Below are 72,089 nucleotides of genomic sequence, written 5' to 3' on the forward strand. Positions count from 1 at the left end.
TGTCAGTGTGATCATGTGATGTATCTGACCCCAGGAATGTGTCAATAAAGTTTCCCCTTCCTGGGACAATGAATTCACGGTGTTCTTATTTCAATTTCCAGGAGTGTATATATTTTTTGACCTTAAGAAGAAGAAGAAAAAAAAACCAGGCTCAGCTTTATATAAACTGCCAGCCTGCGGATCGAAAGGTCTTGAATTCGATCCCGAGGTGGTCCTAAGCTTTTTGTCTCTCTGGTAATGTTTGTTGATGTGAAAAATGCCGTGTTGCAACGAGGCTCGGAGTCTACGTTGAACCGTGGGTCCTCTCTGTAAATGTCCAGATAAGTAAGTTCAATTGTTAAGCTCAAATGTTGGGGGAAGGCAACAGCATACCACCTCCAACAGGACCATGCCTAATGAAGCACTGGAAGGTTCAAAACACTTTAGGTTAAAACACATTCTTTTCTTAAAATATTGTTTCAAAGTCAGTTGAACAATTCATATTTTATATACAGCAGCTTAATTATTAACTATTCTTGGCTTATTACAATCCTTTAGTGATCATCTAGAGCATCACAAACTTTTGAAATTAGTTGTTATATACATCCCGGATCTTATTGAACTATGTGGCTGTTGCCGGTCGTTGTGGCCGAGCGTTTCTAGGCGCTTCAGTCTGGAACCGCGCGACCGCTATGGTCGCAGGTTCGAATCCTGCCTCGGGCATGGATGCGTGTGATGTCCTTAGGTTTAATTAGATCTAAGATCTAGGGGACTGATGACCTCAGAAGTTAAGTGCTCAGAGCCATTTGAACCTTTTTTTTAGAAAATGCAAATACCTGCCAAAACACCAGAGAAAACGCGCCTGACAACTCATAGGAAAGACGCGCTGTATATGCTGATGATGATATTGACAGTGCAAATAAATAAATGTACCATTTGAAAACTGTAATAATGATCCCAAGTCGAACAGGGCATCGAAATAAACTTAAAAAAAATTTGCGGTAGTTGCCATTTCTCTCAACAACCTTTGGTATTTTAAACAAGTACACTAATGATGTGTATGAATCGCCTCTGGGCAGAAATCTTTAGTGTAACAATTAGATGCTCATGGAGTGGGAGAGCTGACCCATACTAAACTGGAAGCAATCGCCAGAGTGCATCAATGACTCATCAGTTCGTGTCTGTGAGAATCCCTTGCGCACTCCTTTCTAAATAATACAGAAACCTTCCTTGGCTCCTCTGTTAGATGTCTCAGTGCAACACTGGATAAGTATTTAAACTAAAGTATATTTTTCATGCTTTTTTATGGGGATGTCAAAATAAAAAGGTTTCAGGGTCTAGTTTTGCCCATCTTCAGTTATAGTGACGCCTTACAACAAGATCTAAAGAGTGGTAGTTTCCGGCGTCTTAACCCGCCCTAAATTCCTGTGTTGTCATAACCCCAGACAGCTCTCCTCAAACATAGCATTCCTACACTGACACCGACAACACTCACGTGACACCACATCCTTACATCCTAAATTACTTTCACTCCCCTTTATATCAAAGGTGTTTAACTTCGTCCTGTGTTGCAATCACTCTACTACGAAATATCTGTCCCATAACGTCAGGAAGTTACGCATATCTTTAAAAATATGTTAATGCCTTAACTCACGATATAATGCTAGCACTCCCTTTCCTTCCCCAGTTTACATACCCCACAATCTGCAGTCTCAATATTGCTACCCAAGGTCTTACACGCCTTTATACTCCTACACTTATATTTCTTTCTGCAAAGGTTGGCAACTTGCTTTAAATATCGAGAAATGTAAAACTGTGCACTTCACAAAACGAAAAAAACGTAGTACCTGTGACTGTAACATAGCGACTCGCAGCTGGAATCGGCCAACGCGTACAAATATCTGTATGTAAAAACTTTGTGTGGATTTGAAATGAAGTAAGCACATACGCTCAGTCGTGGACAGAGCAGGTGGTAGACTTCAGTTTATTGGTAGAAGGCCAGGGAAATTGTCCGCCTCGGTAGCTGAGTGGTCAGCGCGGCGGAATGCCATGCAAAGGGGCCCCCGTTCGATTTCCGGGTGGGTCGGAGGTTTTCTCCGCTCAGAGACTGGGTGTTGTGTTGTCCTCATCGTCATCATCATCATCATCATCATCTCAGCCCCATCGACACGCAAGTCGCCGAAGTGGCGTCAACCAAAAAGACTTGTACCAGGCGACCGGTCTACCCGACTGGAGGCCCTAGCCACACATTTCATTTCACTAGGGAAATTCAATCACTCTACAAAAGAGAATGCTTACAAATCACTCATCTTAGAATATTGCTCAAGTGTGTGGGACCTATTCCAAATTGAACATATACAAAAAGGGCAGCACAAATAGGTTTGTTTGAGCCGTGGGGAAGTGTCACCGAGATGCCGAAGAAACTGAATTTTTAACTACTGCAAACGAGGCTGTTAGACATGTCCATAATGCTTTAGTAGCAACAACACCCATGCCCCGAATTGCAGAAGAGTGGTTTAATGCTTTTCTGCTGCTAAAACGTTATGGGCTTGTCTAACCATCTCGTTTGAGGTATATCCAAAGGTTCATCTCCTTGTAAGAAGTGTTTTTTACTTCAAACTACTCGAAATAAGAGCCAATCCCGTTTTTATCCGTTGATGTTAGATCTAACATTCAGTCCTCACTCTCGTTGATTGAACATTTGACGAAGCCAATTGGTCACTATTTGACGCAACTACAAGGGTGATCAATATTTCGTCCATAAAATATATGCCTTCTTGGAGAAGCCACTGACAATGCTTCAACCCACACTGAATTTCACTGCCATGAAACTCTTCATGTAGTGAGGTATATAAAGAAAGTGCTGCAGTTGCGAGGGCCGCTGCATTGATAACATTTTCAATAAGAATACGGCTTCTGAGGACGTAACTTGTAGTGTCATAAATCCTTGCACAGTATAACGGAAAGAGGGATAAATTTCCAGCCGATGAGTCACTCAACGTAATTCGTTTCACTTCGTCTTAATGGCGAATGTTGTTCTGTTACAAAAAAATGGCTCTCAGCACTATGGGACTTAACTTCTGAGGTCATCAGTCCCCTAGAACTTAGAACTACTTAAACCTAACTAACCTGAGGACGTCACACACATCCATGCCCGAGGCAGGAGTCGAACCTGCGACCGTAGCGGTCGCGCGGTTTCAGACTGTAGCGCCTAGAACCGCTCGGCCACCCCGGCCGGGTGTTCTGTTACAATGAACTTCCTTAGGAATACGTTATGTTGACCTCTATCTCGATGATTCAGAAACTAGCAAAAACATGTTCTTCTTCGTTTTAGGGTACTTTGTGACTATTCATCACGGTGTAAATTTTTTTTATCGACACCACAAACTAGTCAGAAAATGTCAGTGCGTCTGGATGTATACCCAGTTTCCTCACTGCAATTCAACCTCACGAAAGCAGCGTTTCCAGACTGAGTTTTCGAAATTTACCTATAGCGGACCAAAAAGGTTCCCAAAATGATACGGTTTCGCCAACTTTTCCCCAAATATCCTTAAACCATTATTTGATATCGGTATTGGCAGTTTAAAGCGGTGGAATTATGTGTTCACAGCTGTAAAATTATGGAACAAATCAAACCATTATTGTACATAAAGAAAATTTTTTAATTTATAAATAAAAACAATAGCCTGAATCAAAAAAAAACCTACCCTAGGGGAGCCAAATTTGCTTTCTTCATGCTTTTTTCATGGTTCTGTTGATTTACCATCACTGCACCACACCACCACCTAGCCCATATCTCTCTGAGCAACGCAACGCCTCTGTTCAGTATGCTACAGTGAACACCCAAAATCTGTAGCTGCGTTTTTATTTATACCTCCTGAAGGCCGATTTGTCATTACCTTACAGTTAATTGTAACAAAAAAATGGTTCAAATGGCTCTGAGCACTATGGGACTTAACTGCTGAGGTCATCAGTCCCCTAGAACTTAGAACTAGTTAAACCTAACTAACCTAAGGACATCACACACATCCATGCCCGAGGCAGGATTCGAACCTGCGACCGTAGCGATCGCGTGGTTCCAGGCTGTAGCGCCTAGAACCGCTCGGCCACTCCGGCCGGCTAATTGTAACAAATCATACTAATACCGATGCGTTTTTAAGACGTCCTCATTATCTGAAACAGTATATATTCATAGGACACACGTTGCAATGTAAAACCCATCTGATACAAGCTTTAACTACAACGACGAAATCTAGTACCACGTATCTTCACAACTCGATACGGCAACGAAAGTCGATAGACATCCCAAACGGTCGAAACTATGGACGTACGTTTTACTCGTCATAGTGGTATCATGGAGATGTATTACGCGCCGAGCCTAACGTCCCCCTAAGAAGAAAAAGTGTACCGTATTTTACGCCCGATAACTAGCACTTTTTTGTTCGAAAAATCTCTCCTATATTCAGATACGTCTTATACTCGAAATTAATATAAAAATGTCCAGTGTTGTGTTTAAAGTTCCCGCCTGTCTTAAAAATGGCCATACATTCGATATCGCGGGAACCTATCTCTATCTGGCAACACTGGATTCACACTGGGTTCAACTGGCAGCAGCAGTCCACTGATACGACGACCTTGAGTTGCGGTGATTCACAAGCTTGCTAACAGTCCCTCCTGCCCCGCCATCACAAACCCAGAACACTGTCCAGCCTGTGATGCGTCACTGTAGCCTACGCTGCCAGTGAACTTGAACGGAAACTGGTTTGTTTCATCGATAACAGTACAATGTTTTTGTTAGTAGCTTGTTTCGTAATGGAAAAAATAGAAGGTATTCCTATGTTGCGGGCTGTAAATTGAAAGTAATTGCATATGCAGAAGAGCATGGAACAGTTAAGCGGCGTTTCGGCCCTCCACCAACAGAAAATACCATTCGCGACTGGCGGGCTTGTAAAGAAGAACTGAAAAAAATGAGGAATGCTAAATGTGCGAATAGAGGACTGAATGCAAAATGGCTAAAATAGATGAAGACGATTTTCATGGCTTGTAAGGATTTTTTCGGTTTTATAAACTAAGAATTTTTTTAGTCTGGCTTTGCAGTCTGATAATAAAAATGTAATTTTTAAACAAAATTGATTTAAAATGAAGGTGTATCCTATAGCCCATAGCGTCCTAGGCGCCGTTCATACTAAGGCGATATACGATAAGCGACAGATCGTAAGCGACATACGACACGGGACACGCATGGACAGACATTTGAAATCTAAAGCGCGGCGATAAAAAGGTTCACAGCGGTGCGATTGCGCAACGTATCGTAAGTGACGTATCTCCCCCAGTGCTGCATGCCGGTCTCTGCAGTGATTAGTAGCGTACGATATTTCGAGCTGTTAACATGACGGAGAGAAGAGAATACAATTCTGTACTTCGTTTCATTAATTTAGTGAAAGCTCATCAGTGCAACTGGAATTATTCCATTGCCGCATACAGTAAGACAGATGTGACGAGTGCTGCGTAGAGGGAAATTTCATCAGAAATAAAAGACACGGGTATATATTTATTTATTACGCAAAAGACAAGTAAGGAATTAAATTGCAATATTATTAACTCATACTGTAACTATTTTGAAACCCTCACACGAAATAAGTAATTTAATTATATTTCAATTTGACAGAATAGTCACTTACCAAAAATGTTGCTTCAAATTAAATTTTCAATAACCTGATAAATTTAAGAACTTAACATTATTTTAAATTAACAAATGGTGCTGTATAATGAAGTATGCCCACCTATTTTATTTTAAATTTTCGTATTTTTTATTTTAATTTGAACGGTTTACAGGTATATAAAGAATCGGTTGTACTAAGTGGCTGGGTCTTGTAAACCTATACATCTCCATTGTGTAGGGATTGCACCAGTTGGCTTCAGAAAGTACTCACCTAGTTAATTTCGTAAGCGATTTGCTTCGTTCAAGCTGTTGCTTTGACTGAACGCACCGTTGTCTGGTAATGCTGGTATCACAGAACACTTACTAAATTGTTGTGGAACATACGGTTGGCCTTCTCGTCTGCATATAAAATTATGAAGCACACATGCTGCCTCGAAAGTCTGCACAGCGTTACTTCTGTTGGTATAAATTGGTCGGTCAAATAGACTAAATTTTGAGGTTAACGTTCCAAAGTTGCATTCCACACTTTTTCTGCCTCTTGATAGTGGAAAGTTGAATATTCTTTTGCATCATTTAAAACACTTTTTGGAAAGGGTCGTGTTATATTATGTTGGAGAGGGAATGCTTCATCTGTCACAGAGTAGAACGGAAAAGGATTGTCATTTGCCTCGCCTGGCAAGGGACTTGCTTCGCGTATTCTCTGTTTATTACTGTGCAATAATTCTCCGAGAGTTGATTTGCGGAGCACAGCACCGTCCCGACTCCGTCCGTAGTCTCCCCCCTCTACAGCGATGAACATTCCATCTGGGTCAGACAAAGCCATTAGAACTATTGAAAAGAATTCTTTGTAATTATAATATGTGGACCCAGTATTTGGGGAACACTGAATGCGGAAATGTTTGCCATCGAGAGAACCAATATAGTTAGGTAAATTTCATGAGGCGAGGTACGGTGGAAGTAAAGCTATCAGGAGGTGCCGTGAGTCGTTCATGGGTAGCTCAGTTGGTAGAGCACTTGCCCGCGAAACGCGAAGGTCCCGACTTCGAGTCTCGGTCCGGCACACAGTTTCAATCTGCCAGGAAGTTTCAGGTAAATTTCATAACTCATAATAACGCTTTGATATTTGCCTCTCAGTTTCCTCCGATAGTTGTAGCATATACAGCAGTTGTAAGTGAGACCATATAGCAGTACAAGTCGAATGAACAATGTAAATGACAGTTGATTTACCTCTGTAAAATTGCAAGGAAAGATCCTGAAAACTGCTTCCAGTAGCTAGATACCTAAAAAAGTTACAAAAATTTTGTGTCTTGTTTTTCAGCAAGTATTACACAAGAATAAAAACAAAATAAGAATTATAACATGTATGTTAACTAAATTGAGGGTTTTAAATCGTAAATAGTTGCATAAGTCTCATTGTGTTTTCGTTTTACTAAACAACATTTTAAAATAAATCCTATTGATGTGTACTTTTTGAAATCTTGTTTCAGAAAAGAACTGTCGAGAGAGATGGAAGAATATCAGAACAGCATATGTGCGTTCGCTGAGACCACTAAAGTCTGGTGCTAGCCAGAATTCAAAGAAAACGTATTATTTAGCTTTTCTGCAACCGTATTTGAAAGGAGAAAATACGTCCGGCAATCTTCGCATTGAAGATACAGCAATAGAGGAGTCCAATATTAGTTAGAATGATAAAAGCGACACATTTATTGAAGAGGAAGATGCCTGACAAAGCTTCTTCCGTGCAATTACTTGAGAAACCTGCTCGTAAAAGCTCAAGTGAAACACACAAAAAACGAAAGGAAAAAGACCAAGTCGACGATACTTTTATAGAAAGGATGAACATGGAAAACTTTTCTAATAAAAGTGACCAAGATGATGAACAGAATTTCCTTATTTCTCTTTTACCTGATCTGAAAAACCTTAGCTCGCATCGGAGGGGGATTTTCAGAATACGAACAATGTCTCTTCTACATAAAGTTGTTGGATCGCATCTGAGGGGGATTTTCAGAATTCAGACAATGTCTCTTCTACATAAAGTTGTTGGAAGAGGACAAACGAGAGAATGTGGAATCGAGTGTTTCAGTTGGTTCCAGTCCTTCAAGTTGGAGTGTTCCAGTCCTTCTACTTGGAGTTCGTATTCCATCATGACATCTTACAAACCCAGTCTAACATGAGCGATATTGCAACGACTTCGGGATTCAATCTGATTACCCTACTGCCGCAAGAAAGTGAAACTAGTTGTCACAATGTGTAAAATATTAATAAACCATTATAAAAATAAAACTGCTCAATTTCATTAATATTACTGTTTACATTTATTTCTATTTACCTTACAATAATCGGAAGTTTTTCATCTGGAGAAATAGCCTTCCTGAAGTGTGTATCTTTTTTTTTCAAGGGTTTGTGACGCTAGGTGCTTCAGAAAAAGGAGCCGGCCGATGTGGCCGAGCGGTTCTAGGCGATTCAGTCTGGAACCGCGCGACCGCTACGGTCGCAGGTTCGAATCCCACCTCGGGCATGGATATGTGTGATATCCTTAGTTAGGTTTAAGTAGTTCTAAGTTCTAGAGGACTGATGACCTCAGATGTTGAGTCCCATAGAGCACAGAGCCATTTGAACCATTTCAGAAAATGAACGTTTTCGGGTTTCATTCAGTAAAACTCCCTGAATTTTTGTTCATGTTGAGACAGCTCTGGAGAAACAACAGCCAAACTGTGGTACACGTTGGTAAGAATGTAGGGATGTAACCAGTATTTCCTTTTTCTCATCGTACACCTGAACCAATAAGGCACTACAACGTCTTATTCACTTGAGCTCATACTTGTAACTGAGGTAGTGAGACTTCTGTTCACACCACATTTTTATCACCCATGTCGCGTCGATTTATCGCCCACTGTCATGAACCTTCTTAGCAATATATCGTCGCAATATACTTCTTACTACATATCGGGATGGAAAGAAATACAGTAGAAGAAGAATGGGTAGCTGTGAGAGATGAAATAGTGAAGGCAGCAGAGGATCGAGTAGGTAAAAAGACGAGGACTAATAGAAATCCTTGGGTAACAAAAGAGATACTGAATTTTATTGATGAAAGGAGAAAATACAGAAACGCAGTAAATGAAGCAGGCAAAAAGGAATACAAACGTCTCAAAAATGAGATCGACAGGAAGTGCAAAATGGCTAAGCAGGCATGGCTAGAGGACAAATGTAAGGATGTAGAGGCGTATATCACTAGCGGTAAGATAGATACTGCCTACAGGAAAATTAAAGAGACCTTTGGAGAAAAGAGAACCACTTGCATGATTATCAAGAGCTCTGATGGAAACCCAGTTCTAAACAAAGAAGGGAAAGCGGAAAGGTGGAAGGAATATAGAGGGTCTATACAAGGGCGACAATATTAGGAAATGGAAGAGGATGAAATGGGAAATATGATACTGCGTGAAGAGTTTGACAGAGCACTGAAAGACCTAAGTCGAAACAAGGCCCGGGAGTAGATATCATTCCATTAGAACTGCTAATAGCCTTGTGAGAGCCAGCTCTGACAAAACTCTACCATCTGGTGAGCAAAATGTGTGGGACAGGTGAAATACCCTCAGACTTCAAGAAGAATATAATAATTCCAATCCCAAAGAAAGCAGGTGTTGACAGATGTGAAAATTACCGAACTATCAGTTTAATAACTCACGGCTGCAAAATACTAACACGAAATCTTTACAGACAAATGGAAAAACTGGTAGAAGACGACCTCGGGGAAGATCAGTTTGGATCCCATAGGAATGTTGGAACACGTGAGACAATACTGACCCTACGACTTATCTTATAAAATAGATTAAGGAAAGGCAGCCTGCGTTTCTAGCATTTGTGGACTTAGAGAAAGCTTTTGACAATGTTGACTGGAATACTCTCTTTCAAGTTCTGAAGGTGACAGGGGTCAAATACAGGAGTGAAAGGCTATTTACAATTTGTACAGAAACCAGATGGCAGTTATGAGTCGAGGGGCATGAAAGGGAAGCAGTGGTTGGGAAGGGAGTGAGACAGGGTTGTAGCCTATCTCCGATGTTATTCAATCTGTATAATGAGCAAGCAGTACAGGAAACAAAAAAATTCGGAGTAGGAATTAAAATCCATGGAGAAGAAATAAAAACTTTTAGGTTCGCTGATGACATTGTAATTCTGTCAGAGACAGCAAAGGACCCGGAAGAGCAGCTGAACGGAATGGACAGTGTCTTGAAAGGAGGATATAAGATGAACATCAACAAAAGCAAAACGAGGATAATGGAATGCAGTCGATTTAAGTCGAGTGATGCTGAGGGAATTAGATTAGGAAATGAGACGCTTAAAGTAGTAAATGTGTTTTGCTAGTTGGGGAGCAAAATAACTGATGATGGTCGTCGAAGTAGAGAGGATATAAAATGTAGACTGGCAATGGCAAGGAAAGCGTTTCTGAAGAAGAGAAATTTGTTAACATCGAGTATCGATTTAAGTGTCAGGAAGTCATTTCTGAAAATATTTGTATGGAGTGTAGCCATGTCTGGAAGTGAAACGTGGACGATAAATAGTTTAGACAAAAAGAGAATAGGAGCTTTCGAAATGTGGTGCTACAGATGGATGCTGAAGATTAGATGGGTAGATCACATAACTAATGAGGAGGTATTGAATAGAATTGGGGAGAAGAGAAATTTGTGGCACAACTTGACTAGAAGAAGGGCTCGGTGGTAGGACGTATTCTGAGGCATAAAAGGGATCACCAATTTAGTATTGGAGGGCAGCACGGAGGATAATAAATCGTAGAGGGAGACCAAGAAATGAATACACTAAACAGATTCAGAAGGATGTAGGTCGCAGCAGGTACTGGGAGATGAAGAAGCTTGCACAGGATAGAGTAGCATGGAGAGCTGCATCAAACCAGTCTCTGGACTGAGGACCACAACAACAACTACATATTGCTTATCTTATGTCGCCTTAGTATGAACGGCGCCTTATAGTCTGCAAAATACGCTATCGACTGATGTGAAGAGGAGTGACGTCTAGTGAGTATCTAGAAAACTAAATATGTGTTATTTGAACGAAAATATCGGAGATGGTGTTATTATCCATTGCAGAATGATTGACCCCTGACTGATCTCATACTCTGGTCATATCGCATGACGAATTCGATGTGTTATACCTTGCCAGGATCGTGAAAATGTGTACTTTCATTTGATGTATGAATGCATACACAGTAATGTTTAAGAGAAAGCCTGCTTTTTCCACCATTTTTGGCGAGTGTCACATTTGAGAAGCCATAGAAGTCGGATCGCAATTAGAAGAAAAATTTCCTTTGCACAGTTTAAAGATACAATCATACTCAACTTCCACACGAATTGTAGTAGTTTTGCAATTATTCGTTTTGCCCTAACGATGGTGGCCGTACATTGCCGCAATTCGCCTAATGGTCATACATATTATCAAGACGAAAGTGTAAATTCAAGCTCTGTTGTTGCCTTTCACAGCTGCTATGTTTTGAAGCAAGTAAAGCTACACAAAGCGCTAATCTAACGTTTTTAATTTATTTGCTTTTGCGTTTCTATGCACCGCGGGCTCGCATGTATTGTGTTGACGGACCTCTGAACAGTATTTCCACTTCATTGTTCATTGTTTAAATTGCGTCTTCCCAGTCGGATAGCAAAAAATCGTACTCTTATTCGTTGTGTAGTCGTGTGAGACGGTGCCCTAACATAATTAGTTACCTTGAACTTATGTGAAACCATGCATCATATACGGAGTTGTGAATAGTCTCTGATGATCAGTATGCGTGCTTACCTTGAGGCAGAAAAAGAACATGTCGCTTGCAGTTCCGTATCACAGGCCGTAAAGAGAGCTTCTGCATGTCTCGGTATTAGTGAAAATGCAGTGAAGCGAATTTCGAGAGAATATAGAAAAACTTCATGTCTTTTATCAACAAAAAAGAGTTGTGGCAGGCGACATTGGAAGAGTTTACACGGGGAGTCATAAGGTGATAAATGCAGGAATTCTATGTGGAAAAGCAGTTTCCAGCAGTGGCAGCCGTGTTGGAAAAGTTGAAGGCTGAAATGGAGGGTTTTCCTGATATGAGTGAAACAACCCTTTGGTGTGCTATTCGAAATTTAGGCTTCAGGTACAAAAACTTCAACAAAAAACCTATGTTGATGGAAAATAACGAAGTATCAGGAAGAAGAGACGAGTTCTTGCGCGAAATAAGACTATTTATTACACTGATGAGAGTTGGTGTGGCGCAAACTTTTCCAGAAAGTTTGGTTGGCAGGAACAAAATATGCCTTATGGATCAGAAAATGTATACGATTATCACATAGAAAGTGTTCAAGAGCGAAATGCCTCGAAAGGAGGAATTCATATACAGTTCGGTTCTGGAAAACGGATTATAATGTGCCACATTGGGAACAAATATGACTTCGTGCAAAGTACCAGTTTATGTTTTATTGGGCGAAAAGTACAGATTATCATTCTGAAATGATTGCCACATACTACGAAGAGTGGTTTAGAAGCGTTCTCGAAAAATTATCAAAAACAGATCAGCAATCGTATCACACAAAGATAAATCCAGTATCATGAAATCCATCTACGAAATGGAGAAAGGATTCTATTATTGAATGGATGGAAAGCAGTGATGTAGTGCTTCCATCGAATGTCACATATGAAGAATTTACTAAAGCTGGCCTATTGGAACACGCGAGATCGCACTTCATGGAGCAGGAAGATCTTTTGGAAAGTATGCTGCTATCAATGGACAAGGAAATTAAACTCGTGTGGTTGCCTGTAGCGCACCTTGAACTCCATACATGTTATTTTGGTATTGTCAAAAACAAGGTAGCAAAGGAGAACAAGAATTTTAAAATAAATACTTTACAGTTGTGTCGCTCCGCTCTGGAAAGTGTTCCCCAGAGTGTTTGGAAGAATTCACTGAGCCACGTACACAAATTTGAAAACAGTTCTGCACAAGAACCCACTGTCCTGATATAACAATAGAACCGTTGCTGATCCAAGTAGACGACTGCCGTAGCAGCAGTTGAGACCTCAGGCCCGCAGCGAACGCGATTAAGGTAGGTTTTATTTCAGTCATCATTGTTGACTGCAAAATTTATTCGAGCTAATCGACTTTTCCATTTACTGTTGAAATGTGCTATACAAACGTTCATTTATTGTGGGTTCTTCGCATATCGAGCATTTATTTGCAATTTCCCATAATATATCCCTCTACTCGCAACAAAATCTGAATGCGGCAATGCTGTACTGGAATGCGACTGCGACGTTGCCGTTCTCCGCTGATTGAACAGGCGCTTTTGGCGCATTAGAACAACGGCGATGCTCTGGTGTGACAACTGCGCTCCATCACAGCATCACATATATTGCAGCTACTAACACAACTGCTTTACAGACTGTTACCTAACAAACACGAGGAATATGCGTTAGTAAAGACATATGATGTAACCAACAAAAGTTCAAGCGTTGTTCGTCGTCATAGCTACAACAGTAAGCTCAGTCGCAGCGTCTTGCGTTTAGCATTATAGTGATCAAATGAATAACCAGAAAATAACGAAAATCCGCGTGTAAATAGAACAAGGTTGTATCTTTAAACTATGTAACGGGAATTTTTCTCCTAATTACGGCCCGATTTTTATGCGCACCTGAAGTTGACACTCACCGAAGAAAAACTAGGAAAATCATGGTTTCTCTTAAATATTACAGCGTATGTTGCCTCCATTTCAAATAAGATCTACCATTTATACACTAAATAATAGTAGACATTTTCACGATTCCGGCAGGATGCAACATACCGATGTTTGTAATGGAATGAGACCAGAATACGAGCTCAGAGTCAGGGATCATTCATTATGAAATGGACGAAGTAAAATTATCAGATATGGCATAAGTATTAAGGCCAAGGAGATAAAATACCTCCCCATTCTCACCGACACAAAATTTTCTTTCCTAAAAATTTCGCTAAGGTACCTGTTTCCTCATAAGTTCCCCCTAAAAAATATTTTTCCCCAAAACTGCGAAAAAACAATCTGGAGTCGTTGCACAGAAAATACTATGATAACTGCAACTGCTGTTATTCTTATTAATTTTTGTGTTTTATCATCTGTTCTCGGTAAATCAGCATGCTTCTATCAACTTGCTATTGAGCAACTTTCTGTTGCGAAATGATCTGCATATTTAAGATTCACGTCTCATTCATATGCAATAGAACTTACACAAGAAAATTGTACGCTAATTGAAGCCTTTCCTCGTTGTAGATTGGACCTGAATGATGCTGGACAACTAACGAACACATGAGTTCTTGTTCCACTAGACGCAGGAAAATACGGCAGAGTTCAATGTTGGGTACGCAAAGTACCAACTGTTTCAGTTTCTCGAATGTATCTTCCAGACTTATTAAAAACTATCTTCAAAAAACGATGTCATTTACACCAGACTGTTTGATTAAATTAAGTACTGTATTTAGCACTACAGGCCACTTTAGAGCTTTGCATCGTCTTCAAGTGCACCAAACAGAACAACGAAGTCGTGCGGAAACAAAAAGAAATTTTAGTACGCTAAGCCGGTGACGTAGCTGCCGTGAGGTTGTTAAAAAAAGTGAGTTTTGGTCAAAACTAAGAAATGTTTCTATAATAATGTGTCCGGGAGCCAGTACCCGTAAGATACGGGGAGCTTTACTTGTGATGATGAGTAATGCATAGTGTTCGGCGATGTAGGTCGTGTTACTCGTCGAGGAAGTTCGGTAGCGTTGCCTGGCGTTTCACTGCACCTAAATCCGTTGGATTTCTGACTTCAGGGGTATTTAAATCTGTTGGTGTTTGCGCAACACATCGCCAATGTGCAGACGTTCCAGACACGTGTGACCGATGCATGCGACAGTTGGAGCCAGGTGTATTTGAAAGAATGCGTGATTCACTGCTAAGAACGGCTGAAGGCTGTGTCAGGATGCGTGGTAACCACTTGCAGCATTGCCTATAGTGTCTACCTCTACGTAAAGACAGATGGGAGTATGAGAACAGATTGGTTCATATTTCTAGTGTCATACCAAAAACGCGCAGTTAAATACAAAAGATTGGGCCAGGTGCGAGCAGGACTCACGCACTAAGGGTTCAGTATAGACTCACTTCCGGAACCATGAATCTCGAAGATTTTTGACTGTTATTGACATTGATACTCGCAAGATATCGGTTCCAGGGATCCCAGTTCTTCCGAGTATGTTTTAATTTCAACTTTGAAGTCGGATAACAATGATAAAAAAGGTTTTCCTGTCATAAAAATTAACAATTTCGCATTTTCCCGTTACTTGTACTGCGAAACCTTTCTTCTTGCCAAATTTCGTGATTCTAGGCCAAGAGAAAGTATCCTGTGCCATTAATGGCCGTCTCTTTTGACTGCACTGACTTGATGCTAACGTTTATTACACCGCAAAGGGACCGTAGACCTTAGTATGTGATATAAATTTCAATTTGATACGTTTATCCATTCTGAAAAAAAGAGGTCTTAAGAGGCGAACGGCCAGATAGTCTGATAATGCAAATAATGCATAAATGACAAACTTTTTTGTCGTGTGATGTAATTACAAATTAACAGTCTTCGGATTTTTTCGTTTGGTTATATTATGAAGCCTGCTTCTTGGCAAATTTCATGATTCTAGGTCAACGGAAGGTACGCTGTAGGTTTTGATGAGTGAGTTTGCGCGTATCAAAATTTATAAAATAAATGGTCGTATCTTTTGATTGCATTTACTTAGAAGTTTCACTTTTATACAGCACCAAGAGACTGTAGATCTTAACATACGATATAAGGTCAACTTGATACGTCTGGCCGTTCCTCAGGTAAAGGGTTTTGAAAAGGCGGACGGACGGACGGACAGACAGACAGACAACACAATGATGCTATAAGGGTTTCTTTTTTACCGATTGTAGTACGGTACCAATACTCTAAAAAGTTCGCAGTGTGTAGAGACACTAAGTTCTTAGAGGAAGCTAAGAGCTCTTGCAAAGCTGTGAGCATATCACTGTGCGTAGGATGGGTAGTGAAAATTACCAATACTCTAAAAAGTTCGCAGTGTGTAGAGACACTAAGTTCTTAGAGGAAGCTAAGAGCTCTTGCAAAGCTGTGAGCATATCACTGTGCGTAGGATGGGTAGTGAAAATTACAAGCCCAGATCACGTAAGATCTTACGTGATCTGGGTTACAAGTTCTGGAAATTACTTACAAAAGAGGAAAAGGACTCGTATCTATTCTTTCTTTATGAATAAGATAACATTAGTCTTGTTAAATTTGTAGGTGTTTCTCTGTAAGAGCAGCAAAGTGGATGATTTGTTGGAATGCAGTGTTCCACAAGATGGTGCGTCGATTGTGCACAGTAGTGGTGGGCAGGAAATCGCGTATCTGTTAGAAATCATAGTGATTGAGAAGTCACAGATATCACAATAACAACTTTACAAAATCTAATTGCGATTTCAGTCACAGTTAGCAGTCGCAAGTAGCACTTCACATTCAACGCCGTGAGCCATCTGTTGGCCGAATTCCGTACTGCTTTCTGCGATTTCAGTGACAAATCATGGCTAGAAGTCGCAAGTAGCAACTAAAAAGCACAGTTAACAGTGCCATCTGTTGGCCAAAGTTCGTACTACACTCATCTCTGCGACACGCTATCGACTCTAAGTGCGATTTCCGTGACAAGTCGCAACTAAGAGTCGCAAGTAGCAACTAAAAAGCGCAGTTAGCAGTGCCATCTGTTGAGCAAAGTTCGTACTAAGCTCATCTCTGCGACACGCTATCGAGTCTAACTGCGAATTCCGTGACAAGTCGCAACTAAGAGTCGCAAGCAGCAACTAAAAAGCACAGTTAGCAGTGCCATCTGTTGAGCAAAGTTCATACTATGCTATTCGCTTCCGAGTCAAACTGCGATTTCTGTGACAAATCGCAACTAAGAGTCGCAAGTAGCAACTAAAAAGCGCAGTTAACATTCTGTTCCTAGTGCCATCTGTTGACCTACGTACGTACTTCGTTACGAGAGCCTTGTGCCTCACGAGATCGACGTGCTGTGTGTGACTGTGTGCATAATACTGAATATGAATGGCTTATTTCTATAGTGGTACAAGTCCACTTTTGTTCATTTTGAGATACAGACTCGTAAAGTTAAATGAGTGCTGAAAAATCTGCAGTTGAGATACCAGAAATATTCAAGCATATGGCTTCTTGCTAGAGATGAACCTTTATTTATGTTTGTTTGGATCATTAATTTCAGAAGCATTATAGACAAAAAAGTGGAGGTAATGGACTTGTACCACTATTGAAATAAGCTCTTCATATTATATGACGACATGCACATTCAGCATCAGTTATGGTTGGTCAAACACAGCTGTGACTCTGAATGTATTATATTAATAAGAAGCAACATTGCCTTTTTCTCCTGAAAATATCAAGTAACGTAACAAATGTGTTTGATTCTGCTTCCAATATGACAGTTTTGGTTAATACTCCACATGCCTACAGGACTTTGCAATGTTAACACAGCAGAACTCAGACACCTGTATAAGTGAAGTGAAATAAAAACAGTATTATTGTGTCATATGAATGGCTCACTTTTGTTCCGACACAGTTCAAGACTCGGGAGAAAAGTTTTACACCTGGTGTTCTACATGGCAACTTCACACACAAGAAATTTTGCCGACACTACTACCACCTACATAAGTAAGCTTTTCCTGTGTTACTTTCAAGTATGTTGGGCTAAACTGCGATTTTCCGATATCAGTGATTTCTGTGAATGCTACTTTTCAGTATCTGTTATTCTTAATTGTGATTTGTCGCAGTTAAGAGTCGCAGTTAAGAAACCTAAGTCGCGTATCCCTCCGCCACTGCTATTTCTGCTACTTCCGCGATTTCTGCGACTTCTGTGACTTCTGCTACTTCTGCGATTTCTGTGACTTCTGCTACTTCTGCAATTTCTGTGACTTCTGCTACTTCTGCGATTTCTGTGACTCCTGCGGTTTCTGCGACTTACCACCGTATGAAAAAGCTACATCTGTCCACATAGAAAATTGCATCTCAACAAACCTGTCATTGGTAAGTATGTTTTACGTTTGTTCTTCCGTTGGCTTTAATCTTGTTTTAAAGAAACAACTGTGAAAATATTAATAGTGTAATTAATATGTAAGTAGCCATACAGTACTGTAATAGTTCGTGTTTAGAAAATGAATTCTAACATATTGTTATGTTCTCGGGTACCCGAACTACATTTCAGTCACTCAGTAAAGTGATAACTCAAAATATCATTGTCAGCAGATCTGGAGAAATTGCCACTGCGTCTTTAGACCGTTTTCGTCAGACGAGAGGTTAGTTTCTATGTGTTTCGATGGACTTAATTACTTAAATGAGATCTTTCTTGCAAATGTGAAATATACCCCATTGAGTGGCTTTCATTACAGCAAATATTAGCAATCTACTCTGTCAATTATATTGCTTGTAATTAGTGACAGCAAAAATTGTTTAATAATTCTTGTGATTTTGCAGACACAGTTCTGGTTGCTGTACGTATCTATCCACATCAAGGCTGTTGGGAGAGAACCGTGAAGATTCAAGAGAGCTCTTAGAGGATTTGCAGTTTAAAAGTGACATTATTGCGAAATAAGTGTGCAGATGAGTGAGTAAACTGTGTTTTATTGAAGTTGTTGTGCGATTTTAAAGGAATAATAAATGTTAAACACTGTGAGCGAATAATGAAAATCTCATTTTCCACATGTTAAGCCGTCCTATACCCATAATTTTCCGCCACATATTTATTGGTAAACACTTATTGGAGAGGGTCAACAGAAACCTCCGATCTTACTCGTCGGCTTTGACCCGTGACGTAAGCGTGTTGTGGTGTGTGACGTCATAACGTCATTCGTTAGTCATAGATCTTAATGGCTTCACTTCGAGGCATAGATAATAAAGCAGTTCTGTGTTCTAATAAGCTTTTGCTGTTATGTTTCAATTTCGTTTTTTACTGATTACTTAATAAAGTAGGATCAGTTTATTCTATCTCGTGAGATTTTTTTTTTAAACCCAAAAAACACTTATCAGCTACTGAAGGCAGCTACAACACTAGAAAAATCGCTTCTCGGCTTTTGACAAGATATTGCTTAATAAAGTAGGATCAGTTTATTCTATCTCGTGAGATTTTTTTTAAAAAAGCCTAAAAAACACTATTGCTTAATAAAGTAGGATCAGTTTATTCTATCTCGTGAAATTTTTTTTAAAAAAGCCAAAAAACACTTATTAGCTACTGAAGGGAGCTACAACATTAGAAGAATCGCTTCTCGGTTTTTGACAAGATATTGCTCAGTAAAGTGGGATCAGTTTATTCTATCTCGTGAGATTTTTTTTAAAAAAGCCAAAAAAACACTATTGCTTAATAAAGTAGGATCAGTTTATTCTATCTCGTGAGATTTTTTTTTTAAAAAGCCAAAGAAACACTATTGCTTAATAAAGTAGGATCAGTTTATTCTATCTCGTGAGATTTTTTTTTTAAAGCCAAAAAACACTTATTAGATACTGAAGGGAGCTGCTTAATAAAGTAGGATCAGTTTATTCTATCTCGTGAGATTTTTTTTTTAAAAAGTCAAAAAACACTTATGCCTTTGACAAGATCAATGTTTATCTCTCTCGCATTCCTTTGTTTCTCAACATTCTCCTCAGCTCTTTCATCTCTGTAATACATGCTCTCTGGCGACTTGTGACGTCATTGTTCAAAGCCGACGGGTTGTATCCCCTGCTGCACTAGTCCCGATTTTTTTCGTCGTTTTGCGTGGTTTTGTATGGCGGTCGGTGGCTACATTTGTGTATATTTAGTTTCTCCCCACCCAAAAACCCCCAATTTTCCACGCTTGTCCCGTTAGTCATTAGGCTTTTTGTGAAACCTGTGTATTTCAGTGTTTATGATACGTATGCGATGTTTTTATATCCGCCATATTGGAATTGTCGTTTATGGTCGTTTCCGCCATATTTGTGACGTCATGGGTCAAAGCCGACGGGTAAGATCGGACGCTTCCGTATTTCCATTGGAGAGTGACATGCCGCCTCCCCCCCCCTCTTTCTCCACAATCTTGGTGTGACACTGACCTGTAACATATCCCGAAGTCTACAATATGCATTTTGAGGCTGTTGATACGAAAGTGGGAAGTACAGATCTTACAGTTAAATCAGGAATAGCTTAAGTGAATTACTTGAAAGTAACACAGGAAAAGCTTACTGATGTAGGTGGTAGTAGTGTCGGCAAAAAGTTCTTGTGTGTGAAGTTGCCATGTAGAACACCAGGTGTAAAACTTTTCTCCCGAGTCTTGAATTGTGTCGGGACAAAAGTGAGCCATTCATATGACACAATAATACTGTTTTTATTTCACTACACTTATACAAGTGTCTGAGTTCTGCTGTGTTAACATTGCAAAGTCCTGTAGGCATGTGGAGTATTAACCAAAACTGTCATATTGGAAGCAGAATCAAACACATTTGTTACGTTACTTGATATTTTCAGGAGAAAAAGGCAATGTTGCTTCTTATTAATATAATACATTCAGAGTCACAGCTGTGTTTGACCAACCATAACTGATGCTGAATGTGCATGTCGTCATATAATATGAAGGGCTTATTTCAATAGTGGTACAAGTCCATTACCTCCACTTTTTTGTCTATAATGCTTCTGAAATTAATGATCCAAACAACATAAATAAGGGTTCATCTCTAGCAAGAAGCCATATGCTTGAATATTTCTGGTATCTCAACTGCAGATTTTTCAGCACTCATTTAACTTTACGAGTCTGTATCTCAAAATGAACAAAAGTGGACTTGTACCACTATAGAAATAAGCCATTCATATTCAGTATTATGCACACAGTCACACACAGCACGTCGATCTCGTGAGGCACAAGGCTCTTGTAACGAAGTACGTACGTTGGTCAACAGATGGCACTAGGAAAAGAATGTTAACTACGCTTTTTAGTTGCTACTTGCGACTCTTAAAGTTGCGATTTGTCACAGAAATCGCAGTTTGACTCGGTAGCGAATAGCATAGTATGAACTTTGCTCAACAGATGGCACTGCTAACTGTGCTTTTTAGTTGCTACTTGCGACTCTTAGTTGCGACTTGTCACGGAATTCGCAGTTAGACTCGATAGCGTGTCGCAGAGATGAGCGTAGTACGAACTTTGGCCAACAGATGGCACTACTAACTGCGCCTTTTAGTTGCTACTTGCGACTCTTAGTTGCGACTTGTCACGGAATTCGCAGTTAGACTCGATAGCGTGTCGCAGAGATGAGTGTAGTACGAACTTTGGCCAACAGATGGCACTGTTAACTGCGCTTTTTAGTTGCTACTTGCGACTTCTAGCCGTGATTTGTCACTGAAATCGCAGAAAGCGGTACGGAATTCGGCCAACAGATGGCTCACGGCGTTGAATGTGAAATGCTACTTGCGACTGCTAACTGTGACTGAAATCGCAGTTAGATTTTGTAAAGTTGTTATTGTGATATCTGTGACTTCTCAATCACTGTGATTTCTAACAGATACGCGATTTCCTGACCACCACTACTTTCAAGTAATTCACTTACGCTATTCCTGATTTAACTGTAAGATCTGTACTTCCCACTTTCGTATCAACAGCCTCAAAATGCATATTGTAGACTTCGGGATATGTTACAGGTCAGTGTCACACCAAGATTGTGGAGAAAGAGGGGGGGGGGCGGCATGTCACGCTCCAATAAGTGTTTACCAATAAATATGTGGCGGAAAATTATGGGTATAGGATGGCTTAACATGTGGAAAATGAGATTTTCATTATTCGCTCACTGTATTTAACATTTATTATTCCTTTAAAATCGCACAACAACTTCAATAAAACACAGTTTACTCACTCATCTGCACACTTATTTCGCAATAATGTCACTTTTAAACTGCAAATCCTCTAAGAGCTCTCTTGAATCTTCACGGTTCTCTCCCAACAGCCTTGATGTGGATAGATACGTACAGCAACCAGAACTGTGTCTGCAAAATCACAAGAATTATTAAACAATTTTTGCTGTCACTAATTACAAGCAATATAATTGACAGAGTAGATTGCTAATATTTGCTGTAATGAAAGCCACTCAATGGGGTATATTTCACATTTGCAAGAAAGATCTCACTTAAGTAATTAAGTCCATCGAAACACATAGAAACTAACCTCTCGTCTGACGAAAACGGTCTAAAGACGCAGTGGCAATTTCTCCAGATCTGCTGACAATGATATTTTGAGTTATCACTTTACTGAGTGACTGAAATGTAGTTCGGGTACCTGAGAACATAACAATATGTTAGAATTCATTTTCTAAACACGAACTATTACGGTACTGTATGGCTACTTACATATTAATTACACTATTAATATTTTCACAGTTGTTTCTTTAATACAAGATTAAAGCCAACGGAAGAAAAAACGTAAAACACACTTACCAATGACAGGTTTGTTGAGATGCAATTTTCTGTGTGGACAGATGTAGCTTTTTCATATGGTGGTAAGTCACAGAAATCGCAGGAGTCACAGAAATCGCAGAAGTAGCAGAAGTCACAGAAATCGCAGAAGTAGCAGAAGTCACAGAAATCGCAGAAGTAGCAGAAGTCACAGAAATCGCGGAAGTAGCAGAAATAGCAGTGGCGGAGGGATACGCGACTTAGGTTTCTTAACTGCGTCTCTTAACTGCGACAAATCACAATTAAGAATAACAGATACTGAAAAGTAGCATTCACAGAAATCACTGATATCGGAAAATCGGAGTTTAGCCCGACACTAGTGCACAGGGTGTGGCAACCTAGATTGCGGCATTGTAACGGTGCCTATGTTACCATCTACCCTGCCATCTGTTGGTCAAGATACGAACTAACGCACTTCAACGCTGAGAGTTTCCTTCGTGGCTGTGGTTGTCCGATCATAGACTAGGTGGCTCTGTTGTGCGGTTGCTACTTCGATGGGATACGTATTTCATGCTTTTGCGTCTTCTCTTTACGTGCAGAGGGTTCATTTCTCCTCTTTCCTGTTCTATTGTCGAATGGTGCGTGGGAATAATGACTGTCGGCAAGTCGCAGCATGGGCTCTAATGTGAATCAGCGTCGCGGTCATTTGGTGAGGTGTGTGTGGGAATAATGAGCTGACTGATCTTCCCTGGACCGTAAGATCTAGAAATTTTAATACTGAACTTGCCTCTGACACAAAGCCTCTCTCTAGCTTCTGTCACTTGCGTTTGACAAGCATCTTTGTACAGGCGCATTTACACTGAGTTCTACAACAATGTTCACAACACTGTTAGTGGCTAGTAATGGACTACTGATGGTCGCAACATATATTGCGAACATAAAAATTGTTTCATGGCTTCGTCGGTACAAAGGGACGTTATTTGTGGCCTGGTAACACTAAATGCCGCTGTATAGCGGTTGTGTTTGCTTATGCTCTGGCCCCTACACTATGTAGTGTTGCATTAAATTGTCTGTTCGTTTTCGGAAATTTAACTGACAGGAAACAATATTTACGAATTTGTCACACTGTATGAGGCAAAGGAGTGCCTCTGAAATGTTCGAATCCCAGTTACAAAAATACTACATGGAAACATGACTCACTTGCTTGGCACCAGCAGCAATGATGTGGATAAAACACTGAAGTCGCTCAAACCTCAGTATAGGTATACGAAATGAATACTAAAGAATTGAAGATTGCGAGAAATCTGGAAGTGGGACAGATTATTTGTATCAACCACAATGGTTTGGTTTCAATTGTCTACGAAAGCAAGGGGATTCAGTGGATGAAGTGAGAAAGGTTATGATTGTGTATATTTATTTTTAAACTTTGCTGTACAACAGTATTCACCTATAACTATAAAATACTAGTGAATACTTTGCAAATTCGCCACAAATGTATTTGTATGTGTTTGAAGTTCACCGCATCATATTTGGAGTGCAGTAATAGACGATGCAGCAGCATCTCGCCTCCATATCCGTGGAATCACTTCTCCTGTCTGTAGGCAGTAATAATCAAAGCTTCTTGTGGGCTGTAATAGCTCCTTGAATCGCTATTTCTCCTTATGAAATTATGGAGACACCCTACTGTCACAGTCAAACTTCATGCCTGCTCAGGTTGCAACACTGATGGCTTTCGAATGACACGAAACACGGAGTCCATAATACCGAATACACTTTCTGCTGCCATCCTTGCCATAGGCGATCGGAGTTAAAACTTCTTTCTTTAGTGCTTTGTTTGTGCTTTCTTGGACATGGCTTCCGTAATGGAAAAGCATAATCTGCCATGGATACATAATATTGTAGCGGCTTTGTTCCTCCAGATAAATATTCACGCGATGTTGCTGGCCTTGGTGGAATAATGTTCCAAACAAAAACATGTTCTTTAATTCAGTGTAAACGCAGGTTAACTCTCTCGCTCTTACTGCACCAATCCGTGGCGAAAAGAGCTGCTCGTCTTTGGAAAAGGTCTCAAAAGTGACGAGAGTTGTCAAAAACAGATGGAATGAGTGTTTTGTAAGGCTCTCCTTTCGTGGATAGTTACATTTCCTTAATTAAGATTGTCCCAATAAATCTCAACTGTATATCTGTTTTAGCCCACAAATAGTTTTGTGTGCCCAGTCCTCTTTACGTCGCTCAGGTCGGTTATTTCTACGTGGGGCGTTCAATAAGTAACGCAACACATTTTTCGATTGAAAAAATGCGGAATTTGCTGTGGGACATCGTGGAATAGTCCCGCTTCAGCTCCCATCGTTTCATGGAGTTCTGATAGGTGGCGATGTTACACGTAGCCTACAAAATGGTGTCTGTAACAGAGGTGCATCCCAGGCAGAGAGCTGTCATTGAGTTTCTTTTGGCGGAAAACCAGAACATTGCAGATATTCCAAAATGTCTACGGAGACTTGGCAGTGAACAAAAGCATGGTGCGCCATTGGGCGAGGCGCCTATCATCACAACAACAATGTCGTGCAAATCCGTCCGATCTTCCACGTGCTGGCCAGCCTCAAATAGCTCTGACTCCTGCAACGCTGGAACGTCCAGACACTGTCACTCGAGGTGATTAATGGATCGCAAGCAAGCAGCTTGCTGCACAACTGTACGTCTCTTTTTGTAGTGCTTACACACTCAACCACTAGTTGGGGTACTCAAAGGTGTCCCCCCTCCGGTTTCGTTGCCGCCTAACCCTAGAGCCCGGATGTCGCACCTTCCATCTGTTTGACCCAATGATGGATGCACTTATGGGAAGCAGTACGTCGATGATGAGGAGATTAATGATGCAGCAAGACGTTGGCTCCGATGGTGACCAGTAGAGTAGTACCATGCCGGCATATAGGCACTCCTCCCAGTAAAGTGGTGTAAGGCCGTCGCACTGAACAGAGATTATGTTGAAAAATAGAGTTTTGTAGCCAAGAGTGGAGAATAATATAGTGTGTTGGAATTCTGAATAAAACCAACCTTCTTTCAGAAAAACAGGTTTGCGTTAATCATTGAATGCGCCTCTTAGTATTTTACGGTTGTTACTCTTTCCAGTGATTTATCTCCAATAGTCGATCGAATGGCAACAGATATCTCTGCCTTTTTAAGCGCAAGAAGTTATGTTTATTGACTCTAAGGGCCAGCTGCCAATACCTGAACGAATCGTCGGTCCTCTGCAGTAGCTTCCTAGCGTTGCAACTTTCGGTAGACAAGACCAGTGTTCGAAAAGAGGCTCACGGAGCTTACTACGTATAACGTCGATCATTTACATACGTTGCGGACAGTAACGGCCCTGCAACACTTGCCTAGGATACTCAGGAAGTGACTAACATCTGTCGATTTCGTCCCGTGAAAAATAACGTATTGAGTCTGTTTGGAAGTCCTGAGTCCAGTCACAAATCTGGTACAGTACTCAGTAAGATCGTATTTTGTTCATCAAGCGACCGCATAGAAGTGTGATCAGTACCTCCTGGAAGTCAAGGAACAAGACGTTAATCTGGTTGCCGTTGTCTGTGGCGCACTGAATCACAAGGAAGAACAGAGCGAACTGAGATTCAGTAGACATCTGTTTGTGGAATCCCCTTTCCTTCTAGAAATGCTTGCCACCCTCTGTAGTGTCATCCTTCACATATGCTACTATCCTTTGCCCTGGAAAACTTCCTAAATCTTGCTTTTCCTTAAGCCCAACAACCTTCTCCTTTGATTCAACAATGCCAACGCTACAACAATGCTGTGTGGCAAAAGCCAGTCATTGTTTCACCCTTTCTGACGTTGTATGTCATGAAGAAATGCTGTGAGGAGCGTACTTCAGCACCCCATGGATCTTGTAGGGATGGCGAAGAAAAGAATAGATTAATAACAGCAGCCACAGAGGCATTTTAGCAGTAATTTTTCCCGTGCTTCTTCTTGAAAGGGAAGAGACCCTAACATATGCTTCTGTGCTAAGTACCCACAGCCATGCAGTTCTGCATCTACATCTACATTTATATTCCGCAAGGCACTCAACGGTGTGTGGCGGAGGGCACTTTACGTGCCACTATCATTACCTCCCTTTTCTGTCGCAGTCGCGTATGGATCGCGGGAAGAACAACTGCCGGAAAGCCTCCGTGCGCGCTCGAATCTCTCTAATTTTACATTCGTGATCTCCTCAGGAGGTATAAGTAGGGGGAAGCAATATATTCGATACCTCTTTCAGAAACGCAACCTCTCGAAACCTGGACAGCAAGCTACACCGCTATGCAGATCGCCTCTCTTTCAGAGTCTGCCACTTGAGTTTGCTAAACATTTCTGTAACGCTATCACGCTTACCAAATAACCCTGTGACGAAACGCGCCGCTCTTCTTTGGATCTTCTCTATCTCCTCCGTCAACCCTATCTGGTACGGATCCCATAAATGGTTCAAATGGTTCTAAGCACTATGGGACTTAACTTCTGAGGTCATCAGTCCCCTAGAACTCAGAACTACTTAAAAACCTAAGGACATCACACACATCCATGCCCAAGGCAGGATTCGAACCTGCGACCGCAGCGGTCGCGCGGTGCCAGACTGTAGCGCCTAGAACCGCTCGGCCACCCCGGCTAGCACGGATACCACACTGATGAGCAATACTCAAGTATAGGTCAAATGAGTGTTTTGTAAGCCACCTCCTTTGTTGATAGATTACATTTTCTAAGGACTCTTCCAATGAATCAATGTTTTCCTCAAAAAACAGGACCTTGCTTTAGGCAAACTGTGGTTTGCATATTATGTATGTATATACACACTGGGGTTGTATAAAAATATGGCAACACCGCCAGAAAAAGTATCGTGATTCGACCTGGAAAAAGTTTTAACTACAAAAAACAGTGAAATCGATGAACTTAGAAGAATGGTAGCCTTATAGGAGAAACAGCTGCAAAACCTTGGTTGTAAAACAGAGTATCGGCTCAACCTCAAAGAAATATCGGCTACCAGTGATGTAAACAAAGTAAGAACCACAGTGGAAACCAGCACAAAACTTGTAAATATTAAAGTAAGCGCATCAAATAGCTATAGTTACAAAAGTGATTGTACAAACAATGTCACTCAGAAACATGTGAGTCCAGAAAATAATAACAAACAACAGCACTGTGCACTGTACATTTTTCGCATGTGTCGAATTGTAAGCAACGAAATGTGAATAAAAAATTGATTGACTGGCCTCAATTGTGCAAAAAGAACGAAAGTCTGAATTTTTGCCGACAATCATGGACGTCGGGTACAGTAAAGGTGACAGATACACAAAATACTGTAAGTGCCCAGGCCTTTGTCAAGCCAGGAGTGGGTGTTGAAGAAGTGACAAAAACAGTGGTGAAATCGTGTGAAAACCTTGGCTCAAAGACTGTGCTGTAATTTGTGCAGGTGCAAATGATATTCTCAGAGATAAGCGTAGTAAATTCATCACAGCTCATGAAAGTGTGCTACTCAAATCAGGCAACACAAATGTAGCTGTTGTAAATCAACCACACAGATTCGACCTACCTCGTTGGTCATCTGTAAATAAACAAAGAGATAGATGAAGTATGCAAAAATTTCTATGTGTGAACTTAATAAATGTAAACACCTTAGACAGATCCATGCATACCAGCTGTGGCCTTTATTTAAATCACAGTGGGAAACAATTTTTGGTTGAAGAAACCTGGCATTCACTAAACGTCAGTCACAAGAGGCATAGTATAGAAGCAGTTCAAAGTATTTCGGACAAATGGGTCATAAAGAAACATGTGATGTCTTGTAAAAAGAGCGAAGAACTTTTTTAGGCAAGTTGGCTGCTTCACAAAAAAAAGCAATGCAGAAGTAAATTACAAATTCACACTAAAAATTGTACATCAGAATGTACGGTAATTAACAAACAAAACTGATGAAATAAATATACTCCTCAATAATGAATGGAAAGATGTTTTGGTTTGATTTTTTTGTGAACGTTGGTTACAAAATAAGTATTTTCATACATTAAAATGTTGTATTTTAACATTGGACACTGCTTCTGTAGAATGGGACCAAAACATGGGGAAGTTGTATATATGTAAAAGTAAATGAAGAGTATAAGAGTATTGACCCTGTATGCAAACTATGTTGTAAAAGAGACTTTAAAATCTCAGCTGTTGAGTTATTTTCTGAAAAAAAACCTTATTTTATGGGTTTATAGATCTACTGTTAGCGATATAAGTGTTTCTTTCCCCAAAAAACAGGACCTTGCTTTAGGCAAACTCAAGACAACTGGGAAAACATTGGCAATTGCTAATCATACCTGTAAATCACATTTCGACCAGTGTACAAAATGTTTTTGAAAGGAGCTATAGTTTGAAAAGTATGAAACACTTTCAGTATCTAACCAGTGAACAATCTTGGAGAGAAGTATATTATACCTCTATTACCAATGAAAAGGTGGAAAATATTTTTAAACATTTTCATGCATAACTTTGGCATAGCTTTTCCACAAAGGAAAGCGATTTCCAGAAGCACAGACAGATTCAAAAACTGGATTACATCAGACATTAGAGTATCTTAATAAAAGAAAGCAGGAACTTTTGTCTGCATTCAAAAACAGACAGCAGTTCAGAATTTCTTAGTCATTTTCAAAAGTACAAGTTAGTTTTGAAAAATGTCATAAAAGAGGCAAAAATTAAGGAAAATGACAAATATATTGTAAAGTCATCCAATGAAACTACGTCCATGCGGGAAAGCTGTGCAGGATCTTACAGGGAAGAAGGCAACTCACAAAAATATTGGGATACCGTATGATGACAAGAATGTCACTGATCATAGGGCAGTTGCAAACAACTTATGGTCTTACTATGCAACTGTTGCTGGAAAATTAGTGAAGGAAGCATTTGGTATTTCACCTAATATAACATTGAAATAACTTTCATCTCTTCAAAGAAATTATGTATCCATGTTCATCAGTCCAATAAGCCCAGCTGAATTTCTAAATATAATTAATTCACTGAAGAGTAATTATTCAGCTGATATTAATGATATTGCAGATTACATTATAAAAATAACAGCAACACACATACTCTCCCCTTTATTAAACATATGCAATTCTTCCTTATCATGTGGTCCCTTCCCACAGCAACTGAAAATAGCAATAGTAATACCCCTGTATAAAAAAGGTGTTGAGTAATGCATGGGTAACTATAAACCTGTGTCACTACTGTCAGGGTTTTCGAAAAATATTGAGAAGTGTTCCTTTCACAACAATATTCTTCATCAAGAATAGTATTATTTCTGGATGTCAACATGGCTTTCGATCATAGTGATCAACTGAAACAGCCACTTTCAACCCGATAAACCATGTCTTAAATGCAGTGAACAACCACAGAAAAATCTCAAGTTTATTCTTGGACCTAACAAAAGGTTTTGATTGATTATTCTGTGCTCCTGAGAAAGCTTGAATGGTATGGTGTTAGAGGAGAGCCAAATCAGTGGATTAAATCATATTTGGAATGTGTCTCTCAGGTAACTGAAATTAAGTATGTGGAAGGAAATGAACACCACGTACATCTTTCAGAACCATGTGGACTAGGTCATGATGTTCCTCAAGGCTCTATTGTAGGTCCCTGTTTTTTTGTTTACATTAATGATTTCCCATTACACGTTAGTGATTCAGAACCAGTACTGTTTGCAGATGACACCCTTCTGTTGATTGAAGGAAATAAAGAAAATCTTACTGCATCTGCAAAAGATATAATGAAAGGAGTGTTAGAATGGTTTACCAGAAACAGGCTAATAGTTAATCCCAAAAAAACTATACTCATGAATTTCAACACAGATCAAAATAAAAATGCAGCATGACCAGTAGTATGTATAAATAACCAAAACATTATTGCCGTCACTGAAAGTAAATTTCTTGGGATTCATATCCAGGAAAATGTTAAATGCAGCTCCCATACCACATCCTTGACATTACAACTAGCAAAAATGAGCTGTGTAATAAGAAGTCTTTGCAATACTAGTGAAGGAACACTTAGGGCTCTGTACCTTGCTCATGTACATTAAATAATGAAGTACGGTATCATTTTGTGGGGAAATGTACACCAGGCCATAACAGTTTTCAGAAAACAAAAGGCAATTACAAGAATAGTAAAACAAGCAAGCAGCAGAAAACGATGCAAACCTTTCTTTAAAGTTCTAAAGATCTTACCCCTTCCCTACATTCATATACTGGAAGTAGTCATGCATGTCAAAAAAGTATACTAAGAAAAGAAAACCTTTTTCCTCAAAACGAAAGTGCCCATGTTTACAGTATCAGGTCAGATAGCGACATACATGTTAGTCATTGTGACACCACATTATGGCAGAAAGGTGTATTTCATGCATGAACAAAACTATACAACAGATTACCATGGCATGTAAAATATCTTTGTGTACTACAAAACTTTAAGAAGTCTGTGACAGCCTACCTACTGCAAAACTACTGCTATTCAATCTCACAGTATCTTATGCAAGAAAAAATGTAATTCGTATCTTTAATTGTAGAAATAAGTTCTAAATATACACTATTTAATCAAATTTGTAGTTATTAACAGCATAGATCCTATTTGTTATAAAAATTTAAATGGTGTGTGTATGATGTTTGTAAAACCAAGAGCTAAAAAGATTTTCTGTTCAATATCCCATTTACGATATATAGGTATTGAAAAAGAGATTTATATGGAGAAGTAAATAAATAAATAAAATGTATGCTTGGACATAAATGCAGATGATACCCCATCCTGCAGGTTTTGGTGTTGTATTTCGCCATGGACGGCACCTGTGCCATGTCTCAATACATTGCAAGTGTCAGTTGTAGTCAGAAAGGTGTTCTGTGTATATGCGATTGCAGTCTTTCTCAGTGTATTCCATTGATGAATTCTTCTCGGGTTATCAGCTGAGTGGTGGCGTCGTCTTGTCGCAACGTTTCGATGAGTTGGGTACGAAACTTATCGAAGCGTTGCTACAAGACGCCGCCACCACTCGGCTGATAGCCCGAGAAGAATTCATCAGTGTTCTGTGTAGCTATGAGCGCAGTGTGTCGCAGTTAAGTGAATTCGAATGCAGGCAAATGATTGAGGCTCATGTGAGAGGTGCTTCCGTAACCAAGGTAGCCGAAATATTCCGTGTTTCAAGAGGCACCATATGGAAGATTTATACCTCGTCAAGGGAAACCGGAGAAACTTCGACGAAGTGTGTGTTGAGTGATCATGACAGACAGTTACTGAAGAGGATTGTGATGAAAAAAAGAGGACGCCAGCTGCAAAATATATCTCAGAACTCAATAACACACTCAGCAACTCGCCAACTCTGTCGGACGGTGGTTTGGGCAGCCATATCATGGTGTTCCATGGTCCCCATGGTTACTCTGCAAGGTCGCATTAGTGCCAAGGATTATGTGACCATTTTGGCTGATCAGGTCCATCCCATGCTACAATATTTGTTCCGCAATGGTGATGGCCCATTTCACGGAGCTCGCATCATCCAGGAAAGGTTTCGCGAGAACGAGGATGAATCATCGTGTCTCCCCTAACCACTACAGTCACCAGATTCCAATATTATTCACTCTTTTAGTCTACTTTGAAGAGACAGGTGCATAATCACTATCCACCTCCATTATCTTACATGAAAGTGCCACTATTTTGTAGGAAAAATGGTATAACATTTCCTTGAAAACCGTACAGTATCTGCGGTATATTTATCCATTCCCATAAAATGGGAAGGCGTTTTGAATGCCAACGGTTTTCCCATACCGAATTATCCATTGTAGTATGTTGTGTTTTGGTGTTTCCATATTTTTGTCCACTCCCTGCATGTGAGTTCCATAGAGAGCAGTTTCCATAATTTTTCCTGCCCACAAATCGGTTCTTTCGGTGTATTTTCACCAGTTACACCATACCACTACTTTGACTGTAGCTTCCAGGATGAAAACACTCATTCAGCTTAGAACTTCATTAAGAGGGCAGAAATATTTTGGATTAAGCTCTAGTTTTACTGAACGTGATCTTGTAATAACCTTCCTCAAGCATTTCTGCTCTGGAGCATACATACTTGATAATTATCATTCATTCAGTTACTTCACAAGTGGAACCTCATTCAGAATATTGTAGACCAGTGCACAGGATACGTTTGTGATCTCAATAACCTCACTAAACTTAATGCGTTATTCTTCTGTCACGATATGACTTCGTTTAAATTCATGAATTTAGTAATAGTTGGTGAAGGGTACTGTTGCATAGTAACTATGGAATTGCCTGAACTCTGGGCCATATTCAGCGTTTTTTAATTATTTTATTGCCGTACAAAACTCTTATCCATCCGGTTGTACGAAATTTATTACAACCATCACTTAAAACAGATATCTAAAAACAGCTGCAAACTATGTCTGTCTGAGAATGCAGCTCTTTTAATGTCATGTACAAAAGTAACTAAATACAAATAATGATTATACAAACAACCCATCGAAACAATTTACGAAAGGCATAAAACCGAATGATTTACAATAGCGTAAATTAAAATATGAGAAGTTCTAAAATCATCTAGCTGTGTAGAATAATTAATTGATCAATTACGACAACATTGATACACGTTAGGTACTATACTGAAAGACGAGATGTAATAAAGGGTATGCGTTTATATGGTAACTGTAAATTATGATAAGGTGTGTGTGCTACAGCTGATAGGAATGTAATTATAACATTACCAATTTTTACCTATGTGATAATTATTTCTACTTAGGGTGTAAATGAATAAATGCCAGATATTTATTTTGTGTACCAGATCTAATTAGGATCAATAAACCAGTGCTCAATATTTACAAGTACATAAGGACAAGCCATTTCCAAAAGGACCGCACCTAGTAGAGCACTGTCATGTTCAAACCATCCTTCAGGATGATGACAGTTTTACTTTCTATTCAACGTTTATGAACAATAAAGGAATTAACAATTAACCACTTTGTCTATTATTTAGTATTATGAGGCTTTCCTTGTCGAGGTGTATGAATTCTATAAGGCACTGAGGCGTAGAGAATTAGACAGACTATATTATTAGCTTCTGAAGGCTACATTACAGCAGCCCAATGAAGGTAGCTTGAGAAGAATACTTTGCTGCAATAGATAATGACAAGTGGCGGCCTTAGAAATATTTTTTTCTGTCAAAAGGGACGTCATCGAAATCTTAACTTGATGCTTACCCTCAAATACCGCTTCAGCCTAAGTTTCAAAGTCCAATGCAGAAATCTCGATCGCAGTTTACGGATTAGAAGTGACAGCATTGCGGGAGTCCATCGAAGAGCATTTGAAAGCTGCTGTGGTTATTGAGCAGAAGTCTCTTTTTGAAATTTTGAGATTCATCTTGGATTTTATGCTTCTTTTCAACAGTTTGCAATCATCTGTCACACACTGTGGTCAATATTAGCCAATATCTTTGGAGTATTTGAGAGCATCACTCACAAAGGCGTGATAACGTTGTTTCTCTTTCCTGGACTTCCACATTATAGACATTACAAGCTAAAATTCACTTTTAGCTCTCTTTGCAGTATTATTTGTAGCTCTTCTGAGAATGTTTTGCTGCATACTTATGAAAGTAGCACCTCATTACAAGAGTGACTAATTCGTTTCCAGCCGGCTTGCTGTGGCTGAACGGTTCTAGGTGCTTCAGTCCGGAACCACACTGTTGCTACGGTCGCAGGTTCGAATCCTGTCTCTGGCATGGATGTGTGTGATATCCTTAGCTTAGTTAGGTTTAAGTAGTTCTAAGTCTAGGGGACTGATGACCTCAGATGTTAAGTCCCATAGTGCTTAGAGCCATTTGAATTCGTTTCCTTATCATTCTAGTATTCGTTGTTCATACCTACATACAAAAATCCTAAAAAATAAAGCAGTGTTTCAACATGCAGTTACAGTCTTCCTCGAACTATTCCTATTCCCATCTTCCCAACATGCGAGGTTTGTCTAAAAATAACCAGATTAGGCTTGTAACACTCTTCATTTTTGCTTCTTCACAACATTTAAAATACTTCTACTACAGCCTGGTACACACATGGAGCTTCCTCTGTTTTCTCTTAGAAGTGTGGTTCTTAATCTTGTGCCTGTTTTTTCTCTATTTAAATGGCTTATTCTCATGGTTTGTAACAAAGAAAATTAAATTCTGGCAGTCTGAAGCACACTAGTTACTTACTTGCTTGACTTGAAGAGCCGGGTACAGATCCTTTTGAACCTAGTAAGCGTCAGTCAGGGTCCTAATGCCATCTTTACACATTTGGAAAGCGGCAAGTTACGTATTCAGCTTCTAGTGTGTTTTCTTAGCAGTATGTTTCTTGAATTCCGTGCGTGTATTATCTCCATTTGCGAGGTTTACTCTCGCGTTTTTGTAAGTTCAAAGTGTTGTCAGGCAGTCTGTAGCGTACTTCCCATTCATTTATTTATTTATTGTTCCGTGGGACCAAATTAAGGAGAAGTCTCCATGATCATGGAACAAGTCAATACATGAAATTATAACACGATAATAGAAACAAATAAAATGAAATATGAAAGGTGGCTACACTGAGCCACTGCGCCAGAGATTGCGCCAAAGAGTACTATTAAGCCGCCTCCACAGTGCTTGTCGAGAGCTCGTAGTAGACAGTGCCTGTTAAGAACTCGTGGCAGTCAGTGCGTGGGCAGAGCTCGTAGCAGTGAGTGCTTGTCGAGAGCTCGTAGAAGTCAGTGTGTGGGCAGAGCTCGTAGTAGGGAGTGCTTGTCGAGAGCTCGTGGCAGTCAGTGTTGAGATGTGCGAGTGGGCAAGGCTTGTCGAGAGGTTGTAGTAAGGAGTGTTTGTTCCATGTTTTATCCAGTTATTTGATGGAGAGATAGCAGATGTTATTCTAATGAAGATATTGTAATGATCAGAGTGCATTTCGTCAATATATATGAAGGTAAAAACCACTATGTTCTTTTATTATTTGTGTGTCTCAAATAATGCATCATTACAGGTTCAGTCAACAAAGCATCTGGCTTGTGCTCTTGTATTAGAGTGTAATTCTGGTTTTCTTGCGTAATTATAGTTTTTCTAATTTTCTTTTATCACATCAGTATAATTGGTATTTAAAATTTTTGTCTTGTTGAAGAAGAACCGTGCCAGATGTGCGTTGAGTCATACTACCACATACAGAACAGCTACACTTGTGCTTGTTGGCTTCGTAGATTTTATAGTTGCTGGGGATTTAATTAATTAATTGTGTTAATGAAAATTTTCGTTTCATTCCTTGTTGTTGTTCTAAGCAGTCAGATTGCGTAATAATACTAGTCAGGGCCAACCGATTTCGAGACACAGCGTAATCGGACATACAGCTACGAAAAATTTAAAAAGTATTTTCAATAATATTTAATTAAGCCCCCATGCACGTGGCGACCGCTGCTTCGGATCGTCCCTTGGAATTCTTCTGATTGTGAAAATAGTAGACGGTAGTATTGTTGTAGTAATTTGTAGTTCAGTAATTGTAGTGTGTATTGAATGTGTAGATTTGGTAATTGGAATTCTTCTAATGGTATTTTTCAAATTTTTTTTTTTTGTTTGTTGTCTTGTATACGCGTTTGAAAATCTAATGCAATTATTTCAATTGTTCGTTAATCGTGTTTGAGGGAAACATCTCGTGTAAATAGTATTGTTGGAGATAAGGAGGCATTGTGTGTAATTTTCGTACAGTGACGAATTTTTTATGTTTTGTAAATGATTACGAGGTCAATGAAACAGGCAAAAATGATGAATAGTCAGAATAACGAAATCGTTAACATGGCGAACTCGCCAACAGAGGAAAACAGTGTCATGAATAATGTAGTGGAAAACAATTTAATAAGTAGGGAAAATAGTCCGGAAACAGTTCAAAATTTTTCACAATCGAAAAATTCTCAGATTGCGTGGTTAACGACAGAAGAAATGGAGCGGTTGATGGGTGCTATACTGGATTTGGGATCTGAATTAAAAGCATATAGGGGAACAATGGAGCAGTTACGATCTGAAATTAAAACAGAAATGAAAGCTATGACAACAGGGTTATGCTCACAAATAGGATCAATTAAAACCGAGATGAAAGCAGTGGGATCACAGTTACGATCTGAATTAGAAACTGATATGGGAACAATGGAAACACAGTTAGGCTCACGAACAGGGACATGTTTCAAAAACATGAAAGACGAATCAAATAAAGAAATTAGAGAAGAAGTACAACCGATTTTGAAGGCTCACAATAATAGCTTAATTTCAACAGAAGTCAGACATGAGGAACAGGGCAGGGACCAGGAAGAAAAAGATCGCGTGGTAGTACAGAAATTTTCAGAGTTAAATTTACAATGTGCACACGATAAGGAAGAAATACTTGAGAGAATCGAGGAATCCGTATCAAATGAAAGATTAAATAACATAACACAACAATGTGAACAGTTAATTACCATATGTGTCAATACTGAAACCCGAGTCGCGACACTTACGGAAGACGTAAATAAACAGAAAGGACAATTAAGTGACTCATCGGAAAGAGTTAAGGAGATCTCAGATAAATTGACAAGTGTTAGTTTAGCAGAAGGCTTTGAAGAAAATAATTTATTTCATTTACCAGAAGCAACAAGAGAGCGTCAGGCGCGCGAACTTGACAATAATCGACATTCGGACTGGGACAGACGCGGTAGGTCTTTGTCGCCACGAGGCGAAAACTTTGACTATAAACACTTTTTGACTGTTCGGAAATTTAAGATCTTCCGCAACTCTAGGAATGACATACATTCATGTGCATGGTTAGATCAATTTACGTACGCACTTCCGCCAAATTTGCCACTAAGTCACAAACTAGAAATTATGTGCAGCTATTAAAATCCTCAGGGGATTCACTACTCTAAGTGAATATGTGCCGTAGCGAGCATAGGGCCCCGAGCTGTAGTGGTGCTATTTCTCTTTTAGTTTTCTGCACCGCTGCCTTCTCTTTTACTATTCTTTGCATCTGTCAAAAGCAACTCTTCTACTATCAATCTATCTAGAGAGTAAGTAAACAATAACCTGATATGACTAATTGTAACTAAAAGTGATTTCGTAAATTACCATTTGGACTTACTGTACCCTCAGCAGCATTCATTCCTGGCTTAAACGAAGTTTTACCTGTTTATCTTCGTGACAACATTACTTCATATGTTGACGATATTCTTATTGCTAAACATTCTTGGAGTGAGCACAACAAAATTTTGGATTCATTATTACGTATCTTTGCAAGAGTTGGCATTACAGTAAACTTAGAAAAATCTGAATTTGGTCGTTCTCAGGTGAAATTTCTCGGTCACATTATTGCTATAGAAGGTATTCTTCCTCATCCAGAGAAACTAGATGCTATTCAGTTCGCAATGACATTCCTTTTAAACGAAAATCGGTCGACAACTCTGTTTGGTTAGTTTGTATTCCTGATGAGTGGGTTAATAAGCTGATTTGGTATACGTATTTCAGTTATGCACACTTTGGTCCCAGAAAATGCTTTCATAAATTACGAGAAAATTTTTATTTCAGTAATATGGAAAAACGTATTCGATCTGTTCTGGCCAAATGCAAATTATGTCAAAAGGCTAAGCCGCCAACAGTTTCTCACAGAGCACCGTTGTTTCCTATCATTCCAGCGAAATTAAAGGAGATGGCTGCAGTCGATTTGTTCGGTCCAGTGGTTCGTTCTACTAATGGTTTTGCGTACATTTTCGTAGCAGTGGAGTTGACGTCAAAATATGTGTGTTTTACACCTTTACGCAAAGCAACAGCTCGTGCAGTATCTAACGCTTTCATCAAACATTTTCTTAAAGAAGTTGGTCATGTTGATAAGGTTATATCAGATAATGGATCACAGTTTCGTTCTAAAATTTGGCTTCGTACTCTACAGCGTCGTAAAATTAAACCAATTTTCATTTCACTTTTTCACCCCCAATCTAACGCTTCAGAGAGATGGATGAAGGAAATCAATAAATTGTGTCGACTTTATTGTCATCAGAATCACAGAACGTGGGATCAGTATCTTCATATTTTTCAAAACATTCTGAATGAACTCTCTAATGATTCAACTTCTTTACCGCCTATACTGGTATTAAAAAATAAAGCACCGACAAATCGCATATCTGAAATCGTTCCTTTTCCGCCTTCACGGAAACTGCGGCATTCTGAAGTTGTCAACCTGGCTCTGCAAAATATTGCATCTGCGGCTGCTAGAAGAGAGAAATCAGCTAAGCGTCCTGGTCGTTCAAAAATCTTGTCAGTTGGTCAAAAAGTGTTAGTTAAGTCTCATCGTTTATCTCACAAAGGAAAAGGCTTGTGTCGCAAATTTTTTCTGCTTTATAACGGTCCATATAGAATTCGTAAAATTATTCATGATAACACTGTCGAAGTAGAAACTCTTAAATCTCGACGCTCTAAAGGAATACATCATATATCTAACGTAAAAATTTTTGTGGAATGACATACTTTTGAGAAACCAACAGCTACATGTAAACATGCGGAGAGTACAAGGATACCGCGCTGTGTTTTGGCGGCGGCACATACTCAAAGCAACAGTCAAGTCTGCGCGCCGCACAAGGCAGTCGTTGACCGCGAACAATTGCTTCCTACGTCACGCGCCTACAGCTGATCGAGCGCTCAGTGCGAATACACTGACAGCCGTAAACAAATACACAGTTTAATTTCTCCGATTAAATTCAGTATACAGCTATAGTGAGTTGATGAATTATGTTATTAACATTCAGTATTTTTCGGGATACGGTTCTATAAAATATTTAAGAACTTCAGGTAAATTCTGTGCGTGTCCGACGTTAAGACGACTTGCTATCGAGAAATTTTCAGGAAGAATGTAATTTCGAAGAAGAAACTAATAAACTAAAAAGGGTAACTGTTAATTGAGTTCATTTTTCAGGTAACATATTTCCACTTAGGTACGTACTTTAGACGTAATTTGCTGCTCGCGATTACGTGATTCATACTTTGTGCTAATTTCATGTTCTATGAATTTACGTGATAAGCGACGTGCTTGCGTACGTTAACTGATTTTTGTCAATGTTTTATTAATGAACTGGGTTGTAACTTGTGTATATTATGCATCGCTTGGCTGCTATGCTTTTTCACTGATGTCATATTTTTTTATTATGTGCCTGCTGTGCTTATTTATTTAAATTATAATTGTCACCTGATTTATGGTGCTGATGTGATTATGTATGTAAGTTATACTTTGTGATTTATCTGCTTGCGGCTTCATGTTTACTTATTAGGATGACATATGAACATTTATTTGCTTATGCTGATATGATGCTAATGACATGTTTACTGCTTTGCGTATGGATTGCATATTTATACATATCTGTTGTTGTCATAACTACTCTTTAATTTGGTATATAGAAATGCTGATATACTATGTATGAACATAGAGTTTAGGTCACGCTATTGGATTAATTATAGATTGTTCGCTTGGCAGAGCCTCGTTGTAAGGATTGTGCTGCATCCACTTGTTGACATTGTGTTCTCTACTGGTATATTTACTCGCTATTGCTTGTTTTGCTTACGCTCAGTGCCTTATATTTTTAAGATAAGAAAATGAACTGCTATAATTCGACGAACGACATTGGTACAAAGAACTTCATAGAAGTCACATGAGCTGAGGTTTTATGGAAACTGTATAACTTTATGCTAATAGGAAGGAAGCTAACGACATGACATACCATTACTAGGTTTAGACCATTAACAGTTATTACACTGCATTTTTCGTGAGCAATTGAAATAGGAAGTGACACTTGACACAAGAAATACTCCACATGTTTGCTTCTGTTTGCCATAATTCTTGAAGTGGTGTACACACTGTGAAATATTATGATCATTCACACTCCGTAATCGTACTTAATTACTGAGAGTTATATGAACTAAGTCTGTTAGAGGTCATGTATGCATTTCTTTTGTTTATAATTCATAATGAGTAGAAGATTTGGCTCAGATGGATTACACAAAGGTTGTGTGTTGACAATGTGTCTGCGGATTGTATGGGATGATGAGGTTTGCATTAGGATTTTATCTGTACTTGTTCGAGGAGACTGACTAGAGGAAAGAGTTGTTATGGAAGTGAAATGATATTGGCGATAAGGTTTATATGTATCGATGTATTGAAGAGGTATTATTGAGGTATTATTGAGATTATGTGAAGTTGATGATTATTGGAGTTTGGTGGACAAGAGGTAAGGTAAATGCTATTAATAATAAGGTTTATATGTATTGACGCATTGAAGAGGTATTATTGAGGTATTATTGAGATTATGTGAAGTTGATGATTATTGGAGTTTTGGTGTATAAGAGGTAAAGTAAGTGAGATGCATATTTTTTTTGTTGGTCTTATGGAACAAGGAGGATGAAGATAGCAGACTAGAACACTAAAGTAGAAGGAAGATAGTCTACACACACACTTTGTTAAATCACTAAGCAGTATATATTTTTTTTGAAGAGAGGAAGTATTTGCATATCTTGGCTCACTGACAGTTGTTCAACAACAGTATATTTGATCTGGCTTGGCAAACATTGGTCTTGACATGATGACTATGACGTTGACTTAACTATTATTGACTGTTATATATTGCTGCCACTGCTACTTGATACACATGATGAACATCAGATTTTGACAGAATTACATTTACACAGTTAACACTATTCAGTTACACAGTAGTACTTAATGTGGATGAAAGATGAATGAGTGTGTTTTGTGTGTTTTCCTTTCCTAATCCTACCCACCTATTTCCTAAATATTATTTTATTTGTTTGTTGTGGCTTGCACTGACACCCACAAATATTGTAGGTTTACTGATATTTGAGTATTTGTAATAGTTAATATGAAAATTATCTGACATCATTTGTGTGTTTGTTATGATTTGTATGTTTAGTGTAAAAGCATTTGTATGTGCATTCAAACTATTGTTCATGCCTGAACTGTCTGATTAGTGATGGTAAATATTATGAACTGTTACCTGCACTTTTCAACGTAATGTGTGACACTAGGACATGTTTAATTTTTGCTGATGAACAGTGTGATTAGTATGTGTATTCAAACTATTGTTCATGCTTGAACTGTGTGATAGTGAAGATTATGGACTGTTACTTGTATTTTTTTTCTACATGATTGGTGCCATTAGGACATGTTTAATTTCTGCTAATGAACAGTGTGCTTAGTGATAGTGAATATCATGAACTGCTCTCTGGACCTGCTCATCATTGCTAGGTGCAACTGATGGACTACTTGTATGGAAATGAAGTCACTTCTTGCTGTCTGCACCTACTCAACATTGCTGGGTGCCACTGATGAACTGCTTCTACTGAACTAATGTGACTTGTTGCTGTGTGTACCTCTGCAACTTTACTGGGTGCCACTAATGGACTACTTCTGCTGAAATGATGTCACTTGTTGGTGTCTGCACCTGCTCAACATTGCTGGGTGCAACTGATGGACTGCTTCTACTGAAATGATGGTCACTTGTTGGTGTCTGCACCTACTCAACATTGCTGGGTGCAACTGATGGACTGTTTCTACTGAAATGATGTCACTTGTTGGTGTTTGCACCTGCTCAACATTGCTGGGTGCAACTGATGGACTGCTTCTACTGAAATGATGGTCACTTGTTGGTGTCCGCACCTGCTCTCAACATTGCTGGGTGCAACTGATGGACTCCTTCTACTAAAATGATGGTCACTTGTTGGTGTCTGCACCTGCTCTCAACACTGCTGGGTGCAACTGAAGGACTGTTTCTGCTGAAATGATGTCACTTGTTGGTGTCTGCACCTGCTCAACATTGCTGGGTGCAACTGATGAACTGTTTCTACTGAAATGAAGTCACTTGTTGCTGTCTGCACCTACTCAACATTGCTGGGTGCCTCTGATGGATTGCTTCTACTGAACTAATGTGACTTGTTGCTGGATGTACCTGCTAAACTTTACTGGGTGCCACTGATGGACTGCTTCTACTGAAATGATGTCACATGTTGGTGTCTTTTTTTGTATAAACTAATCATTAAAAGTATTTTATGTGAACATTTGTATAAACTGATTTTTTATGTATTGTGTAAACTATTATGTAAAGCCACATGTATGAAAAGAATTTGTATTGCCTACTGTATTTTACATATTAGGTTATTGAAAGGTCAGTGCAAAGCCAAAATTTTAACTAATTATGTGATGTTTAGGTATTAATATTATCTTTTATTTTTGTCTGTATTTTTCTGGACGAATTTGGTGGTATTTTCACCACCAATGCTGGCAAAAATACCATCAAATTCTGGCCTGTGGAGGAGGGGCATATGAAAGGTGGCTACACTGAGCCACTGCGCCAGAGATTGCGCCAAAGAGTACTATTAAGCCGCCTCCACAGTGCTTGTCGAGAGCTCGTAGTAGACAGTGCCTGTTAAGAACTCGTGGCAGTCAGTGCGTGGGCAGAGCTCGTAGCAGTGAGTGCTTGTCGAGAGCTCGTAGAAGTCAGTGTGTGGGCAGAGCTCGTAGTAGGGAGAGCTTGTTGAGAGCTCGTGGCAGTCAGTGTTGAGATGTGCGAGTGGGCAAGGCTTGTCGAGAGGTTGTAGTAAGGAGTGTTTGTTCCATGTTTTATCCAGTTATTTGATGGAGAGATAGCAGATGTTATTCTAATGAAGATATTGTAATGATCAGAGTGCATTTCGTCAATATATATGAAGGTAAAAACCACTATGTTCTTTTATTATTTGTGTGTCTCAAATAATGCATCATTACAGGTTCAGTCAACAAAGCATCTGGCTTGTGCTCTTGTATTAGAGTGTAATTCTGGTTTTCTTGCGTAATTATAGTTTTTCTAATTTTCTTTTATCACGTCAGTATAATTGGTATTTAAAATTCTTGTCTTGTTGAAGAAGAACCGTGCCAGATGTGCGTTGAGTCATACTACCACATACAGAACAGCTACACTTGTGCTTGTTGGCTTCGTAGATTTTATAGTTGCTGGGGACTTAATTAATTAACTGTGTTAATGAAAATTTTCATTTCATTCTTTGTTGTTGTTCTAAGCAGTCAGATTGCGTAATAATACTAGTCAGGGCCAACCGATTTCGAGACACAGCGTAATCGGACATACAGCTACGAAAAATTTAAAAAGTATTTTCAATTATATTTAATTAAGCCCCCATGCAAATACAAGAAACGTATTCAGGCGGCAATTCGTAAGTGTAAATAAAGAAAATCAACAATGTATCTCTGGAATTTGCTTAATTTTTCAGCTCTTCCAGGAGCTCCTCGACAGAATAGGAGTGGGCCATGAGGAAACTCTTCAGTTTAGACTTAAAAGCGTTTGGGCTACTGCTAAGATTTTTGAGTTCTTGTGGTAGCTTATTGAAAATGGATGCAGCAGAATACCGCACTCCTTTCTGCACAAGAGTCAAGGAAGTGCATTCCACATGCAGATTGGATTTCTGCCTAGTATTAACTGAGTGAAAGCTGCTAACTCTTGGGAATAAGCTAACATTGCCAACAACAAACGACATTAAAGAAAATATAGACTGTGAGGGCAATGTCAGAATCCTCAGACTATTGAATAGGGGTCGACAAGAGGTTCTCGAAATTACACCACATATAGCTGGAACAGCCCGTTTTTGAGCCAAAAATAAATCATAATAATTACCCCAAAAAATAATACCATATGACATAAGCGTATGAAAATATGCGAAGTAGACTACTTTTCGTGTTGAACTGTCAGTTATTTCAGATACTGTTATAAAGGTAAATAAAGCAGCATTTAGTTTCTGAACAAGATCCTGAACATGGGCTTTCCACAACAGCTTACTATCTATCAGAACGCCTAGGAACTTTAACTGTTCCGTCTCGCTTATTATATGCCTATTCTGTCTGATTAAAATATCAGTTCTTATTGAATTGTGAATTAGAAACTGTAAAAACTGAGTCTTACTGTGATTTAGCATCAAATTATTTTCCACAAGCCACGAACTTATTTCATGAACTACATTATTTGATAATGTTTCAATATTACACAGAAGATCCTTCACTACCAAGCTGGTATCATCAGCAAGCAGAAATATTTTTGAATCACCTGTAATACTAGAAGGCTTATCTTTTATATAAATGAGAAACAGCAGTGGCCCCAGCACCGACCCTTGGGAAACGCCCCACTTAACAGTGCCCCATTGGGACTGAACATCACTACCACTCACAATATTGTAGAAAATTACCTTCTGCTCTCTGTTCTTAAAGTAAGAGGCGAACCAATTGTAAGCTACTCCCCTTACTCCATAATGGTCCAACTTCTGCAGTAATATTTTGTTGGCAACACAGTCAAAAGCTTTCTTTAAATCAAAGAAAACACCTAGCGTTCGCAACCTTTTATTTAATCTGTCCAAAACCTCACAGAGAAAAGAGAATATAGCATTTTCAGTTGTTAAGCCAATTCTAAAACCAAACTGTACATTTGAGCCAATTATGTGAATTTAAATGCTCCAGTAACCTTGTATATACAAGCTTCTCGATAACTTTAGCAAACACCGATGGCATAGAAATAGGTCTATAATTGTCAACATTATCCCTGTCTCCCTTTTTATAAAGTGGCTTCACTATCGAGTACTTTAATCGGTCAGGAAACCGACCACTCCTAAAGGAAAAGTTACAGATATGGGTAAGTACCAGGCTAACATCCATAGAACAATACTTCAGTATTCTGCTAGATACCCCGTCATATCCATGAGAGTTCTTGGTCTTTAGTGATTTAATTATCAACTCAATCTCCCTCTTGTCAGTATCATGGAGGAGCAATTCAGGTAACAGTCTCGGAACACTTTTTTCTAAGAGCGCTATATGATTCCCTGTTGGGACTAGGTTTCTATTTAGTTCACCTGCTATATTCAGAAAGTGATTACTTATCAGTAACACGGACATTCCCACTACGCACTGATTCTATATCCTCGACCTGTCTCTGCAGACCAGCCACTTCCTTTACGACTGACCATATGGTTTTAATTTTATCCTGAGACTTAGCTATTCTATCTGCATACCACATACTTTTTGCCTTCCTAACAATTTTTTTAAGCACCTTACAGTACTGTTTGTAATAGGCTGCTGCATTTAGGTTTTGACTGTTTCTAACGTTTTGATATAAATGCCACTTTGTTCTACAGGATATTCTTATCCCTCTAGTCAGCCACCCAGGCTGTCTGTGCTAGTACCCTGTTTTGAACGTTCTAACGGAAAGCAACTTTCAAAGATCACGAGAAAAGTCTTGAGGAAAGCATTATATTTATCGTCTACTGTATCAGCGCTATAAACATCTTGCCACTCTTGTTCCTTGATAAGGTTTACAAAAATCTCTACAGCAACTGGATCAGCTTTCCTAAAAAGTTGATAACTATATTTAACATGAGTTGCAGCACAAAAATTGTTGTGGATTGGCAGGAGCCAACCCACGGAGTTTGGAGGAAGCCGAAAGGCACGCGTTCAGCTCACGCAGGCTGGTGTGAGGTCTGGAACAGGACAAGGATATTAGAACTTAGAAAAAAAGGAGGTAACTGGTGGAATACTTAACTTTAATCCATTAATGTTGAACGTAGCTCTTGTCTGTACATTCTTTACAATATCAATAGCAACTGATAATGGCGCCTTGCTAGGTCGTAGCAAATGACGTAGCTGAAGGCTATGCTAACTATCGTCTCAGCAAATGAGAGCGTAATTTGTCAGTGAACCATCGCTAGCAAAGTCGGCTGTAGAACTGGGGCGAGTGCTAGGAAGTCTTTCTAAACCTGCCGTGTGGCGGCGCTCGGTCTGCAATCACTGATAGTGGCGACACGTGGGTCCGACGTATACTAATGGACCGCGGCCGATTTAAAGGCTACCACCTAGCAAGTGTGGTGTCTGGCGGTGACACCACATTCCTCCCCCGCAAATCGGCGCACGGTTGTGTTATAAGGCTTCCGCCCGCCGTGGGGAGGACCTCATGTTGACATATGCGACGGGGTGGGGAGCCTAACAACAGGCGAGGCTGTGGCACCCGCACCCTGCCATTCGGTCCGAGGGGAGCGAGGAAACGCCTGAAATCCTACTCCAGGGTGCACGCCAACGTGCGGTGTATGCGCCCGTAGAGAGACAGGACGGGCCGAAGGGTCGACCTCCATTGGGCCGGGGCACCCGACGGGCGAAGACGACATATGGTCCGGAGCGGGCAAGAGGTCCATGTCGGAGGACAACTGGTCACGGGAAGCGATTGGCGGCGCGTGACCCAGGGAGGCGCCCGGCGGTTGCAGCGACGCGTCCACTGTGGGCGGCGCCGGCGGGAGAACAGGCGGCGGCGGCGGTGGCGGCGGCGCGTCGCCATGGGGCAAAATGGAAGGCAGCGTCGGTAACACCTGGGGCTGAGGCGAGCCAGTAGACGGGTACCCAGGGCGCTGACCGTACGGCACCGTCGCTGAAAGCAGATGCGGAGCGGTAGAACCCGTGCGACGACAGAGGCGCAGCTGGTTGAGATGCTGGCGCACCTCACCAGAGGCCCCCAAAACCAGATACATTGCGCGGCCGAGGCAGCGAGGAATGCGCCCTTCGAGCCAACGCCGTGAACCTCGATAGTTACGATAGTAGACAACGTCGCCCGGAGCAAAAGCAGGTGTCTGCCACTGCACAGGAACCTGATGCGCGGATGTAGCAAAGACATCAAGGTTCGATGAGGACGACCGTGGAGCAACTCAGCTGGCGAGCGACCATCTCGGGGCTGAGAGCGATACGAGGACAAAAAGAGCAACAACGCATCCTCTCGAGAATGCAACTTTTTCAACTTCAACATCTGGGACTTGAAAGTCCTGACCAATCGTTCAGCGGCACCGTTTGACTGTGGCGAAAACGGCGCGGTTGTCAGATGTTGAATACCATTGGCCTTGCAGAATGACAAATTCTGCAGACAGGAATTGTGGGCCATTGTCGGAAACAATAGTCTGTGGCAGACCTTCAACGCAAAAGATAGCAGATAACGCTTGGATGGTGGCAGATGACGTCGTGGAAGACATCCGGACAACAAAAGGAAAATTACTGAATGAATCTACCACAACCAACCATCGAGCATTCCAGAATGGACCAGCAAAATCGATGTGTAAGCATTGCCAAGGGGAAGTGGCTTTTGGCCACGAAAAGAATTTCTGCGGTGGTGCGGATTGTTGTTCGGCACACACCCTGCAAGAAGAGCACATATTCGTAATCGCGGCATCGATTCCGAACCAAGTACAGTGCTGACGAGCAAGTGGTTTCGTTCGCACTATACCCCAATGTCCTTGGTGGAGAAGCCGTAAGACAGAGGACTGTAACGAACGTGGGACCACGACCCTGGACTGATCATTATCAGAACACAACAGCAAAACACCACATCGTACAAAAAGTCTCTCCTTGTGAGCAAAAAATCTGCGAACAAACGGATCCCTGATCCGTGACTTTGACAAGGGCCATTGCGTAGCAACAAAACGCAGAACGGTAGCAAGGACAGAGTCAGCAGCTGTGGCTGTAGCTACACGACGAAAATCAATCGGAAACGATTCGACCACGTCGTCGGTTTCCGCATCAATGAACATGCAAGCAAGTTCGGAGGAATCGAATGCTCTATCCTCAGCAACAGGCAAATGGGACAATGCATCAGCGTTTCCGTGCTTAGCAGTGGACCGATACAAGATATCGTAGCAGTACTGCGAGAGGAAAGTAGACCAGCGAATGAATTTCTGCGCTGTACGTGGAGGTACAGGCTTGTTCGGATGAAAAAGCGATGTCAAAGGTTTGTGGTCTGTGATGATGGTAAAGTGACGACTATACAAGAAATCATGAAAGTTAGTAACACCAAATACGAGAGCCAATGCTTCTTTCTCGATCTGTGAATAATTTCTTTGCGCAGACGAGAGCAATTTGGACGCAAAGGCAATAGGGCGATCGTGCGATCCATCTTTGTGCGCAAGCACAGCACCGATCCCGAAATGCAATGCATCCACCATCAACAGAAGGGGCTTCTGGGGATCGAATGGCGTAAGGCAAGTAGTGGAAAGTGTGGTGTCACCGCCAGACACCACACTGGCTAGGTGGTAGCCTTTAAATCGGCCGCGGTCCATTAGTATACGTCGGACCCGCGTGTCGCCACTATTACTGATTGCAGACCGAGCGCCGCCACACGGCAGGTCTAGAGACACTTCCTAGCAATCGCCCCAGTTGTACAGCCGACTTTGCTAGCGATGGTTCACTGACAAATTACACTCTCATTTGCCGAGACGATAGTTAGCATAGCCTTCAGCTACGTCATTTGCTACGACCAAGCAAGGCGCCGTTATCATTCGATATTTATCTTGTGATGCATGTACCGTCAGACCGATGTTCACCAATTATGGATTAAAGTTAAGTATTCCAGAAGCTACGTACCTTTTTTGCTAGTCTCAATTCCTTGTCCTGTTCCAGACCTCACGCCAGCCTGCGTGAGCTTAAACGCGTGCCTTTCGGCTTCCTGTCATAGTGGGTTGGCTTTCTTGCCAGTCCACAACAGAAAGCAACGCCGATTTCAACTGGCGAAAGGCGCGTTCGCATTCCGTCGTCCAGACGAACGGAACACCTTTACGGCATAAGCGATGGAGCGGAGCGTAAATGGAAGAGGCGTGGCGCACATAGCGATGATAATAATTAATTTTTCCCAGCACACTCTGTAGCTGCTTCAAATTCTGCGGCGAAGGCAAGTCTTGTATGGCACGGAGATGCTCGGGACTGGGATGTATGCCTTGGGCATTGAGTACATGTCCCAGGTAGGGTAAGTCGCGAGCAAAAAACACACATTTGTCCTTCCGCAAGCGAAGACCATTTTGTCGAAAGACCTGAAATAATGTTCTGAGATTGGCCAAATGTTCATCTTCCGTCTGTCCGGAGATCACTATATCGTCCAGATAGTTTGCTGCAGTAGGGACCGACGCACAAACAATTTGCAGATATTGCTGAAACAATGCAGGGGCGGATGCACACTCGAATGGCAGTCGTTTGAATCGATACAAACCAAGATGCGTGTTAACCACCAAAATGCGCTGGGATTCTTCGTCCACCGGTATTTGCAAGTACGCATCTGCTAGGTCCAACTTCGAAAAATATTTACCCAGGCACAGTTTGTCAAAAAGATCTTCCGGGCGGGGTAACGGAAAAGTTGCAGTCACTAGTTGTGGATTCACTGTTGCCTTGAAGTCCACACAAAGTCTCAATTTTCCGGAAGGTTTTGGCAAAATTATTAAGGGTGATGCCCAGAGAGAAGCCTGCACACGTTCAATCACACCTTGTGATTCCAAATCGTTTAATGTTCTGGCGACCTCATCACGCAATGCGTGGGGAACATTGCGCACTCTGAAAAATTTCGGTTGCGCGTTTACTTTCAGTTCCAAATGTCCTGTATAGTTCTTAGCGCAACCAAGGCCCGGTGCAAAAATGTCTGCAAACTCTTCACATAGACGAGAAACACTGCCTGAAGGTTCAGTCTGGTTCACTGATAGGACCAGATTTACTATAGACAAGTTAAACAACTGAAATAAATCGAAACCAAACAAGTTCACTGCAGAAGAAGAACGAAGGACGTACAATGACACAAGTTTCGTTTGTCCTTTGTATGTTGCAAGAAGGCTGCACTGCCCTAACACAGGGATTGCTTGTCCTGAATAGCTATTTAACTTAACATTTGCGGCACGCAACGGAGGTGTGCCCAGCTGTTTGTACATGTCTTGATTGATCAGTGAAACTGCAGCTCCGGTATCGAGCTAGAATGCTGGAATGGTGTCACTTTGCTGTTAATGTCCAAGTCTACAAAAAGTTTATTCTCCTGTTGGCGACAAGAGCGACTGTCTCGTGCAACGTGAACTGACACTGGTACAAAATCACTTGCGACATGATGGGATTTCCGGCGATGTCGACGCACACTATTTGTGGGACGAACACAGTCACTGTTAGAGAGAGTGGCATTGGGCAGAGTGGAATGAACTACATGAATTTCCATGGGCAAAGTTTCACGAGCCGAAGTATCTTTGGTTCGAATCCGATTCCGGCGCGAAGCAAAGGGCCTGGAATGGTTGTGAGTGTCTGATCTGAGCTTTTTCTGGCAAACACTTTGAACATGTCCTTTTTTATTACAGAAAAAGCAAATAGCCTGGTGGGATGGGCAATTCTCACGTGAATGTCTAGTAGCACACTGCGGGCATGATTTTAGCACTGCATTTGCTTGCCTGCGCGGCACACGTGGCTGAGAGCCTGGTGGCAGCTGCGCCGACGGGCAGGAGGGCTGTTTACTGTTCCGTGCAGCGCGCCCGGCGGGCCGGTTAATGTGACACACGGCTGGTGAAGTTTCAAATGATTCGTGAGCAAAGTCAAGTGTGTCCTGCCGATCCAATATGTCCATCACTTGTTGAAGGGAGGGATTGACTAGTTTCAAAATCTGTTCCCTTATACGAACATCAGAAACATTCTGTGCAATTGCATCACGTATCATAGTATCTGAATAAGGGAGTCCACATTGACACTCAAAAGCACAATCCCTAGTAAGGCCTTGCAAGGTTGCAACCAACTCCCTATTAGTCTGACCGGCCGTACGTTTTGTACGAAAGAAGGTATACTGTTTGGCAACTACATTGACTGAGTCTTTGAAATGTGCATTTAATGCAAACAAAATTTCGTCGTAGGACAGAGTTGCTACTCTCACTATCACACGGTACGTTTGGATGCCTACGGAGGAAAGGAGAAAAGGCTGCCACTCATTACCTTGAATTCTGTAGGCGGCGAGATGGAATCCAAATTGGCGTGACCACTCCGTCCAGCTTTCCAGTGCAGCATCAAAAGGTCGAAAAGGTGGTGCAACTGCATGTTGTGGCTGCAGTAGCGGTGGAGCGGCGGCCGCCGCATCGTTTTGCATTGCTCGTTGACCCTGGACGAGCTGTCCAAGGGCATCCAATAAGGCCTGCGTCTGCTGATTCTGCAAGCGATAAAATTCGGACAGTACATCTGGAGATTATGGAGAAGCCACTACACAAGTAAATCAGGGCAGTATAGTTAAGATCGCATCCCATCCTCGTCACCAATATTATTGTGGATTGGCAGGAGCCAACCCACGGAGTTTGGAGGAAGCCGAAAGGCACGCGGTTTAGCTCACGCAGGCTGGCGTGAACTCTGGAACAGGACAAGGACATTAGAACTTAGAAAAAAAGGAGGTAACTGGTGGAATACTTAACTTTAATCCATTAATGTTGAACGTAGCTCTTGTCTGTACATTCTTTACAATATCAATAGCAACTGATAATGGCGCCTTGCTAGGTCGTAGCAAATGACGTAGCTGAAGGCTATGCTAACTATCGTCTCGGCAAATGAGAGCGTATTTTGTCAGTGAACCATCGCTAGCAAAGTCGGCTGTAGAACTGGGGCGAGTGCTAGGAAGTCTTTCTAAACCTGCCGTGTGGCGGCGCTCGGTCTGCAATCACTGATAGTGGCGACACGCGGGTCCGACGTATACTAATGGACCGTGGCCGATTTAAAGGCTACCACCTAGCAAGTGTGGTGTCTGGCGGTGACACCACAAAAATCTTTTAGAGTTAAAACTTGTGCATTCACTTTTTTGCTAACAGAATGCCCTTCTAGTAAAATGATAGCATGGAATATTATTACGACATTTCAGTGTCTTCAGATTGTCTCACTTGGTGGTGTGCTTCTGTAGAAAGATACGGACTTTCAGTGCAGCTGCGTGCAACCTGAAGTGCTACAACCGTGATGCAATCCTTCCCATTCCTTTCCTAATTCTTTTAAAATGATAAAGACATATACAGTGCGTGTGCACTCTATGCCATTTGTTAATATGGTTTGTACTCATTATGTATACATTTTTTTTGTGATTCCCAGATATGTTCTGTATTACAGTGCGTGTGCACTTTCGTCATTTTGTTAACATTATTTGTATTCATTGCATATACATTTTTGTGATTTGCTGATATGTTCTGAATTACAGTGCGTGTGCACTTTTGTCATTTGTCACTATGATTTGTACTCATTATGTTTATTTGTTGTAAAAATATTAGAGAGTTTTACAGTGCGTGTGCACTTTATGCCATTTGTACTCATTACATATGCCATTTGTTAATATGATTTGTACTCATTACGTATGCATTTTGTGATTCCCAGATATGTTGTGTATTACAGTGCATGTGCACTTTCGTCATTTTGTTAACATGATTTGTATTCATTGCCTATACATTTGTGATTTCCTGATATGTTCTGTACTCAGTGCGTGTGCACTATATTTTATTTTTTGTTTTGCACCTATATATATATATATATATATATATATATATATATATATATATATATATATTCTGTGATTGTAAAGTTAATTAATTATGAAAAATTTGTTGCTCATGGCAAGTCCTATTGACTCACCATCACTGCCAAATTTTTGCCCCCCAGTGGAGGGTTATGTAAGGAGTATGCTTCGCCGGCGATGGGCGAAGCATGACAGAACCTCTGACCAGAGAGTAGTTTGTTGTTAGTTGTTGATTGTCGCTAGTCTGCGTGAGTCGCCAGTAGTAGTGGTAGTCGGTCAGCTTTAGTAGCGAGTGGACGGTAGTAGTCTGCGGGAGTCGGCATGCGTCGGCTGTGTGCTCTGGTCGCGACTCTGGTCAGGACTCTGGAGGATGAGTATTGTTGTAGAAGGTAAAGAAGCAGCCTTGCGCATATTTAATAATGTATGTTAATTGTAATTTAATTTGTTCAGAAAAAATGCCCCAAAAATAATTTTTTTATAAAGTAACTCTTTTAAAGAAAAGTATTCATTTCAATTTAAAGAATTTTTCCACTCATTTGAAGAAAAAGCATTCATTTCAATTTAAAGAATATTTCCTATGCATTCCTTCCAAGAATGAAAAAAAAATATACGCCAGCATTGCACGAAGCTATGTCGATAAATAAGAGCAGATATAGTTGCAGTTTTTATTGAGGTAAGAAATTTTGCTTGTTTTATTCAGAATACAGGGCCGAAGGTCAGCGCTGCTGTCCTTATAAAATTTACCAGATATTATTATTTCTGTTAGGAGGTTACATTTCGTTCATGGTTCATTATTTAATTAATATTATTGTGTGGTTTTTGGTCAATTTTCATTCCTTAATTTTTATGGGGAGGTTACGCATGGTTCCATTTCACATTTTTTTTATTTAACATATTTTTGCTGGGAGGTTACACTTGGCTCATTTCCATTTCAAATTTTCATTTAATTAAATTTACGTGTGGAGAGGTTACACTTGGCTCCATTTTTCTTGTTTTTCATTTAACATTTCTGTCGCGAGGTTACACTTGGCGACATCCGGCCAGGATCGTATTTCTTTGTGAATCTTCTGAGAAGTAGTAATTTTTTTTTTCTAATAATTTCCGGGTATGCAGCCAGATCCGATCGACATTCTGGCAGAATGTCGACGGGATCCGGCTCCATACCCAGAAATTATTAGAAGAAGAAATACGCTGGGAAAATTTCAGAAGTCACAAGTAGTCATATATCTGCTGTTATTTACTTAAATGTAGTTTGCATCTGGCGCAACGCATTTACTAATTTGTCACTCTTTCTTTCACAGGTCATCGGCAATTTGTTGCTCTTTCTTGTAATTGTGTTTGTTGCATTTTGCATTATCCTTGTTTCATTTGTGCTTAATTTTGATTTGTGAAAAATGCCGCGAAAAACTGTTAACAGTACATCGCGATGTGCAATGAGCGAAATAGCCGACTCGAATAATTTGACCAATAGTACTTGCGATACTCAGGGTAATGATGATAATTGCTAATTGTGGACAATCAGTGCGTACCGACCACTAATATTGATTTTGATCCTAGTGATGAGCAAACAAATTCAGTTGTGTCGTGTGTTAATTTAATGACAATTGATGACGCGGGACGTTCTGTTACAATGAACGCTGCCCAGCTTGACACACCCGGTTTGCAAAATTTACTTAATGAACAGACAAATTTTTCTAACGAAAATGAACAGTATAATCAAAATACATCAGATTTATTTAATTCCAGTGTAGTGACCAACAGTGCACATCCGATTAGCAAACATTTTCAAGAATCACAAAATGACCAAATGGTTACACGAAACGGGACAATTGCAGGTACGCCATCAAACAGCACAGAGAATAGAGTAGGTATTATTGGCTTGAATCAAATTATGGCACTATTGCTACAACAGAGTGAAAATAACAAACAATTTAGTGAACATTTCAAACAACTTAATGAAAGACTAGACAGCAATTCCAAACAGTTGAATGAAAGTCTCAAACAGTCGAATGATAAACAAGACTACAATCACAAACAACTTAGTGAACAGAACAAACGACTTAATGAAAAACAAGACAACCTTAATGAAAATTTCAAACAACTTAGTGAACAGAACAAACAACTTAGTGAACAGATTACAGCCATTGCCGCGCAATGTCATGATACTAAGGAACAATTGCGTGAGGAAATTAAGGCTTGTGCTGCGAAAAGTAGTGAAGAAATTAGATCTGTGGCACAAGAATTAAATAATAGACATGCAGATACAACTAAATTACTTAGAGACGAAATTAGTGCAGTCGGTAAACAATGCACTGAAAACGCAACACAGTTACGCGACGAGTTTAAATTAATGTCAGCAGAACTTTCGCGCACACTGGATGCAAAAGTAGACGCGAAATTCGACCAACAGAACAGTCAAATTGACGAACGTTTTAATCACTGCCTACAAAACAGTGAAACGCGTTACCGTAAACTCATACAGGAACAAAATAAAGTAAAACGACAAGTCATGGAAACAATTACCGCACAGAGACAGGAAGATAAACGTAAACTGTTTACGAAAGCAAAAACATATGTAGACAACAATATTGCTACAGTATCAGACGAAATTAATACTATCAAACAGTTGAACACCGAATTGCCTGATGAAATTTCCGATCTTAAATCAAAAACAGATACACACACAGTAGATTTTCAGACAGTGACCGACAGACTCGAACAATTAGAACTAACACAGGATTCCGATGTCATCAAAGCTGACGTTAAAAAATTGAACGAAACCACACTTAAAATACAAAAACAAATTAATGCTTGTGATACTAAAAACGATGATCAGGTAAAAATACTGACTGAAAAATATGATGAATTGGCCAGTCGTATTGACATTATTGAGAGTAATAATGACAGCAAATCAGACGATACTTCACCGATTTCGTTTAATCAAACACCTGAATTCCAAAATTGACAGCAGACGATCAGTGAGATAGATTCGTCCAATAATACATTACGTTGAAAATTGTCAACTCTACAGCAAGAAGTGACAGAGTTGAAAAATGTTTCAGTCACTAACACGTCACAGCATACACCACATTCCGAACATTTCTCACACTCACACAGCCTGTATAATTTAAGTAATTTACAGAGAGTACGTGAGGTAGATTCCGAACAGTCACAGACAAATAGATTCTCATACAATCCTGAACCTGTTCAAACATTCCGAGACGATAATTTTGATTACAAGCATTTTCTATCCGTGAGAAAATTTAAAGTATTTAAAAATGACAGAACACTGATAATACCCCTTGGATTGGATACAACAATTTAGCTTTGCTTTTCCACCGACTTGGCCAGTAATGCACAAACTTGAATTTATTTGCAGTTTTTTGGAAGGCGAATCGGCAACTCGTATGAGACCGATCGCGAGACAATGCTACTCGGTAGAAGAATTTCAGAATGCTTTTCTGTCAGCGTATTGGTCGAAGACGACACAGCGCGGAATTAAGGATCAATTAATTAGTTTACCGAATTATGAGAACTCAAATTTTTCCACTGTCACGCAATTTTTTGAGCACATGGTCCAACAAAACCAGTACTTAAGTGAACCATACAGTGAATCTGCACTTATTCAATTATACATTTCTAAATTACCACGATCATTAAGAGTGTCACTTTTAACGGCTCAACAGAAAGATAATATTTCGGCATTCAGAGATCTGTTACAGCTTTTGGAAGTGCAGCAATCGGATTATTCCTTTATAAACAAAAATTTTCATATAATAACCAAAGTCAACAAACATACAGCAATTACGATCAGCCACGTAATTTCAATAGCAAAGCTAATAGATGCTTCAGGAACGACAACCACCAGAACTTCAATAACAGACAAAATTTTAATTATCAGTATCGACAAAATTTTCAGCAACAGGAACCACATTTTGGTAACAATAGACGTTTTTCACCGCAACAGCATGAAAGGCAACCGGTTAGCATACCTAACCTACAATGTAATGTATAAGGTTAACCAAGCTTTAATGTTTCGCCGCGTACGCGTATAGCGTCGGCCCCAACAAATACACTCCTGGAAATTGAAATAAGAACACCATGAATTCATTGTCCCAGGAAGGGGAAACTTCATTGACACATTCCTGGGGTCAGATACATCACATGATCACACTGACAGAACCACAGGCACATAGACACAGGCAACAGAGCATGCACAATGTCGGCACTAGTACAGTGTATATCCACCTTTCGCAGCAATGCAGGCTGCTATTCTCCCATGGAGACGATCGTAGAGATGCTGGATGTAGTCCTGTGGAACGGCTTGCCATGCCATTTCCACCTGCCGCCTCAGTTGGACCAGCGTTCGTGCTGGACGTGCAGACCGCGTGAGACGACGCTTCATCCAGTCCCAAACATGCTCAATGGGGGACAGATTCGGAGATCTTGCTGGCCAGGGTAGTTGACTTACACCTTCTAGAGCACGTTGGGTGGCACGGGATACATGCGGAGGTGCATTGTCCTGTTGGAACAGCAAGTTCCCTTGCCTGTCTAGGAATGGTAGAACGATGGGTTCGATGACGGTTTGGATGTACTGTGCACTATTCAGTGTCCCCTCGACGATCACCAGTGGTGTACGGCCAGTGTAGGAGATCGCTCCCCACACCATGATGCCGGGTGTTGGCCCTGTGTGCCTCGGTCGTATGCAGTCCTGATTGTGGCGCTCACCTGCACGGCGCCAAACACGCATACGACCATCATTGGCACCAAGGCAGAAGCGACTCTCATCGCTGAAGACGACACGTCTCCATTCGTCCCTCCATTCACGCCTGTCGCGACACCACTGGAGGCGGGCTGCACGATGTTGGGGCGTGAGCGGAAGACGGCCTAACGGTGTGCGGGACCGTAGCCCAGCTTCATGGAGACGTTTGCGAATGGTCCTCGCCGATACCCCAGGAGCAACAGTGTCCCTAATTTGCTGGGAAGTGGCGGTGCGGTCCCCTACGGCACTGCGTAGGATCCTACGGTCTTGGCGTGCATCCGTGCGTCGCTGCGGTCCGGTCCCAGGTCGACGGGCACGTGCACCTTCCGCCGACCACTGGCGACAACATCGATGTACTGTGGAGACCTCACGCCCCACGTGTTGAGCAATTCGGCGGTACGTCCACCCGGCCTCCCGCATGCCCACTATACGCCCTCGCTCAAAGTCCGTCAACTGCACATACGGTTCACGTCCCCGCTGTCGCGGCATGCTACCAGTGTTAAAGACTGCTATGGAGCTCCGTATGCCACGGCAAACTGGCTGACACTGACGGCGGCGGTGCACAAATGCTGCGCAGCTAGCGCCATTCGACGGCCAACACCGCGGTTCCTGGTGTGTCCGCTGTGCCGTGCGTGTGATCATTGCTTGTACAGCCCTCTCGCAGTGTCCGGAGCAAGTATGGTGGGTCTGACACACCGGTGTCAATGTGTTCTTTTTTCCATTTCCAGGAGTGTAGTAACGCACAGCAACAAGGAAATCAGTACGTACAGAAAGCACACTATTTCAATTCCTATGGCAGTGCACCGTATAGAAATGACTATCATTGTTGTTGTTGTTGTGGTCTTCAGTCCTGAGACTGGTTTGATGCAGCTCTCCATGCTACTCTATCCTGTGCAAGCTTCTTCATCTCCCAGTACCTACTGCAATCTACATCCTTCTGAATCTGCTTAGTGTATTCATCTCGTGGCCTCCCCCTATGATTTTTACCCTCCACGCTGCCCTCCAATACTAAATTGGTGATCCCTTGATGCCTCAGAACATGTCCTACCAACCGATCCCTTCTTCTGGTCAAGTTGTGCCACAAACTTCTCTTCTCCCCAATCCTATTCAATACTTCCTCATTAGTTATGTGATCTACCCATCTAATCTTCAGCATTCTTCTGTAGCACCACATTTCAAAAGCTTCTAATCTCTTCTTGTCCAAACTACTTACCGTCCATGTTTCACTTCCATACATGGCTACACTCCATACAAATACTTTCAGAAATAACTTCCTGACACTTAAATCTATACTCGATGTTAACAAATTTCTCTTCTTCAGAAACGCTTTCCTTGCCATTGCCAGTCTACATTTTATATCCTCTCTGCTTCGTCCATCATCAGTTATTTTGCTCCCCAAATAGCAAAACTCCTTTACTACTTTAAGTGTCTCATTTCCTAATCTAATACCCTCAGCATCACCCGACTTAACTCGACTACATTCCATTATCCTCGTTTTGCTTTTGTTGATGTTCATCTTATATCCTCCCTTCAAGACACCATCCATTCCGTTCAACTGCTCTTCCAAGTCCTTTGCTGTCTCTGCCAGAATTACAATGTCATCGGCGAACCTCAAAGTTTTTATTTCTTCTCCATGGATTTTAATACCTACTCCAAATTTTTCTTTTGTTTCCTTTACTGCTTGCTCAATATACAGATTGAATAACATCGGGGAGAGGCTACAACCCTGTCTTACTCCCTTCCCAACCACTGCTTCCCTTTCATGCCCCTCAACTCTTATAACTGCCTTCTGGTTTCTGTACAAGTTGTAAATAGCCTTTCGCTCCCTGTATTTTACCCCTGCCACCTTTAGAATTTGAAAGAGAGTATTCCAGTCAACATTGTCAAAAGCTTTCTCTAAGTCTACAAATGCTAGAAACGTAGGTTTGCCTTTCCTTAATCTTTCTTCTAAGATAAGTCGTAAGGTCAGTATTGCCTCACGTGTTCCAGTATTTCTACGGAATCCAAACTGATCTTCCCCGAGGTCGGCTTCTACTAGTTTTTCCATTCGTCTGTAAAGAATTCGTGTTAGTACTTTGCAGCTGTGGCTTATTAAACTGATTGTTCGGTAATTTTCACATCTGTCAACACCTGCTTTCTTTGGGATTGGAATTATTATATTCTTCTTGAAGTCTGAGGGTATTTCGCCTGTTTCATACATCTTGCTCACCAGATGGTAGAGTTTTGTCAGGACTGGCTCTCCCAAGAGCGTCAGTAGTTCCAATGGAATGTTGTCTACTCCGGGGGCCTTGTTTCGACTCACGTCCTTCAGTGCTCTGTCAAACTCTTCACGCAGTATTGTATCTCCCATTTCATCTTCATCTACATCCTCTTCCATTTCCATAATATTGTCCTCAAGTGCATCGCCCTTGTATAGACCCTCTATATACTCCTTCCACCTTTCTGCTTTCCCTTCTTTGCTTAGAACTGGGTTTCCATCTGAGCTCTTGATGTTCATACATGTGGTTCTCTTATCTCCAAAGGTCTCTTTTATTTTCCTGTAGGCAGTATCTATCTTACCCCTAGTGAGATAAGCCTCTACATCCTTACATTTGTCCTCTAGCCATCCCTGCTTAACCATTTTGCACTTCCTGTCGATCTCATTTTTGAGACGTTTGTATTCCTTTTTGCCTGCTTCATTTACTGCATTTTTATATTTTCTCCTTTCATCAATTAAATTCAATATTTCTTCTGTTACCCAAGGATTTCTACTAACCCTCTTCTTTTTACCTATTTGATCGTCTGCTGCCTTCACTACTTCATCCCTCAGAGCTACCCATTCTTCTTCTACTGTATTTCTTTCCCCCATTCCTATCAATTGTTCCCTTATGCTCTCCCTGAAACTCTGTACAACCTCTGGTTCTTTCAGTTTATCCAGGTCCCATCTCCTTAAATTCCCACCTTTTTGCAGTTTCTTCAGTTTTAATCTACTGTCATGACTATCATGACAAACGTAAAAATAATGAGCACAATTTTCAGCGTACATTTAATAACAGTCGGTCTTATCAGCAGCAAGAACATCAGCAACAACATATTATCATGAATGAACCAGACAGTAGGTATCATCCAGAACGTAATACGTCAGTAGGAAATAATAGAACAGTGCAAATAGTGGAAATGCCACAGCATCCTCCTGAAAATAATAACACGTCAGATAGAATTTGACTTGATACAGTACAGGTTGCATCTTCCAGCAACGTAGGCAATGCTTCAGATACACAGAATCTTGTTTACGAAAATGTTATTACTTTTGACATCCGAGACACTCTTTTGCAGGAAAGACCAGTTGTTCAAAAAACCATTTCACACCCTGTCATCGAAGTTAAAATTGGATCATCGAAATTTACAGCAGTAATCGGTTCTGGATCACCTATGTCAGTTATAAATGAAGAAACTTTCAACGAGTGTAACAAAGAGAATACCTATCCTACGTTACCATTAGGCAAAACGAAAGTAAAAGGAGCAGTATCTAGTAAAGGAGTAGATGTAAAATTACAGACACATTTATCATTTTGTATTGCAGGTCATACATTTCACTCAAATTTTTGGATTATTCCGTTATTGACGACAGGCATTATTTTAGGTACGAATTTTCTGGTACAACACGATGCCATTATTGACTCTCAGAACTCCTATTTAATGTTGAAGGATGAAAATGTACAACTAGCTTTAGAATTTCAGCGCTCTTTATCTGCAGAAGAACAAACAATTAATCGTACAGAGGTCATTTCCGCATCACGTAACTTAGACTGTCATTCCACATTGTTCACAGGTACGTACATACACAACTATAATACTCCAGACGAAGCTGACTATGACGTTATACAGATGATTTCTGATAAAGTTAAACAGAGCAGTGCAAATACAGACGACGAACGCACGCAACTGCGCAAAATTCTTTTACAGCAAGCTCCAGTTTTTGACAATGTTCCTGGTACTATGTCCGGTTTTATGTATGAATTTCAAGTTAAACAGCACGACACATTTAAAGCCAAGCATTATCCCATTCCGTATATTCACAGAGAACCAGTTAAGAAAGAAATGCAAGCTATGCTTGACCAAGGAATTATTGAACCGGCAGTTAGTCCGTACATAAACCCGCTCCATATTGTTAAGAAAAAAGATGGTTCACTTCGCCTCGTACTTGACTCGCGTCACATCAATGACATTATTATTAATGAAACAGATTTCCCACAGACACTAGAAGAACTTCAACAGAAATTTCATGGCACTGCAATTTGTTCCACATTAGATTTGAAATCGGGATTTTGGCAAATTCAGCTCCAGCCGAACTGCAGAAAGTACACAGCTTTTCTCTGTTTCGGTGACTGTTACCAATTTTGTAAATTGCCGTTCGGTTTAACTATTTCTTCAGCAGCATTTATTCGCGGTTTGAATACAACACTTCCGACAGAACTTAAAGACATAACCACAACGTACGTAGACGACATTCTTATTGCAGAAGCTAACTGGTCTGAACACAATCTGATCCTTGAACAACTGTTACGAACTTTTCGTGCACAAGGACTCACAGTTAATCTCAGTAAATCGCACTTTGGTAAAACTTCTACAAAATTTCTTGGACCTGTAATTTGAGCAGAAGGCATTGCGCCTGACCCGGAAAAACTTCAAGCTTTACGTGATATTACTGTTCCTACGACGAAGAAACAACTACGCAGTTTTTTGGGCTTAATTAACTTTTTTCGTAAATTTATTCATTACTCTGCTTTAGACACCCCTAGATTATGTCAATTGACAGGTAAAAACACTATTTGGTCCTGGGATAAGCAAGCACATTCTGAATTTATGAACCTGAAACATGCTTTGTTGAATACACCACTTTTATCGCACCCAGATCTTACTAGAATTTTTTCCATTGCCACCGACAGTTCTAACACCGCTTTAGGCGTACACATTTTTCAGGAAATTGAAGAAGATGGTTCTACAGTAATTAAAAATATCGCCTTTGCGAGTCGCATTCTGTCACCTGCTGAACGCAATTATTCTGTTACAGAACTTGAAACATTATGTGTTGTATGGGCATTTACGAGATTTCGGCATTTTCTTTATGGAAGACATACGACCGTTTATACACACCATAGAGCGATACAGTTTTTACTTTCGGCTAAATTTACACACGACAGATTAAGTAGATGGAAACTTTATTTACAGGAATTTAATTTTACAATTGTTCACATTCCCGGCACACAAAATATTGTAGCAGACGCACTATCCCGATCTCTTAACAACAATCAGCAAGACATCGCAACCAACTTCTGCAAAGCAAATTTCAGCGTCATGTACATTCAACAAGTTGCATTTGAAAATTTCATTTCGTCGTCATTACAAGACATAACACAAGAGCAGAGTAAAGACAATGTGTGGAAAGAAATTAAACACCTTTGGCAAGATAAGAATAATGTTACCATTAGAAACCATTACACTGTACGCAATGACATTCTGTTTCGCCGCTCTCATCCTGACAGCAACAATTGGTTATTATGCATTCCTGACGAACTTGTTAACAAATTAATCTGGTATACTCATTTAAGTTACGCACATTACAGAGCCAGAAAATGTTTTCTTATACTGAGACAGAACTGTTATTTTACCAACATGGCGAAACGTATACGACGAGTTTTAGCGTCATGTAAAATCTGCCAGAAAGCTAAATCAGACACGACTTCACATGTTCCTCCATTACATCCCATTGTACCTGTTAAATTGAGACATATGGCCGCTGTAGACATTTTTGGTCCGATTCCCAGAACTAATAGAGGTTTTTGTTACATCTTTGCCGCTGTTGAACTCACTTCAAAATTTGTTACCTTCACTCCTTTACGCAAAGCTACTGCTAAAACTGTTTCGAAAGCATTTGTAAAACATTTTCTATTTCATGTAGGGCATGTGTTGAGAGTAATTTCCGACAATGAATCACAGTTTCGATCTGCTATATGGACACGTATGTTACGAGCTAGAAACATTTCTCTGATCTATATATCCAAGTATCACGCTTCTTCGAACCCTTGTGAACGTCTAATGAAAGAAATTGGTAAACTGTGCAGAATATACTGCCACAAAAAAACATATTGATTTGGACACACACATACTCTCATTCCAAGATGTAATTAATTCCATACCAAATGAATCTGCTATGCTATCTCCGTCTGTTATACTGAAAAATGTTAAACCACGTAACAAAATTAAAGAATTAGTATCCTTTCCTGCATCTCGTCGACTACGACACCATGAAATAATTGACATTGCGCCGAACAACATCAAACGTGCCACAGAGCGCCGGAGAAGACAGCAAGAACAGGTTTGTACACGCCGTGACTTTTACATTGGACAGAAGATATTAGTACGTACATACTATTTATTCAACAGAGGAAAAAGTAGATGCAGTAAATTTGAGCTTCTATACGCAGGTCCGTATCGGATTCGCAGCATTCCTCACCCCAATGTAGTACACGTCGAAACTTTGAGAACCAGAAGAACCAAGGGAACCACCACGTCTCCAACATCAAACCTTTTATTGAATGAACATACTTTATGATTTATCACACTGTAATGTCATTTCCTAATTTTTATTTTATGACCACTTATGCTATTATATTCACATGAACACTTACTGATGATTATCGTATTTTTCTTGGCAAGTGCCCTGCAAGGTAAGGTTAGCAGGTCGCTCTTCTTGTCGTTATACATCAGACTGTGCATATTTTTCCAGATGAACTTACACATTTTATGACCACTTATGCAATTATATTTATGTGACTACTTATTGATGATTGTCGTATTTTTTCTTGGCAAGTGCCTGGCAAGGTAAGGTTAGCAGGTCGCTTTTCTTGTCGTTACACACCAGACCGTGCATATATTTCCAGATGAACTTACACATTTTATGACCACTTATGCAATTATATTTATGTGACTACTTACTGATGATTATCGTATTTTTTTTTTTTTGGCAAGTGCCCGGTAAGGTAAGGTTAGCAGGTCGTTTTTCTTGTCGTTACACATTAGACAGTGCACATTTTCCAGATAAAATTACGTATCATACGAATAATTATGCAATTCTATGTAGTGATATATTAATTTTATCAAATTTTCTCTCCATTAAAGTCTTAAATTCTCGCCTCTATTAACTACACAACATACAAGCTGTACACAGAGAAGATCGCATTTCTTGTCGTTATACACCGTAGACCGTGCATATTTTCCATTTTTATGTATGTATGATTGTTTTCCTGTTTTGTTTGTATGTACTATGAAATATTTAAGATATAACAAACACCAGTCGACTTTAACATTTTGCCTTATGATAGCTAAACATCGTGCCTACTTTACTTTTTTTTTTTTTTTTTTTTTGCTGCTACATTGTGATACACTGTGTACATTTTTGCTTCTGAACACTGTCAATGTTTTTGACATATTACGTTTTCTGTCATGCTATGCTGTATGCTCAATTATGTTACTATAAACCAGTTTTTATCTAATGGGTATATGAATTAAATGCAAGACATTAATCTTTGTTCATCATTTTCAGAAAGAAATGCGTGTAAACGAAATAAATTAAACAGAAATGGGAATTTCACCTTCGGAATGAACGAAAGAGGATGCAATACCTCGTGATGAAGAGTAAATGGATCATAATTAACAAGCATTAACAAGAATATACTATACACATCGTATGATAGCAGTCTTAACTAATTTTTTCTTTCAGAATACGAGGCGATTGATGCAGGCTGTCAGACAGAACTACACATCTTAGTTTTAGAGATGAAATATGCTGGAAATAAGGAATAGTTGTATAATGAATAATAAAGTGACTTTTTTTGCAGATGATAATGAATGGTGATGAATAATGATGATGAATGTGCTACTATGGATAATGAAGTATTTCTTTACAGGTGATAATAATAATGGAGTTATGGTGATATGGATAATGAAGTTTTTCTTTGCAGATGAGAATAATGATGAAGTTTATATATTTACTGTTAGTTAAGAGATGCTATGTAGTTATTTAAGTATTTGTTGCAGTCCGTTTTGACAGTATGTCTTATATCGCATGGTATGATGACTGAAGGTTTTGGAAAGGACAGCCAGAGAACACATATATATCTTTATACACATTTCACTACCTGTTAATTCGAATTTCACTACTTTTCAGCATAATATGCGTCTCTTCTTTCAGTTTCATAATCCATTTTGTATATTTTGCAGGAGAAATTATTCATGAAATTAATGTGGTATAAATAGTTGTTTATTAAACCTATGTCATATATGAATGTGATCACATATACTCTACTTGTTTCATAACCTTGCTACAGCTGACTCATGAGGAATGACGTTACACATCTTCATTTGCAGCAATAACTCAAAAGCAAACAAAGTAATTACCAGTCCCAAATAATCCTACTAGTTTAAGAGAGTTCTGAGTAATACTGATCAGCTCTGAATAGTATGTCACTTCAATAATGACTTCTGAATGATACATACAAAAAAAAGTTTTGTAACTGGCCAATGAATGCCACTGATTATTGTAATAAGATGACCTATGATGCCGATGATTACTATAATTAGATTAATTATGTATAAATGCTACGTCAATAATTAACTCATTTTGAATAATCACTTCTAAAGAATAAAAAAATGCTTTGTAACTGGTCAATGAATGCCACTGATTATTGTAATAAGATGACCTATGATGCCAATGATTACTATAATTAGATTAATTATGTATAAATGGTATGCCAATAATTAACTCGTTTTGAATAATGACTTCTGAAAAATACAAAAAAATGCTTTGTAGCTGGCCAATGAATGCCATTGATTATTGTTATAAGATGACCTATGATGGCAATGATTACTATAATTAGATTAATTATGTATAAATGGTATGCCAATAATTAACTCATTTTGAATAATGACTTCTGAAAAATACAAAAAATGCTTTGTAGCTGACCAATGAATGCCACTGATTACTGTAATAAGATGACCTATGATGCCAATGATTACTATAATTACATTAATTATGTATAAATGGTATGCCAATAATTAACTCATTCTGAATAATGACTTCTGAAAAATACAAAAAAATGCTTTGTAGCTGGCCAAAGAATGCCATTGATTATTGTTATAAGATGACCTATGATGGCAATGATTACTATAATTAGATTAATTATGTATAAATGGTATGCCAATAATTAACTCATTTTGAATAATGACTTCTGAAAAATACAAAAAATGCTTTGTAGCTGACCAATGAATGCCACTGATTACTGTAATAAGATGACCTATGATGCCAATGATTACTATAATTACATTAATTATGTATAAATGGTATGCCAATAATTAACTCATTCTGAATAATGACTTCTGAAAAATACAAAAAAATGCTTTGTAGCTGGCCAAAGAATGCCATTGATTACTGTAATAAGATGACCTATGATGCCAATGATTACTATAATTACATTAATTATGTATAAATGGTATGCCAATAATTAACTCATTCTGAATAATGACTTCTGAAAAATACAAAAAAATGCTTTGTAGCTGGCCAAAGAATGCCATTGATTACTGTAATAAGATGACCTATGATGCCAATGATTACTATAATTAGATTAATTATGTATAAATGGTATGCCAATAATTAACTCATTTTGAATAATGACTTCTGAAAAATACAAAAAAATGCTTTGTAGCTGACCAATGAATGCCACTGATGACTGTAATAAGATGACCTATGATGCCAATGATTACTATAATTAAGTGAATTATGTTAATACTATGCCATTCATTAGCTTCTGTTTTGAATGATGACTTCTGATGGTTTGTAACTGGGCAATGAGTGCCAATAATTACTATATTCAGATAATTTATGAACATTATTCTGTAATACTACATACATGGTACGGAAATGTTCACTAACTGGGCGATGAGTGCCACCAATTACTCAAATCAGTTGTTAGACTAGTGTAATTCTCAATGAAGACTACTATGTGACTTAATGTCCTTCACCTTCTGACCTAATTACCAGAAATTACTGCAATATCCATTTGTCCTGTCTATCCTCACTAATTCTACATTGGTCTACTTTACAAGAACATGGTGTTGATACGACATGCTGTCCACCACCTTGAGCGATGGAGATGTTATTATGGTCCCACTGTTTGGTATACCTAGTGTACTACCAAAATGATAACATGGAATATTATTACAACATTTCAGTGTCTTGGTTACACTGATTAATACTTCAAGGAAAAGAGCTTCAGATTGTCTCACTTGGCGTAGTGCTTCTGTAGAAAGATATGGACTTCCAGTGCAGCTGCGTGCAACCTGAAGTGCTACAACCATGACGCAATCCTTCCCATTCCTTTCCTAATTCTTGTAAAATGATAAAGACATATACAGTGCGTTTGCACTCTATGCCATTTGTTAATATGATTTGTACTCATTACATATACATTTTTTTTGTGATTCCCAGATATGTTCTGTATTACAGTGCGTGTGCACTTTCGTCATTTTGTTAACATGATTTGTATTCATTGCATATACATTTTTGTGATTTGCTGATATGTTCTAAACTTCAGTGCATGCGCACTTTTGTCATTTGTCAATATGATTTGTACTCATTATGTTTATTTGTTGTAAAAAAAATGCTTTGGAGTTTTACAGTGCATGTGCACTTTTGCCATTTGGTAATATGTTTTGTACTCATTGTGTATACATTTTGTCTTTACGTGATATGTTCTAAACTTCAGTGCGTGTGCACTTTTGTCATTTGTCAATATGATTTGTACTCATAATGTTTATTTGTTGTAAAAATATTAGAGTTTTACAATGCGTGTGCACTTTATGCCATTAGTACTCATTACGTATACATTTTTGTGATTTGCTGATATGTTCTGAATTACAGTGCATGTGCACTTTTGTCATTTGTCACTATGATTTGTACTCATTATGTTTATTTGTTGTAAAAATATTAGAGAGTTTTACAGTGCGTGTGCACTTTATGCCATTTGTACTCATTACATATGCCATTTGTTAATATGATTTGTACTCATTACGTATACATTTTGTGATTCCCAGATATGTTCTGTATTACAGTGCATGTGCACTTTCGTCATTTTGTTAACATGATTTGTATTCATTGCCTATACATTTGTGATTTCCTGATATGTTCTGTACTCAGTGCGTGTGCACTATATTTTATTTTTTGTTTTGCACCTATATATATATATATATATATATATATATATATATATATATATATATTCTGTGATTGTAAAGTTAATTAATTATGAAAAATTTGTTGCTCATGGCAAGTCCTATTGACTCACCATCACTGCCAAATTTTTGCCCCCCAGTGGAGGGTTATGTAAGGAGTATGCTTCTCCGGCGATGGGCGAAGCATGACAGAACCTCTGACCAGAGAGTAGTTTATTGTTAGTTGTTGATTGTCGCTAGTCTGCGCGAGTCGACAGTAGTAGTAGTAGTCGGTCGGCTTTAGTAGCGAGTGGACGGTAGTAGTCTGCAGGAGTCGGCATGCGTCGGCTGTGTGCTCTGGTCGTGACTCTGGTCAGGACTCTGGAGGATGAGTTGTAGAAGGTAAAGAAGCAGCCTTGCGCATATTTAATAATGTATGTTAATTGTAATTTAATTTGTTCAGAAAAAATGCCCCAATAATAATTTTTTTATATAGTAACTCTTTTAAAGAAAAGTATTCATTTCAATTTAAAGAATTTTTCCACTCTTTTGAAGAAAAAGCATTCATTTCAATTTAAAGAATATTTCCTATGCATTCCTTCCAAGAATGAAAAAAAAATATATGCCAGCATTGCACGAAGCTGTGTCGATAAATAAGAGCAGATATAGTTGCAGTTTTTATTGAGGTAAGAAATTTTGCTTGTTTTATTCAGAATACAGGGCCGAAGGTCAGCGCTGCTGTCCTTATAAAATTTACCAGATATTATTATTTCTGTTAGGAGGTTACATTTCGTTCATGGTTCATTATTTAATTAATATTATTGTGTGGTTTTTGGTCAATTTTCATTCCTTAATTTTTATGGGGAGGTTACGCATGGTTCCATTTCACATTTTTTTTATTTAACATATTTTTGCTGGGAGGTTACACTTGGCTCATTTCCATTTCAAATTTTCATTTAATTAAATTTACGTGTGGAGAGGTTACACTTGGCTCCATTTTTCTTGTTTTTCATTTAACATTTCTATTGGGAGGTTACACAGTACTTTGAAACATCAGTTGACTCAAATGGGATACCGTTTTTCACATACATGGCTACTCCCACACACCGCAAAGAGCTCCTAGAAAAGCTACCAGCCAACCTGTATCCTGGTAAAGGAAGCCTCTGAATTATCTCCTTATTTAAGAAGTGTTCAGATATACCAATAATTTCAGAGTCAACATCTATAAGCAGTTCACTAACTTTATCTCTAATACCTTCTATATTTTGATGAAATATACTAATTCCCTCATTACTCGGATACCTAAGCTTTGTCGAAAGTGGTTTCTTTGTTAGAGAGACTTCCCTTAAGCAGAAATACCTATCAGCTGACTTCAATCTAAAAAAGGTGCAGCTCTAACACGCACTAGTACAGCAATTTTCCCATGAGTGATTCCACCACCCCCACCTATGCTGTCACCTATACGCTTTGCCAACCTCCCCTTTCCATACCTGTTGATGTGCAGGCCACGTCTAGTGAAACCCGTCCTGCTGATAGACTCCACCGACACCACTGAAATGTGACTCATGCCTTCCGTCATCAGCGCACCCCCAAGTCTCATGTTATTACGCTTGACGGCTGTATTAAGATGAGGCCGATTGTGACGCTGAAACAGTTCCACGAAATGCACATTCATGTTGCCAGTCTGAGTGGCTATCTTTTCCAGGTCACCATCTATGTCATACTCCCCATCCCTATCAATACTATTACCAGCCTCACCCACAATCACTACCTGATCCTCTTTAGTAAAATCCCTACAGGCTTCACAGTGCTGGTGACCTCGTACTCACTCCCCAACACTTCCTGCAACTGCTGGCCTACATCTCTACCATGAGAACTACCTAACAGCAGAACCTTCTTTCTCTTAGACTTTGCAACTGTCCTAGCCACCGTAACTGCTGAAGTCTGCTGCATACTTCCTACATCTACAGCTACTAGAGATCCCTCTCCACTAGACTCTGACAGTTGGTCATATCTATTGCAAACACCAATAGTAAAACTATCTGAAGATCTCCTTCTCCTAGCAGATCTCTTGGCAACAGCCAGTTCCCATTCCCCAACCCCCTCCTCCCTCCTCATCCTATCTAGCTCCTTCTGTGCGTTTTTCAACTGCACCTGAAGGGCACAGATCTTACGCTCCTGCTCCTCTATCAACTTACTCTTGCTACATAACCTGCAGTTCCAGGAGAGGATCTCACCAGAATACCCACTGGCTTCCCCACTGCATTCCTCCCAGTGAAAACACTTCGAACAAGTCTCACACCGCAATCCACTACTCACGAACCTACGGCAAAGCCCACACTTCTCACTCATGGTAAAATTTTACAGTTATTGAAACCAGAAAACTACTTTATCCAAGTTCCCCTAGTACAATAAGAAGATGTTAAAAACTGACTAAAATAATCACAAACTTACTTTACAAGGGAAGTAACTACTATTATTAACAGTATTAATCACCAGCAAATGAGAATATAACAAAAGACTAACACTGAAAGAAAATCAAATGTCTAATGACACAGTAACGAAACTGAAAACAGTATCCAAAAATTTCTTCTGAAATTATTTCACCAGAAAACACCAAGAACACCGGTTGAAGACTACTAAAGTTCCTAAATAAACCACTATACACAAACAATTAATTAGTACTTAGCTTTCGATGTGCCGCTACAGCTGCAACTGGTCAGCGCGGAATGTAAACACAGGTAAGACGTTAAGTTGCTCGATACGAAACACACACAAATATGAGGTCACAACACAAGAAAGGCGGAGGTGAATGAAGAAACCACTAATAAGTCACTTATATAGTAAATATTATCACTAAAACCGTTAAATATGTATCTGAAACCTAAAAATACATGAAAACTTAGAGAGCGATCTCAAACGCAGTCACGCGCTTATGACTTCACACTGGCCGAACAGCTGTATTGCTGTTTCTACTGAACAATCAGCTTCAAAGCTCATAAGGCGCCAGCCTCCGTAAGTGATGTGTCAGAAGATCAGAAAGTTGTATAGTTAGTTTTCTGTCTGTGCTTTAATGGCCAGTTCTTAAATTAGTAATACCGGGATAGGTAGGATGTGTACATGCTATATGCAAAAGTAGAAGGAGCTGAATGTCAATCGTCTTTAGGCTACTGCATCAGCGCGTAGCGATGGTGGTGAATCTGGCGCATTGTGTGAGACACCTTGTGACATTATTGTTCATATTTTTTTTTAAATTTTTTGTAAATATTTTATTGAAACTGTTAAAGCAGAAGTAGAGACATCTTGTTTGAAGCGAAATCGATACTGAAACTCTTTGATAAGATTAAAGTGAATGTACATGTTAAGAAAAAGGGTGTAATATTTACTTTTAAATATTGTAAAGATATCTATTTGTTATAATTATTAAATATAAAAAGGTGCTATAATGTAATTGTGTATGTAATAGTTACTGGCACTCACTTAGGGCTGTATGAGAGATGTGTAGTATAAAAGATGGAGTAGTTCCGTCAGGAACGGAAAGCTGTGTAAGCGTAGGAAAAGGTTGGAGCAGAAACGTTTGGCGCGCTTTGGTG

At 39.8% G+C, this 72,089-nt stretch overlaps 2 long non-coding RNA genes across 2 annotated transcripts; one reads left to right on the forward strand and one right to left on the reverse strand.

Annotated features, from left to right (window-relative positions):
- Positions 1-5,351: 5,351 nt before the first annotated feature.
- Positions 5,352-7,943, forward strand: LOC126458740 (uncharacterized). The gene is made up of 2 exons (XR_007585715.1): positions 5,352-5,552; positions 7,129-7,943. It is a non-coding gene; the product is annotated as an uncharacterized LOC126458740 (long non-coding RNA).
- A 13,696-nt stretch (positions 7,944-21,639) lies between these two features.
- LOC126458751 (uncharacterized) lies at positions 21,640-22,205 on the reverse strand. Its single transcript, XR_007585724.1, has 3 exons — positions 22,137-22,205; positions 21,868-21,978; positions 21,640-21,689 (listed from the first exon to the last, which is right to left on the reverse strand). It is a non-coding gene; the product is annotated as an uncharacterized LOC126458751 (long non-coding RNA).
- Between the last annotated feature and the right edge of the window lie 49,884 nt (positions 22,206-72,089).

Source organism: Schistocerca serialis, chromosome 1 (genome assembly GCF_023864345.2).
Source record: "Schistocerca serialis cubense isolate TAMUIC-IGC-003099 chromosome 1, iqSchSeri2.2, whole genome shotgun sequence".
Lineage (NCBI taxonomy): Eukaryota > Metazoa > Arthropoda > Insecta > Orthoptera > Acrididae > Schistocerca > Schistocerca serialis.